General features: G+C 36.1%; 2 protein-coding genes and 1 non-coding gene across 3 annotated transcripts in view; 2 read left to right on the forward strand and 1 right to left on the reverse strand.

Moving 5' to 3' along the window:
* Positions 1-16804: 16804 nt before the first annotated feature.
* On the reverse strand, positions 16805-16878 carry Trnai-aau (transfer RNA isoleucine (anticodon AAU)). The gene has a single exon. It is a non-coding gene; the product is annotated as a tRNA-Ile (tRNA).
* Positions 16879-18022: 1144 nt separating this feature from the next.
* LOC144957491 (bifunctional purine biosynthesis protein ATIC-like) lies at positions 18023-51920 on the forward strand. Its single transcript, XM_078888811.1, has 19 exons — positions 18023-18228; positions 18899-19025; positions 21485-21559; positions 23013-23079; positions 25789-25877; positions 28177-28255; positions 29416-29488; positions 32231-32387; positions 35531-35656; positions 35884-35985; positions 37072-37157; positions 37855-37944; positions 39897-40025; positions 41708-41800; positions 44337-44410; positions 45550-45658; positions 46971-47030; positions 49013-49108; positions 50542-51920. The coding sequence occupies exons 2-19, from the start codon at positions 18974-18976 to the stop codon at positions 50659-50661; spliced, it is 1677 nt and encodes a 558-aa protein (XP_078744937.1). The 5' UTR covers positions 18023-18228; positions 18899-18973; the 3' UTR covers positions 50662-51920.
* Positions 51921-56496: 4576 nt separating this feature from the next.
* The window catches only part of LOC144958189 (uncharacterized), a 19636-nt gene continuing 16132 nt past the window's right edge, over positions 56497-60000 (forward strand). Inside the window, exon 1 of the mRNA XM_078889975.1 lies at positions 56497-56585. The gene's annotated coding sequence lies outside the window, so the exon portion shown is untranslated. The remainder of the gene's footprint in view (positions 56586-60000) is intronic.

Here is a 60000-nt window from a genome sequence, read left to right on the forward strand (position 1 = left end):
CAATGTCGTTCGAAACCTGGGTTTCTTTTTTGACACTCGCCTAGACATGCGTGCGCACATAACAAAGTGCTGTCATGCGATACATAATGCTCTCCAAATGATATGCAGAATATGAAATTTTATTGATGATGAAACATGCAAAACACTTATCCATGTCCTTGTTTCCAGCCGCATGGATTATTGTAACTCTGCTGTAGGGATACCAAAAACATCGTTGAACAGACTACAGTTAATGCAAAACAAAGCTGCTCGTTTAGTTACAGGGACAAAGCCTTGGATATAACACCGGTCCTTAAGTCACTACACTGGCTTCCAATAGATAAAAGAATAAATTACAAAATCGCATGTTTTGCTTACAATAGCCTTCACCATACATCACCTGAATACCTTGAATGCCTTGTCGGGGAATGTAAACCAACTGGATCTCTGCGATCCAGCAGTTCTTCGCTAATGGAGAAAAGCATCCCAAGAACAACGTTTGTTGAGCGTGGGTTTGCATTTTTGGCTCCAATCGTAAGGAATTCCTTACCACCTAAAACCCAACAATGTTATAATAATAGTAGTAGTAGTAGTAGTAGTAGTAGTAGTAGTAGTAGTAGTAGTAGTAGTAGTAGTAGTAGTAGTAGTAGTAGTAGTAGAAGTAGTAGTAGTAGTATAGTTGTTATTTTGATTACCATGCATTAATAAATATTGGAATGAAATCAAACTACATACAACCTATTTGTTTAATCTTTCCCTCATTGTTGCTTTCATTTTATGTCACTTGTTGCATCTTTGTATTCTGCTCTCGAATTCATGAACAGCCACTTGAAATTGTACTAACTACTAATAGAGGGATAATTTATTTCTGTGAGATTTTGCCCTCGTCCTGGAGTTATGTGGGTGGAATTCCCCTTAGCTGTCCTCGCGGGGTTTTTTTTTTTTTTTGTCATTTCGAACGCCAAAATTTGCCATAAAAAATGGTAAAATTTGCCATCAAAATAGCAAAATTTGCCCAAAATTTGCCGCTAGTTTTACAAAAATCAAACAATTAAAACAACATGTACGGTAAAAAAAAAAATTAACACAAATAGGGCATTTTGTAGAATATTGATGTCACAACATGTCAACATGAATTTATTTACATTTTGAATGGTTTGAAATAATATTATAATAATAAAAATAGCCATAGTAAGTAAGTAAGTAAGTAAAAAAGAAGAAGGAAGTAATCAAAATATTTTATTAACTATTTAGCTTCTTAAAATTTGGGAAATCAAAGTGAACAATCGCATTTAAAAAAAATTAAAATTTGAAAAACTAATTAAGGAGAGGAAAAAATAACTATTCACAAGGAAAAAGAAACAAAATCTATTTTCCAATGGGGGCACATTAAATTTGTATTCTCTACTTACTAGCCAATTTTGAGCATTATTATTATTGCTTTATATTTAAATATAGGCCTAATGGGGGTTTGAATGAAAAACATGGAAAAAAGCATGAAAAATCATAATCATATCTTGTGGCTGAAAAAATGAAGTTGCATTTCATGAAAAATATTTTAATAAAACACTTTTGTTTACATAAATGATAAATGTGATAAATTTCTTAGGAAAAGAATTAAACTTTGAAAAGTAAAATTTTTTAATGCAAAGGTGGGAGGCTAGGCCTAGACATGTTTGTCCGTTATTTAGTCCCAATTTTGGATGCTAGCATTGAAAGTCGCCGTCTTTTCACAATTTTTCATAGCTTTTGTTGTTTTTTTTTTAAAAACGGCGAAAATTGCGGCTTTTTGCGGTCAATTGTGAAATTTGCGGCCGCGAAAAACTGCGGGGACAGCCTTAGGGTAGGGCCGGAAAAGTTAGCTGTCTTGGGCTGGTTGTTGATTGGCCCTTTACCTTGCAGTCTTCCACACAGTGGCGGTTCTAGCCTATTTATAGTGGTCGGGCAAAGATGAGTCGGTCATTATATATATATATATATATATATATATATATATATATATATATATATATATATATATATATATATATATATTTTTTTTTTTTTTTTTTTTTTTTTTTTTTTTTTTTTTGTTTTGTCTTGTTTGTTTGTTTGTTTTGTTCGCCTTAAAAAAAATTTTATTTCAACCACAAATAATCACATTCACAATGCAATGACAATACCAGTAGATTTTAATTATTCCAAACGTAATCAAAAATGAATCACGAAAGAGAATACAACAAAAAATTAAAGCGAAGAGACATAATGCGACAACACCTTCACAATACAAGTCCATCTCGTTCACTCGAAAAATTAAAGAGATGCTTTAATCCCTCAACTGCGAGATTAATATTTCTGTTACATTACTGGTTTTCAGTAGTACGTAGTAACTGTAAAGTTTTTATCGAGAAGCAACAACAGCGATATGACTCGAGTTTCATTCAGAGCTCAAATTGCATAATTTTACTGCTCTCTTGGTGGTTAGAATGATTGTGCCGGTGGTGGTAGTGGTTGGAATAGTGGTAGCGGTGGTGGTGGTGGAGGAGGAGGAGGAGGAGGAGGAGGAAGAGGAGACGGTGAGGGAGGATGTAATTATGGTAGTGGTTTTGATGGTGCTGTTGGTTAGAATGATAGTTGTGGAGACGATGACGGAAATTATATGATGATGTTGATATTGTTTTTATTTCTATTGTAGTACTTGGTGTTAATGTTGTTGTTGTTAATGATGATGGTGATTATGATGACAACGACGATGTCGTCGACAATGATGATTACAATACGATATTACAAAGTTTATTCAATCTTAGGCTTTCGCCAATAAATCATAAAATTTGATGACAACATACATGAAAGTGGAAAAAAAATGATAAATGGAACCAAACAATAAACTGATACCATTAATAACCACACAAAAAAAAAAAAACAAAAAAAATCGTAATACCACCAATACGTACAATAATAATAATAATAATAATAATAATAATAATAATAATAATAATAATAATAATAATAATAATAATAATAATAATTATAATTATTATTATTATTATTATTATTATTATTATTATAAATAATAATAATAAAAATAATAATAATAATAATAATAATAATAACAAATGATAATAATAACAATAATAATACGAGTATTACCATCATCATTACTACCACCACCAACATAATTACGTTTCCAATCAGTTTTTCTCGTTTTTTAAAATTTGATACCTATAATAGACGAAAATTCCGGTGATTTTGTTAAAGGGTAGTTAAAATATCTACGATTATATTAACCCTGAAAACTACGATTTTTATTTTCCTATTTCAAGTAGGCAGGTCTGCTATGACAAGTATCAGTTCCATAGTCAAAATAAGACAAACAAAAACAAAGTTTATTTAATCTTAGGCTTTCGCCAATAATTCATACAATACAATTAAGACAAAATATTGCTACTAATCTCTCCTCATGCATTCGTTAGACGATAACAATAACGACCGTGTTATCTTTACTCCTTACCCAACCAACCCCTAGCTTCCCGCCTCTTCATCACGAACTATCTTATGTATGTATTAGCTTTAGGACGGGCAAGTACGGAATCTGCCCACCCTACCTTTAAACGTATCTATTTCCTCTTAGAATTCAACTATCTCCTTACTCAGAAGAGTATTTCTCGTATACTAATTCAATTGTTGAGAAAACCAAAATGGTGGTTGTATTTTATATATTTATTTAGTCGTGACCTTTGAATAAAAGTGTTTTGTTTTATTAGAGGAAATGCAATAGAAAATTACATTGTTTTGCAAAAATATTTAATATGGCAATAAAAATACAGCGGTAATTACTTTTAAGAATTTGAAGAAAAAAAAAAGAACAAATTAATTTGTTAAAAAAAAAAAAAAAATCAAATAAGAAAACAATTTAAATAAATGAGTTTTGAGAAGCACTAAGGAAAACGAGAAAAAAAATAAATTTAAATGGTTAAACAAATATATAAAAACAACACAAGTTAATACTAAATTGATATATTAGTAAATTAATAAATTAAATTCAATACTGGAATCTTCCCAATGTCATTACATCAATGGTACCAGCACAAGTAAGGCAATAAATTAGAAAAAGTACGTTTGCCAAAATCTGCATTTAGTTTATAAGGTGGGCTCATTTGAATTAGCCCGACCTAGTACTAGAGAGGCCAGACAGCAAACTCGGAGTTCAGCGTCAGGCGACGTGACGATGGATGACGATGTGGGCGGAGTGGAGTGGTTGGGGAGAGGGGGGGGGGGGGGGGGTTGATAAAAAAAAGAACAGGAGCGTATCCTGGTTTATGTATTACGGGGTGAATGGTGATTCTCAATCTATCAAAAATACACACAAATTGATTTCAGTACGAAGTATCAAGTTTAAGTACTAACTTTTGAAATTATCTAATTTAAATTAGATTATTTCGGACCTGGTAATACAGCATATAACTTGAAAAAACAGGCTGGTATTTGCCCACCCTGCCCATTATTACCAGCCGTCCCTGCTTCCACATCGCCCTTTTATCATTTATTCTTTCCATGTTCTTGTTCTGGAACAGGATTGAAACCAGTTGGCTCCCCCTGCCTGGAATCATATAGTGGGAGGTAGATAGTTAAATGGCTTTGCCCAGCACCTGGCGTGTCTGTGAGAAGTGGTACTCTTGTTCCTTTTATTTTTTGTAAATCATCTCCCTGGCGTTGAGAGTCTTAATTAAATATGAGAATTAATAACCATCTAGTACTTATCTCTCTTTTGGCGAGAAGATCCGACTCAATGTCTGTGTGAGTGTGATAATTGGTGGTGATACATTGGGTAGACTGCTGTTGGGACATGTTTAGGCTTTATTCTTAGGCGCCTGTGACCCAAGACGGCTGGCATATTTAGAATCGACCTTTATGTTTTGTGTACCCTTTTCTCTTTCAAAGACCGCAACTCGTCATAGTCACACCCCCCTCTTGATGGACTCAATATCCTGACTAAACTATCTCTTTATCCCTCTATACTATACCATTCATGGACCTGGGAAACATTTTGAAAACAAAACAGATGTCGTTCGGGATTAGATTCCGAGTCTTGAAGTGCTACGTGTGGCCAATCTTGTTATACGGATGCGAAAGCTGGACTGCAAATGCAGAAACACAAAAGAACATTGAAGCTTTTGAAATGTGGCGCTTGAGAAGGATGCAGAGAATATCGTATACTGCACACAAAACGAACGAAGAAGTGCTAAAACAAACATACCAACAAAGGAAACTAATGCCCTTAATAGCGGATCGACAACTATCCTTTTTAGGACACATAGTAAGGAAAGATATGAATGAATACCTGGCAAGTTGTGGAAAAATACCTGGTAAACGCGCCCGGGGGAGACAAAGAAAAACACTCATAGACCAACTGAAGGGCTTCACCAACCTAACAATCCAAGAGCTGTTTGAAAAAGCAAGAGACAGGGAGGAATGGAGAGAGATAATTCATGCAGTATCCGAAGCCTGGACCAGGCATGAAACCTAGAAGAAGAAGACTATACCATTTGGATTCCATGTCATTTACTGTCACTTTTATGTGTCCTGTTCTTCAAATGGGGCCATTTGGTTTAGCCTGAGCCTGGGATCTTGAAGGAAACGGTGCATCTATTGTTCTCTACATATGTTAGGTTTTATAATATTTTGCATTTGCAACCATTTTAGTGTATGATATGTCAGCCAAATTGTTTCAGACTATGCTATCTACGTAGGCCTTTTAAATGGCGAACTTGTCCCCAAGTGGTAATTGACCCCCGAAAGGCTGGCTTCAATGGGAAATCGGTGCTGTATTTTAGATCCTTCAGGAAACTGTCAATTTGGCTTTTAAAGCTGTTTATGCTTGGCGCTGTAACTATTTTTTCGGGCAGGCTATTCCATGTCTCAACAATTCGCTGACTAAAGAATTTTTTTCGGATTTTTAAACGGCAATTTTGTTTGGCAAGTTTATAACAATGGCCTCTTGTTCTCTTGTCCTTGTTAAATGTGAGGTAATCTTCTACGTTTACTTTATAGAGACTGCTGGTCACTTTATAAGTTTCAATTAGATCTCCTCTGAGTCTTCTGTACATGAGGCTAGGGAGGTCTAATGCTCTGAGTCTATCCTCGTAGCTGAGGTTTGAAATTTCGCGAACAAGTTTGGTGGCTCGGCGTTGGACATTTTCAATAAGTAAAGCATCTGATTTATTGATGGGGGACCATACACAGTTTCCATATTTCAAGTGTGATCGCATTAGACTTTTAAAAAGAGGGGTTAATATGGGTTTGTCTATATAGTCGAAAGATCTTCTGACAAGTCCCAGGATTCTATTTGCTTTGTTAACAGTTTTTTCACAGTGCTGGCTAAAATTCAATTTGGGGTCCACATATACACCGAGGTCTTTTTCACATAAAGTACTTTCCAAATTGATTTCAACTCCCTTACTATCCTTCATCCTGGAGACATATTGGCTGTTGTTGTTTCCTAGGTGCATAACCTTGCATTTATTTGCATTGAAACGGAGTTGCCATTTTTTAGACCACAACTGAAGTGTGTCTAGGTCATCTTGCAGTCGACTTCTTTGACATTATTTACAGATGAAAAAACTTTGGCATCGTCTGCAAACATTTTTATGAAGGAGTTTACTGCTTCGGGCATGTCGTTTACATAGCATATAAATAAAACTGGGCCCAAGACACTACCGTGGGGGATCCCATATAGAACTGGTTTCCATCCTGATGCTTCACCATTGATCACTCCTTGCTGTTTTCCCTCACCAACGCTTAGTTTATAAGCTTGAACAATATGGAATGAGTGGCAGTGTGTTGGTCCGTTTGCATGTAATTGCAGGCTTGACATCTGAGTGTAATTGGAATGGACTGTTTGAACATTATTATTAAGGTATTATTATTATTATTATTATTATTATTATTATTATTATTATTATTATTATTATTATTATTATTATTATTATTATTATTATTATTATTATTATTAATATTATTATTAATATTATTATTATTATTATTATTATTATTATTATTATTATTATTATTATTATTATTATTATTATACGTATTATTATAGTTGTATTTTTTTATTTCCATGCACTTTTCACTACATTTTGTCTTGCCTTTTGAAATAAGGTCGTTTAATAAATATTGGACTGAAATCAAACTACATACTGTGGCGGGTTGTGTGTTATTTTTGTGGGATCGAGTCCAACCGATAGCTCAATGGTCTGGATTCGAACTAGTATGCGCGCTATGGCTCTCGTTACCAGCTGCACCACTCAACCTATACCACAAACGGCTCAGGTTTAATCTAGGGGTGATTAAAAATTGCCCTAGGGTCCCTTATAACTTAATTGTATTAATAACAAGTGAGTCAAGACAATAGTAACGCCCAATACAATAATAACAATTCTATACATAAAGTTTAATTAGATTGTTACAGGAAAAGATAGAAAGAATAAGTATTTATTTGATATCAGGAAGAATAGCTCTAATTGAGTGGATCTAATTTATTATTTATTTTTCTCTTTATTTTGATATAATCATTTGTGTCTGTGGAAAATACATTTGAAAATGGTATAAGCCCGTTTGGCTTATCTTTATCCCACCGGCTTGCTTGACTGAGGCAAATGTATCAGCTAGTTCCAGGGTTAGCGCCTGCTTGCAGAGTTTTCTGGACTTCACAACAGTGTGTTGTATTTAGAGGCTGACATCAGGGGTTTACCCTTAATCACGGACTGGGATGCAGGGATTCGGCACGACTGGGTGTTCCAAGGACACGGAAAGGAACTTCAATTAAGAGTTAAAACAACAAGGTCTTAGAGCCAATCGAGTTTGTCTTTCGCCACCGAATCGTCCTTGAGCGACACATCATAATAGCCTTTATTTGCCGACAAAGGCAAGGAGAAGCAGTAACTCCATGATAATTGTAGTTAGTATATTTGCATCAAACATCAACTGACAGTCGAGCTATCTTACATGATGAGAATTTAGCAGGGTTGTGTCCCTGGTATTTCTTTATATATTTTTATTAATTATAATTGAGGTTAAGATGTGTGGCCGGCGATTGGCGGTAGGATATAGACATTCAAGCAATATACATATTGAATATAAATGAAATAATAGCATAGATCATAAGCAAATGTTAACTATAGTATAAGATACATATAGATATAGTTTTGTACAGGTATTCCAACTTACGAACATCCATAGAATAGCACGATTAAAATATATATACAAATTATAATAGTAATGCTAGATTAAATTGAATTCACAGTAATATCTCGTTCCACTTTGAATGTTAACCAATAATTCATTTTACCTCCAGCCGAGAAGTTTTTACAAGTTTGAAATGGGAGGGATAGCTCTTCTCTCTTGGGCTTCTTAGCGTGTGTGTGATTAAATTCAGAGATGAATTTGATTTTGTGAAATGAAAAAGCGCGTCTGAATCATGGGAATAGCCAATCAGAAGAATGTTCCTGTTTTAGATAGCCAATGATATCCAGATGCTTTGGTAAGAAAGAATAACGGAGAATTACCGGAGAGCTAGACCTTAATTGTAATTTTAGCTACTCTTGAACGAGACAATAACCTCAGGGCCTATGCACGTTGGAATCTTGTTTGGAAAAGGTAATTAGCAGGAGGCATGGACACAATGGGCAGACAATTTGAACAGGTAAATAAGCCTTAAGCTGAAAGTGAGTGTTCCGTTATACAATGGAAATGTTTCCCACCTAACGACCAAAATTTCCGTTAGAAAGATTTGGAGCTTTATTGGAGAAAGGCTGTCCATGTTTTGATTATCTTACTGGAGGTGTTAATCAAATAAATGTCTCGTCCACTAGGTTTGAAGTGGTTTTAAATGAGACACTGACGAATGATAAAGAAACACGCAGTGAAAGAAAATCGTTCGTCACACATACAACCTATTTGTTTAATCGTTTCCCTCATTGTTACTTTGATTTTATGTCACTCGTTGCATCTTTGTATTCTGTTCTCGAATTCATGAACAGCCACTTGAATATAGGGGGATAACTAATTCCAATAGACATTGCTGTGAGATTTTGTCCTCGTCCTGGAGTACTGCGGGTGGAATTCCCCTTAGGGTAGGGGAAAGCTGACTGTCTTGGGTGGTTCTGATTGGCCCTTTACTTTGCTGTCTTCCCCATCGCCCTTTTATCATTTATTCTTTCCATGTTCTTGTTCTGGAACAGAATTGAGACCATTTGGCTCCCCCTGCCTGGAATCATATAGTAGGAGAGAGATAGTTAAATGACTTTGCCCAGCATTTGACATGTCTGTGAGAAGTGATACTTTTTTTTTATTTTTGTAAATCATAATATTTACGTAGGCCTTTTAAATGGCGAATGTGTCCCCAAGTGGTAATTGACCCCCCCCCCCCCCCTCCCCCAAATCATGAACAGGGAGATCACTTGCCGTTTCCCCCCCCCCCCCCTATACGTTTTTGCTCCTGACTTGGAATAAAATTACTTGGTCTTGTTCTGGCCCTGATCGGAGACATTTGCTGAGAGGAAAACAGTTATTTGTGTAGTTAGTTTTTGGAGATTATGGGGTTTCTCTCCTTGTAAGTCACCTCTTTGTTTTGTAATTTATGTAGGGTTGTATTTTTTGTTGTGTGTGTATAATGATTTGTAATCGAGTCTATCTGTTTCAGTTATATCATGTGCTTTTGTCTGGTGAGACTTTTGGGTGATCTCAAACTAAGTACACGGATGGTCCGCTATTGGAATCTACATCCGTTCCCTTTTTGAACCATTTCCGTTTCCCTTATTAATTTTTTCTCGTGTGCTAATATAACTTCCTTCCTACTATCCCTAAAATGACCTCAATGTTTTATAACTATTATAAGTGCCATCAAACCTTCAAAAACAAAGTCATTGAAAGAATGTTGATCTCATTTTCCCTGCGGCTCATGCCGAAATTGCATAAACCAAAAGTGTCCCAAGCCCGTAATCTTAACTTATAAATAAAAATAGGAGCTAAAAATTATTGTTTTTTAAAATCGTGCGGGTGCAAGTAGCTACAAAGCAGTCCTTAATCTCTCCCTCTCTCTCTCTCTCTCTCACTCTCTCTCTCTCTCTCTCTTTCTCTCTCTCTCTCTCTCTATCTCTCTCTCTCTCTCTCTCTCTCTCTCTCTCTCTTTCTGATGCTCCGCTCCCTTAAACATATTCAAGACCCTATGACTATAAAATTTTGTTCTCTTTCCTTATTTGTTGTTGTTGTTGTTGTTTTTGTTTCGTTTTTCTCCGGACTCATATTGCCACGTACAAGAAATGCACAAGGCAATAAATTTTGACGTCTCACTGTGTCCTAAATTAGAATAATAAACTTAAAAGTGAGAAAAGTAAATAAATAAAAAATGTTAAAAGTCAATCAAACTTCTCGAGTCACCAGGAATGGTGTCAACGTGTTGAAGTTGAAAATTAAGAATTTTTTTGTTAAGGAAGTACCAAAAAAAAAAAAAAAAAAATTAAGGAAGAAAGAAAGAAAATATGCCTAGAAAAGAGCTCGAGTCCCTAACTCACCCCACCTGGGTTACAGTTACGCTGTGCTAAACAGCCGGCCACCTCGATTTCTCGCGCTAGGTCAAACAGCCCGTGCCGTAAAATCTCTTCCGGTGGACTGAAAACAAAGCTGTGTATTCAGTCCACTTGTGGACTAAAAACACACTTCCTTTTAAGAGCGCAAAGGAGAGGGTGACTCAGACTAGCAGTGGTTGACTGTAGATTAAAATAAATAAATATATACACAAATAAATAAATAAATAAATAAATGAATAATGATCATACTGATGGTGATAATGAAAAGCCGGTAATAATAAATTTAAATTGATTAAAAGGTCATTATTGCTGTGACCACCTTGAACAATACTCTTAATTATGAAAAAAGACAATTTTGATAATGATCATAATACAATGAATAATAATAACAATAATAATAATAATAATAATAATAATAATAATAATAATAATAATAATAATAATAATAATAATAATAATAATAATAATAATAATAATAATAATAATAATAATAATAATAATAATAAAACTAATAATAGTGATAGAAATAATAATAATAATAATATCTCTCTCTCTCTCTCTCTCTCTCTCTCTCTCTCTCTCTCTCTCTCTCTCTCTGTATCTATCTATCCATCTATTTCTCCCTCTTTCCCCTCTATCTACCAATCTCTCTTCCTCTCATTTTGTTCATTTATATATATTTGGTATAGAATACTAACCACCCAATCAATCGCTCTCTCACCCGATCCCCATTTTAAAGACCTTTTTACAGTCACTTTTACTATATATACACATACACAGACATACGCACACAGATACACAAACATATACATATCCTCTCCATTCTCTCTCTCTCTCTCTCTCTCTCTCTCTCTCTCTCTCTCTCTCTCTCTCTCTCTCTCTCTCTATCTATCTCTCCCTCTCTCTCCTTATCTCGCGCCTCTTCTTGCATCCACACTCGACGCCCTTTCCTCACATTAATATTTTTTCCACATTTGACGAAATGTGATATTTTGTAAATTTACATACCGTCAACGGGGGCTACTTAGGCCACCCGGGGTAACTTAGACCACTTACTGAAAACAAGATTGCTTATTTTAAAAGATGAATTACATGTAGCTTTTATCTTTTAAATAATTAGAACCCAATAGATCTAATAAGCACTCATGAATTTAACTTTTTTAAAAGCAACCTTTTTTATTCTTCTAAGTGGCCTAAGTATATATGGGGTGTAGGGTATGGAGGGAGTGGTAGTACCTTTCGGTGAGAGACAGTCGCATCTTCGGATGGTCAGGATCCACTGGTCCACACCTGCATATCAAGCTCATGTCTGGCTCCCAGAAGCTGTAGTGCACGCAGCGGCCACACCCCGGGACCGGGTCTCGACTGACCTGCGAAACGACATTGAGTGACTCGCGTAGTAGGGTAGAATAGGTAATGTCTCACCTTTTAGTGCACAAAGTCTGGATATGGTTAGGTAAAAGTAGGCGTAGACAGCAAGTCTGTGGTAGACAAAGAGGCGCGTCTGAGACAAAATTAGATAGCGGCTACCACCGTGGAAAAGGGGGAAACCTTACCACGTATCATTCATAGTTAGTCATGGCTAGTCAGAGATATAGTGTTAGAGATGCTTGTGACGTTGGGCCCCCTGCAACTAAGTATCAAGCTGTAAATATGTACAGGGAAGAGGAATTAAGTAATGTCCAAAAGATGGCACCTTATGACGTTTCTGGTGGAAAGCCCTCGGGAAAGCCAGAGACTGATCTACCTACCTTGAAGACAAGAAATGTTCCTTTAAAAATTGGCACGTGGAATGTGAGAACACTTGCTCAAGCAGGAAAGCTCCATAATCTAATTATGGAGGCAGAGGCGATGAATATGGATATCCTTGGTGTCTCAGAGACAAGATGGAAAGACAATGGAATAATAAAAAGAGACAGCCACACTTTTATTTACTCCGGAAATACTCAGCACAACAGAGGCGTTGGCATCCTGATGAAAAACAAAATTGCTAAATCAGTAACTGGGTATTGGCCCGTGAATGACCGTATCCTAATGTGCAAAATCCAAGCTAAACCTTTTGATTTAGTGCTCCTACAAATTTATGCACCAACGAGTGATCACCCAGATGAGGAGGTCGAGGCACATTATGAAAATGTAAACAAGGCCCTCAAATGCATAAAATCAAGTGACATTGTTGTCGTAATGGGGGATTTCAATGCGAAAGTTGGAAACGCAGCAATCTCACCATGCATGGGAAGTTGTGGTCTAGGAGAGTCCAACGAGAGGGGTGAACGTCTGGTCCAATTTTGCGAGTCCCACGACATGACCATAATAAACACCATATTCAAACAACCAAAGAGGCGCCTATACACTTGGAAGAGCCCAGGAGATATATACAGAAACCAAATAGATTATTTTCTCATCAAAACCAGATTCAAAAACTGTGTGACCCAATGTAAAACTTTCCCGGGTGCTGACATTGGATCGGACCATGTTCCCATCATGGTGAAAATAAAAGTTAAATTAAAAATTCCCAAACAGAAAAGGGACGAACACATAAAGTACGACCTAGCTGAACTTAGAAACGAGGAGCTAAGAGCGAAATATGCTGTAGAAGTAGAAAATAGGTATTATTGTCTTATGGAAGAACAAGAAGACACAAATAAAGAAACAGAAGAAACGTATAAGAGTAGAATTGATAAACAATGGTCCTCTCTTAAAGGTGCAATAACAACTACAAACGAGAAAATGCTAAACAAAAAATCTAAAGAGGCAAAGAAAGAATGGATGACGAATGAGATTTTGAATCTTATGAGAGAACGGAAACATTCAAAGGGCACCCCTAGGTACAATGAACTGGACAAATCAGTAAAGAAAAAGTGTATCCAGGCTAAAGAAGACTGGCTTGATGAAAAGTGCCACCGTATTGAGAAGCTATCACATGAGAGAAACCCTGGACCAATGTTTGCTGAAATCAAGAAATTCACATATAAAAACGCTCAATCTGGCGGTTGCATCAAAGATAAATCAGGTAGACTCCTCTTTGAGGTGGAAGAAATCGCCAATAGATGGAAAGAATACGTGGAGGAGCTATTCAATGCGGACAGAGGTGACAACCATATACAGTCCTTTCTACGGGGACCCACAATCCTAAGATCAGAAGTAGAGAAAGCCCTATACTGCATGAAAACAGGGAAGGCAAATGGAATAGATGGGGTGTCAACAGAAATGCTGCAAGCACTGGGTGAATTTGGTGTTGATGTGATAACGGACCTTATGAATGAAATATACGAGTCAACGCACATCCCAGAAGACCTTCGCACTTCTATCTTCATACTGCTACCCAAGAAAGCGGGTGCAATTGAGTGTTCGGACTACAGAACAATCAGTCTTATGTGCCATCTACTGAAACTCCTCCTGACAATAATCCTGAAAAGAATCTCGTCAAAAGTAGATCGTGAGATTTCAGAACAGCAAACTGGATTCAAAAAGAACAGTGGCACCAGGGAGGCAATTTTCGACTTAAAAATCCTGTCAGAAAAATACTTAGAGGTCCAAAAAGACATATATGCCTGTTTTATCGACTACTCAAAGGCATTTGATTCTGTTAGTCATCAGAAACTTATCCAGGACCTTGTGGCAATAGGTGTGGAAGAGAATGATGTGGCTCTAATCGCTAATCTGTACTGGCAGCAAAAGGCTCAGATAAAAGTGCAGGCAGATACAACAGATGCAATTGAAATCAAGAAAGGAGTGCGCCAGGGATGTGTTATGTCTCCTTGCTTGTTTAATTTATACACAGAGTCTATATTTCGGCAAGTAGAAACAGCACAAGGGTTGAAGGTTGGTGGCCACAACATCAACAATTTACGTTACGCTGACGATACTGTCCTGTTGGCGGAAAGTAAGGAAGACCTACAGAAGCTAATTTCAAAAGTGAACGAAGAGAGTAAAGAAAAGGGGCTGTTCATGAATGCGAAGAAGACAAAAACAATGGTGATAACAAAAAGAAAGAGCCCATAGACATAGATATAGAAATAGAAGAGTGTCCAGTGGAACAAGTAAAGGAGTTCACGTACTTGGGGCAGTTGGTAACATCCGATGCAAAGTCTGACAAAGAGATCAGGAGACGAATAATGCTGGCCAAAAATGCGTTCATGAAACTAAAGGCAATCCTCAACAACACAAATATCTCCATCAGAACACGAATGAGATGCACCAAATGCTATGTGTGGTCCATTTTCTTTTATGGTTGTGAAACGTGGACACTAACCGCACAGACAGAACAACGTATTGAAGCTTTTGAGATGTGGACGTACAGGAGAATACTGAAAATACCTTGGACAGCAAGAAAAACAAACATCGAAGTCCTCGACCTAATGGGCCAAAAACAAAAAGAACTTCTTTTGACTGTGAAGCACAAAAAGCTGTCATATTTTGTACATATGCGAAGACATGATAGTCTCGAAAAAAGGATAATGGAGGGAAGAATTGAAGGAAAGAGAGGCAGAGGAAGACAAAGGAAATCCTGGACAGATGGCATCAAGGAAGCTACAGGACGGCGCATGGCAGACTGTAACGAGGCTGCAATGGACCGTGAAGGATGGAAAGCCATGACATCCGACCTCTGGAAAGAGATGGAACCCGGATAAGGTAAGGTAAGGCCTAAGTAACCTCGGATGGCCTAAGTAACACCGGATGACCTAAGTAACCCTGGATGGCCTAAGTAACCTCGGATGGCCTAAGTAACCCCGGATGGCCTAAGTAACCTCGGATGACCTAAGTAACCCTGGATGGCCTAAGTAACCTCGGATGGCCTAAGTAACCCCCGTTGACGGTATTTGTGTTTGTGTTTACTGTCTCCTGACGAAGGCCAAGGGCCGAAACATTGTTTGTTTTGTGTTTATTTTTGTGTTCGTGGATAGCTCACACGGTAGAGCCACGCTCTCACCTGCCAGGCGGAGTTGTCGTACCAATAAGGTCGCAGGTTCAAACCCCACCACCGCCGCGAAAATTTTTTTTATTCTCTATTGTCTTCTGGCACTTTTCTACTCACTTCATATCTTGTTGTTACCAACATAAGTGCCTGCTCCACTCACTTTTCTGAATTAAAAATTCACCCCATACACCGGAGCATACTCAATGTCCCAATCGTTTCTATGTTATATGTTTGTGATGAGAATATTGGCTATTAAGCTTAACTGCTGGTCAAAATTACTTCGCGATGGTGGTGAACGAATCGGCGATCTCAAGAAGTGGGTGAGAGAGGGATCTAGAAATGACTTTGGGTTTGAAACGAATATTTTTGTGTTCGTGGATAGCTCACACGGTAGAGCCACGCTCTCACCTGCCAGGCGGAGTTGTCGTACCAATAAGGTCGCAGGTTCAAACCCCACCACCGCCGCGAAAAAAAATAATTTTATTCTCTATTGTCTTCTGGCACTTTTCTACTCACTTCATATCTTGTTGTTACCAACATAAGTGCCTGCTCCACTCACTTTTCTGAATTAAAAATTCACCCCATACACCGGAGCATACTCAATGTCCCAATCGTTTCTATGTTATATGTTTGTGATGAGAATATTGGCTATTAAGCTTAACTGCTGGTCAAAATTACTTCGCGATGGTGGTGAACGAATCGGCGATCTCAAGAAGTGGGTGAGAGAGGGATCTAGAAATGACTTTGGGTTTGAAACGAATATTTTTGTGTTCGTGGATAGCTCACACGGTAGAGCCACGCTCTCACCTGCCAGGCGGAGTTGTCGTACCAATAAGGTCGCAGGTTCAAACCCCACCACCGCCGCGAAAAAATTTTTTATTCTCTATTGTCTTCTGGCACTTTTCTACTCACTTCATATCTTTTTGTTTTGTGTTGTTCCCTTATATATGAGTCACATCTACTCACTTTATTTTTCTCTCTCCATTTTACTGGCTCATTTAGGCACCTCTAGCTTTTATTTTATGTACGTTGATGACACTCAGCTGTAGAGTTCATTATACCGATAGTCACAGACTTAAGTCACGCTTACTGTTTTGAGTGTCGATTTATAAATAATATTATATTTATTCAACTATTGTCGGAGTCGCTTACTCATGTTTTAAAGTTAAGTTTTCATTCTCTGTCAACAATAAGGATGCTGTCAATTTAGACCGTGTAAATACAATACGGACCATAAAAAAGAATGTTTATAACTGGAACAAAGGAAGTACTCGCACGCCAATCGTTAAATGAGCATATTAAAAAAAAAAAAAAAAAAAGAAAAAAAAAAATTCACTGGCCAGTGTGGGGGTCGAACCCACGACATTCGCGTTATTAGCACGACGCTCTAACCGACTGAGCTAACCGGCCACCTGACGATGGAGTCAATTATTTTAATATAATCTTTTAACTAATATAATGTCACACCTGCATGATTATTATTTTTTTATGTTGATTATTTATAATGGTTATTGTTTGTGAAAACTTGTTTCAAATCAGGTAGAACCGTTGAAAACTTAGTCGTAAAAAAATTCTTGAGAATGGAATTGTCTAGTTTCGGATTACCAGATTGCTTTTTTTCTGTATTTTTGAAATTTTGGACTGGGTATAATATCTTTCAAATGTTAAAAATATTTTATTGGTTCTCTCTTTTAAACTCATAAACAATTTTTAAAAATGTTTTTACAAATGATTTACTGTGTGTCAACATCAGCAAGCATTATCACAGATATTATAGATATTATTATTTATTCATTAACTCAGTATATAGGTAGACTAAGGTCAAATTTATCAGTAGGTTACTCTGTATATCAGTGTGAAATATTTTTTCACTCTTAAACGCATACAAATGATACGACTGAGCACACTATTCACTAATGATCAATGATCAAAGTGCAAGATATGATAACAAAAATAGGACAAACCATTGAGACAACTTTGGCGTAAGGATATTTCTTATCTGGCATTGTTAAATCAGCTGTTTCTTTGCTGCTTGCGGGAAAACTGAAACAGGGTTGCCAGTTTGGCATTTTAAATGCCAGATTCCAAAAATCTGGCATTTTTGAAAACCGTTTGGCATTAGAAAAATCATTTGGCATTTGGCATTTTCATTTGGCATTTTCTTTTCTTGTATATTATACTTCAAATGACACCTTTTCTTAATTATTTCTAAACGCGTAAAAACAAACATCTTCACATTTCTTTTTCATTCTTAAAATCCAACCGTGGTGTAGTGGTTTAGCACTCCACTTAGTAGTCAGTAGGTAAATAATTACCCCAACAGGAAATTTAGTATAATTCAAAAAAAAAATAAAAAAAAAAAAAAATAAAAGAAAAGAAAAAGAAAAGAAAACACGCAAGCCACCAGGATATGATAGTAAATTGTCTATCAAAAGTGAGTAGTTTTCTTAGTGGGGGTGGGAGTCAACAGACTTTGGCATCTTTTTGAGTGTTTTGGCATTTTTTGAGTCTTCCCCTGGCATTTTGTTGAAAAATAATCTGGCAACCCTGAACTGAAAGTGAAAGTAGGTCACAGTCTAGCAGACAATAACTTGAGACCACGCTTTTTTTTTTTGGTGCCTCTCTATTGTTACTTGTTACTTGTCAAACCAGAAGCCTTGATAGAAAGCTCCGTTGCAGAGCATTTAATTTATAATTTTAGTATTGATATTGTTTGTATGCCAAGTGAATAACAATTTGAGGAAATGTCTGGGAATATTGGTAAGTACGGTTATGTTAAATTTTAAATGTGAGGATGACTTTTCTGCCTCTGCCCTAGCCCTGCCTACTCAACTCTTCTTTGATCTCAGTCTCTGTCTGCGGCAAGGGTTTTCTCTCATTCTTCCAATCAAATAAACTTTGTTCAGTTATAGATTGAAAGAAGACAGTTAATAAAAAGTACACTAGCGGAGAGACCCTGTGATGTAAAAGTAAAACTAAAAATGGGGCCAATTTTTTCTTTTATAACCAATTTCTCATTTTTACTTTTACTCTATACTTCTATCAACTAAGACTAAGATTAAAAAAGAAAATAAAGTGCCACAATTGATCTCATACAGATCTGTTGTTATCCATGTCTCATTCCTAAAACTTTTTTATCGAAGTCAGTAATCTCCTCTGTCTCCCTTAATAATTGTCGTGGTCAATTTATTATAATAATTATTATTTATTTATTTTGTTGTTATTGATTATTCTTATTATTTATTATAATTTTTTATAAGTAATATTATTATTATTATTATTATTATTAATATTATTATTATTATTATTATTATTATTATTATTATTATTATTATTTTTATTATTATTATTATTGGGTATTATCATCATCATTATTATTAATATTATTATTTTTATTATTTCTTTCTTCATCATTTTTCATCCATCATAGCTTTACTCAGTGTCTCTGACAAGACTGGACTCGTTGAATTTGCTCAACAATTGTCGAGCCTTGACTTCAAGCTTTATGCATCAGGGGGGACGGCAAGAGCAATCAGAGATGCTGGCATCTCAATCAGGTTTGTTGATCCTAAAGTCACTCAACCCTAACACCGACTATATCCGTAGTTTACCCAGGTTACTTTTACCTCATGCCAATTTAATATTACATTTTTCTGAGACAAATTATAGGCGTAGTATCAAAGCTAATGTTTTCAGTTTTTGCATGTTGATTGTAGTTGAATCTATCTGTGCACATGCTCATTTTAATACATTTTTTTTCCAATTTTAAAAAGTAGCAAGAATCTCTAGGATTGAGTGAGTTAATAGGACAGGGCTGCCAACCATATGCCAAAACAGCAAAATATTCTCTCAGATTGCAGATCGTACTTTTTTTATGTACAAGAGTCAGATCTTAATATTTTAATGCAAAAAAAAAACTTGTTTCTATTGTGTGCGGCTATGGAGTCTGATATGGTATGACGCTTGCCTTCAACACATTTTAATTGAATGTACAGAATTAGAACAGATAAGGTCACAACATTATGAAAACAGGGACTTGAAGTCTCTGTTCCAGTCAGTCGATCCGCTTACAATTTTAAAGTATCTGCAGGAATGTGAACTCCTGCAGAAATTGTAAATAGATATTTTTACATAACAAACATGTAAATATTATGATTTTATAAAGATTTTATTACAACAGTACACGTTTTGAGCAGCTATAGCCCCTCAAGGCCGATAAAAATTGATAAAAGACAGAAACGGGCGCTGAGATGACCTAAATAGTGTCGAAAGCGCCGTTAAACGCCTAAAAACAAACAAATAAACAAACAAACGCTCGCCTTCAGATTTAAAGGTCCTGGATTTGAATCCTGCGCTGAGCGGTGTCTTAATTGAATCCTTGGAGTATAGGCTCTTTATTCACATTTTCTCACCTTACTCAGGTGTAAATAAATACCGAGCCATTAACAGAGCTGTTGTCTCTGTCCGAGAAAATATGCAATATCGGCTAACAGACATCGTGTTTCGTCCTACATGTTAAGTGTGCTGTTGACTGTACCAAACAATTAGTGATGAATTTATTTTTTTTTTTTTCTTGTATTTTTCTCTCTGTATTGTATGGCAGTGTCTGATAGACAATTTTTCAGCGGGTGGTTGGATGGGAGCATCACCCTTGAATCATATACCTATGATGTTCGCATGGGTGTACGATCCGATAGTGATGTCGTTTCTTCTTCTCTTTACTAGCCTATCCTGCTTCTTTGGTTTGTGATTGTATTTTTGACAGGGGATATTTTTTTTTCTGTAAATCTTCTGCCTGTTTGTTCTTGGTTATTTATAATTTAGCTATGATATCTTTAGGTTATGATTTTGATTTACATTTGTACTATTTTTGTTAGATTGCTTGTTTTTTTGTTTCAGCGGTCTCTCACATAACCTCAATTGTGTTGGAAGAGACCTAAAGCAACAAACAAAAATTAGTGATGAATTTATTTTTTTTTTTTTTTCTTGTATTTTTCTCTCTGTTTTGTATGGCAGTGTCTGATAGACAATTTTTCATATTATATCTTTGTCTTACTTTAGTGCCTGCTCCCTAATCTGTCACCATAAGGTTTTCCCACTTTCAATTTTATGAGCTTGTTTGTGGCTGTCACCAAATCATCATGCTGTCTGAATCCATCTTCTAATAGGAATTTCTTTTTTAGTTTTGTTGCTTGATTTTTGTTTTTTAATTGTTGTAACTTTCTTTTTATGTGTAGTGATTTGCTTTGAGCAAACTTTATTTATTTATTTATTTATTTATTTTTTTTTTTGTTAATTAGTAATAATTATTTCACTCATTTTATTAGGAAATATTTGACAGATTAAAACCAGTTTCTATTCATGGATTATTTTTCATGATGTGCGGCTATGTGGTCAAGTGGTATGACACTCGCTTTCGGATCGGAAGGTCCTGGGTTCGAGCCTCGCTCTCGGCGCATAGTTGAGTCCTTGGAAAAGGCTCTTTACTCACATTCTCTCACCGTACTCAGGTGTAACATGAGTACCTGGCCGTTAACAGCATTGTCTTGTCCGAAAAATTGTAATATTGCCTAACGGGCGGCCTGGCATGTCCTACATTTTAAATGTTGCTGTTGACCCTTGTAAAGCGCTTTGAGCACATTTAGTGGATATCGCTCTATATAAAGCTCAATTTAATTTTTTTTTTTTTTTTTTTTACCGATGTGCATGTCTTGAGCATGTTTTGTGTATGACCTGTTATTGTAGCTTTGATATTTGTAATGAAAAGGCACCAAGAGCTGTTTGTATACTGCCGTATTTTTCAAGAACACAGTATGTGTTATTTGGTTAACATTGCATATACTTTGTTTTTATAAACAACGGCAGTATATGGAATAGCACAGTATCAATGATTTACATTATTGTTATTATTTGTTTTGGTTTTTTTTTTTTTCCACTTGTATTTCAACGGCAGTATATGGATACCAGTATCAATGATACATTTTGTTTATTGTTGTTTTTTTTCATTGATATTCAGTGAGTGAAGAGCTTACGGGAGCTCCAGAAATGTTAGGTGGCAGAGTGAAGACCTTACACCCAGCTGTCCACGGTGGTGAGTTGTTCGTTATGTCATTCGGTTTTGTTTCTATTTTATTTGTTTAGGGCAGGGTAGGGGGGGGGGGGGGGTGTCATATCTAGATACAACAGAGTGAGTGAGTAGGAAGTGCCAAAAGACAAGAGAGAATAAAAGTTCGCGGCGGTGATAGGTTGAACGGACTTACGTACGACAACTCGCTGGCGGTAAGCGTGAGTTACTTGTGAGCTATCATGATCCATATGTGAGAACGAACTTTTAAGCATTCTTTCTTATCAGCATTTTTGGCGAATTTATTTGACTTATCAATCAATGAATACTTATTTACAGGTCCGATAACCCACATTCTCATGGACTCATTGTTGTAAAAAGAAATACTCTCTAACTAATGTTCATCCATACAACAATGTTAAAAATCAGGCCCATAACTGTTCGGTGATCAGACCTGCTAATATGTGCACCGAGACTCTTAAAAATGTAAAGTATTGATCTTGAATTAACTGCAGATAAATATTTAATCATTTTCTCTAAGAGGGCAGTCACAGTTCTGTATGTGACTTGCTTTGAAGTAGCTGCCGCTGTCTTTGAGAAATGTTAAAATATTATGTTAATATCAAATCCTGCCTGCAGGGGTAACATGTATAAAACTACTGGATTTTACATTATCAAAGTGACAAATTATGTAGCAGGCATTGGAGAATTTCGAGAAATTCAAAATTCTCAGCTTTTAAGTGGGAAGGGGGGGAATTTGTGAATTTACATTATTTTCGTAATTTGGACATTTCGACTGATGAAATCTTAGAATGTCTGCATGAAATGGTTCAAATTGTAAGACATTTGAATTTTCTCTGCATATTGGAGTGGTGTCTGCATATGGAATTGGAGCCGTTTTCGCGTGTTCAAATAAAAAAAAAAAAATAGAATTGTTAGAAAAAAAGTGTGTATGAAACAGTGCCAGACAAAGCAAGAAAGAAGAATACAAGAAAAAAAAGAAAAAAAACTCCAAAAAAAAGGGCAGACTGATTTTCTTTCTTGTTTATTTCTAGTTATAGCATTGCTTCATCCACACTTTTTCAGATGTTTATTTTGATTTTACAGGCGTTTCAAATGGTATGTAATTGTGTATAATATATTAAACCAAGTAATTTCTCCTATATATAAATGTCCTCCTTCTTTCAGAGCCGTTCGGACCATGGAGCCAGAGCTTATCATAGTTTCTATAACGTGATACGGACAATAGCAACTGCTTGCTACCATAATTTGGATAGGATGCTAGTTTATCACAAAGTACTTTCTGCTAGATCTAACAGACCCAGCTACCCAATCACTGCTGGGTGGATGGGGGGTCAGAAAATTAAAAAGATTGCTCAACTGCAACAAAACTCTACCGAACTATCAGGACTCCCTGAGCTATCAGGAAATATACTTTTATGTAATATTGAAGAATGATCTTATTTCACTCTTTTCAAAGGAATTTTGGCTCGTCTGCAAGAATCTGATCAGGCTGACTTGCAAAGTCAGGGATACAAAATGATCAGGTGAGCATAACTGCCAACCCTTCCACTTTTGGTGCAATAATTCCTATTTACACTCTTCCTTTCCCGCCATTATGCCATTGTCTCTAAAATTCCGATTTTCAAAAATGGTGATAATCGTAAGAAGAAGTAGAAACAGGAGGGGGGGGGGATTTTTAAAAAAATGATTGTCAAAAAAGGAGCAAGGTAGGAAAATTAATTGCACTCCTTTTTCCTATCCCCATTCCATTCCCTAATACATGTGATATGTAGTTTTGCCAGCTGTGCCCGAATACTGTCTTTATGTATTTAGTGACAAAGTTGGTGGTCATTTTGATACAGAATTATCCATTGGTAAGAAATTTCTATTTTTTTGGTCTCAAATTCCTATTTTCTGACATTCTGATTCCACTTTTGGAATGTGAGAGGTTAGCAGGCCTAAGAAATTTCTGCATGGCGGCGTACTGTTGAAAGAGAAAGAAATGCTGCAGGTTGGACAATGAAAACACTTCTCTTGTTTGCCTTGTAGAACAATACCCTGTTTGTACTGATACTCCAAATTTTCCCTGGTGATTCCAAGATGTCTCATACTATGAGTCATAGATTGCTGGAGATGGTGAGATTCCAAGATGTTTCATACTATGAGTTATAGATTGCTGGAGATGATGATTCCAAGATGTCTCATACTATGTGTTATGTACCAACCGCAGTACATAAAATAACTGACAGGGAAGACGCTCCTTGGTTGCCATATCAGTTATTTTTATTCAGTATTTTAAAATCATTAGTAATACACCGACTTAGTATTTCAACATGCAGTATAGAATATATAAACAGAAATATACTTTGTATATACGTCAATTACAAGTGTTGTAAACATTATGATAGTATATAACGTATTCTATTAATATATCAATTGTGACATTTTAGATAATAAAGTATTAAGTGTTTAATGGAGAATTATTAATTATTGAAGGGCAATAATCAATTATAACAATAACCATACACACTATGAGTTTTGATTCCTAGAATGTGAGATTCAAGATGTCTCTATTTGAGTCATAGATTGCTACAGATGGTGAGATTCCAAGATGTCTCATACTATGAGTCATAGATTGCTGGAGATAGTGAGATTTCAAGATGTCTCATACTCTGAGTCATAGATTGCTGGAGATGGTGAGATTCCAAGATGTCTCTCTATGAGTCATGATTGCTGGATTGTGAGATTCCAATGTCTCAACTATGTCATGTTGCTGGAGATGATGGATTCCAGATGTCTATACTATGGTCATAGATGCTGAGTGGTGAATCAAAATGTCATATCTGATGTCTATTCGTGAGAGATGATTCCAGATGTCTATCTATGAGTCTAGATTGTGGGATGGTGAGATTTCCAAATGTCCTCATACAATGTGCATAGATTGCGGAATGGTGAGATTCAGATGTCTCGTACTAGAGTCATAGATGTGGAGTGAGATTCCCAGAGTCTCACTAGAGTCATATGCTAGATGATATCAAGATAGTCTCATACTATGGTCATAGATTGCTGAAGATGGTGGATTCCAGTGTCTCAAATATGATCATAGATTGAGGTGGTGATCAAGTGTCTCATATATGAGTCATAGATTTAATTTGAGTGCTCTCTTTGTCTGATCTTTTTGTCCTGGACTGGGAATATAATTCTCTGAAACTACACCTACCTTCTATTCCAAGCAATCCGTAGAATATACGAAATTTTGGCTCCAATTTAAGAACTTCATGAGCATTTCTAAGTCATAAAAACTTATTGAAAATGAAAGTTGGTGCCAGACTAGATAAGTTTAAGGTTTAAAATGTGTTATGAAATCATTGTGAGGGTAAATTGTTCATCTATAAAGTTAACCACAGCGACTACTATTTTTATCTCCTAAAAATTACAAATTTTTAAATTTTCAAGTAGATAGGTCTTTCCTGAAACAAATCACATTGGTCGGTTATGAAATCGAGCGACGTACGCTGACCCAGAAATCATTTGATAGTTTGCTCTTGCACTCTGTTCCCTAACCAGTCACCTTAGTCTTAGATTTTCTCAGATGCTTTTATTGTAAATCTAGTTAATAATCAGTGCTGATGGTTTTCCGTGGAAATCCGCGATTTTGGAGTCCAGAGGAGGAATTTCCTCCTTTTAAAAACAATGTGCTAGCAATGAGAGAGTTGATGTGTGGTGGAACACACAGGTGCAGTTTCCCACTCTCCAGAAGTTAGCTAGAGTATCAATGATAGTCTATCATCTCAATTGCTCTAAAAGTGGGGTTTAGTGCAGTAAAAATGGGGCTTAAAGGCAATCGTTCAATATTTTCCTACTTTTTCACTTTTTGTCACCATCAGCACTGAATAATAATAATAATAATAATAATAATAATAATAATAATAATAATACTGCACACTTACATAGCGCCATCAATAGTACATAGTTGGGTTTTTTTTTACAATCCCATCATCTTCCTTTTTACTGACACTGAAATTAGCTCAAAGTGTCGTAAGCCCTGTTCTTCTTCTTCTTCAAGTACCAAGTCTGTGCCAGACATCGGTGATCATGGTACGCCATTCATCTCTCTCATCAGATAAACTCAGAAAGCTAATATTACTCTTCTCTTTCTTCATCACCCAGCTGTACGCCCCGTCCGTAACACCCTTAAAAACAAAACAAAGTCACCCCCTCCAATGTAATCCACTTTCTTTTTGTTTTTCTAGACTGGTTGTGTGTAACTTGTATCCATTCGTGAAGACCGTGGCTGACCCAAATGTCAAGTTGGAAGATGCTGTAGAGCAGATTGATATTGGTTTGTACCAATTTGATTTTTAGATCTTCTTTTTTTTTAAATTTTTTTTTTTGGTTTAATAATTTACTATTAAAATAGTATTTTGGCATAACAATGTAATTAATGTAAAGGGGTCTTGAGTTCAAACCCCAATCGTCCATCTGGATTTTAAGTGATGTTTTAATTGCTTTTATAAGTTATTGGCTGAAGAAGGGTTTTGAGTCCAAAACGTTCTGTGTTTGATATTTTGTTCTTTTCCAAAGCTTTTATATTCATATTTGTTTATAGCTTATAGGGATTATTCGTAAAACTTCTATAGTGGGCAGGAAGGTTCTTGCTGTATCTTCTATCCCCCTGTATCTGTTTTTCAATTGCTTTCTGTCTTTGTCTTGGAATGAGATTACTTGGTTTTGTCCTGGCCCTGCCGGGGTCTCTGGCTGGGAGGGAAACAGTCGAATGTATAGTTATAGTTTTGGGAGATGATATCCTTGTAAATCATCTCTCTGTTATATATTGCTATTTTTTTTATTTTTAACATATGATTTGTAAACATTTGAGTGTATTCCTCTTAGTGGGATCTTGTGCTAGTGTCTGGGTGAGACTTTTAGGTGATCTCAAACTAAGTACATTGATGGTGTGCTCTTGGAATCTACATCTGTTTCATATTTGAACCAATTCCCCTTTGTCTTACCTTTTCTTGGGTGCTTTAATTGTAATTCTAGAACTTTTTACTATCCAATTTTCTTCCTTTTTACTGGTGCTGATATAACCTCAATGTGTTGCAAGCGCCGTAAAACCCTTAAAAACAAAAAGAACAATTATTCGTAAAAAAAAAAAAATTTTCCTCGTTCACTGTATAGACATTTGCATCTTGTTTCATTATATTATATGGATGGTCGGCAGATCAAACCTCTGAGGTCCTGTTTTTCACAATTGATGGATCAAAACTCTGAATGTCTGCATATTATGAGCTTTACACCCCCCCCCCCCCCCCATGTTTTATTTAATTTTTAAGTCATCAGAGGTCAAAAAAATCATGTCCACCCAAAATTAAATAAAACACGGTGTTCATATATCTAGAATTCAGCAGTGATCCCAATCTTCCACGGTTCTGAGGAATTCCTCCTTTTTTGAGGTTCCTCCCTTTTTTCCTTTGTTCCTCCCATTTTTCCTCCATTCGCAAAAAAAACAAACAACAAAACAAAACAAAAAAACCCCCGATATTATAATTTAGCGAATCGTTGAAACAATGAAGCTACCTTAACCATCACACAATATGATCCTTGTAATCTTTGCAATATGATGGTGATATCACAAAAAATATAACTGCAATATATACATTTATGTGTTTTATGACTCCTTCACCTGATCTTTGAATGGATAATAAATACTCCCAAATTCATGGGAAATAGTCCCAGATAGCCTTATTTTGGCACTTAAAAACAAAAAATTTCCGGGGGGGGATCCCCCTGAGTAGGAGGCTGCCTTCGGCAGACTGAGCCTGCTTTTGGGGACCATGATGAGACGTCGATCATTTTCCTCCCTTTTCATTTTTTTTCTGTTGGCATCACTGCTTCAGAGGTTTGATCTGCCAATCATGAAAATCGGGACTTCAGAGGTTTGATCCGCCGACCGTGCGGCTATGTGGTCTTGTGGTATGACACTCGCTTTCGGATCGGAAGGTCCTGGGTTCGAGCCTCGCGCTCGGCGCATAGTTGAGTCCTTGGAAAAGGCTCTTTACTCACATTCTCTCACCGTACTCAAGTGTAAAATGAGTACCTGGCCGTTAACAGCGTTGTCTTTGTCCGAAAAATTGTTATATCGCCTAACAGGCGTTATGTCCCGTCCTACATGTTAAATGTTGCTGTTGACCAGGGACCCCTTGTAAAGCGCTTTGAGCACGTTTAGTGGATATTGCGCTATATAAAAGCTCAATTAAAAAAAAAAAGATTTAGACTTCAGAGTTTTGATCTGCCAATCATGAAAATCGGGACTTCGTCTTCAGTGGTTTGATCCGCCGACCATCTGTATATGTGACCTGCCATGTCAAAACGGTATTATGTCGGGATGTGTTGTACCACAAGAAGTGAATTTAGAGATAAAACGGTGGGAAATGGGACTTTAGAACGTTTGGCAATGCAAGAAATAATATTTATACTCCTATACCATAAGGAGCATATGGAAACGCCATGTTTTATTTTTAAGGTTATAACTTTAATTTTCCTCATCTAGTTCATTCCGACATAATATCGCTTTGAGGCCATGGGTCACATTTATTGTATAATCAGGTTATATAAGTGAATTGATTGTATAATTTCAGGAGGAGTAACTCTATTGAGAGCTGCTGCCAAGAATCACGCCAGAGTTTCGGTCGTCTGTGACCCTAGCGATTATGAGAAGTTAGTGAATTATTCTATGTTATAAAAAGGGTGTGTGTGAGGGGGGGGGGGGGGGGGGGGGGTCATGATAACTTCAAAGTTTATTCAATCTTAGGCTTTCGCCAATAAATCACACAATTTGATGATAACATACATGAAAGTGGAAAAATAAAATGGTAAATGGAACCAAAAAATAAAGTGATACCATTAATAACCACCAAAAAAAATACAACAATCGTAATACCAACAATATGTACAATAATGATAACAATAATAATAATAATAATAATGACAATAATAACAATAACAATAATATAATATTACCATCATCATTACTACCACCACCATCACTACTACCACCTACACCATTACCATTTATCACTACCACCAGTTGGTATCTCAGTTGGTAAAGCAATTTCTTCACACTCAAAGGGACCTAGATAGATCCCAGGTGCAGTTGAGATTTTAAAAAAAATTTTTTTTGCCCCCGTGTTTGACCTGGTTCCTCTAATTTTAATATTGTGACCTACACATTCCCCCGTGTGGTGTCCGGGGTCCTTCAACTGAGAGGGTCAAGAATAGCCCAATGCCAAGCCAGCGTGTCGTAAAAGGCGACTAATGGTGTCGTGACTCCCCTTTTTTGAGTCACCTTGTCCTCCAGGTTGGGGGTTGTCGAAAGGGTTCAACACCCCTTCCGTAAAACTCACATCATTACAGAAATGCAGATAGACAAATCAAATCCTTTTTTTTTAGCTTGGGCGACCAAAGAGTTTCTGCAATGACAGAATTTATGAAGGACAACAGACAAAGCCGAAATGACACTGCTGACCCGATGACGTTTTCGGCAAACAAGCAGCTTCGAATTAAAGAAGCTGATATACAGAGAAGTGATAAGACATGGGAACGAGATAAAAAAGTTAGCTCAGGATAGAGAAGGATGGAAACTGTTTGTCTGTGGCCTGTACCCTGACCCAGGGTGAAAAAGGCAATAATGATGATGATGATGACCTACTCATTGTCAGATTTAATTTTCTCATATTCTCATTACAACTCAGGCTTGTAAAGCACCATTAAGCACGTTTGGTGGTGACTGGTAGTCTATATATTTTATTTATATTTAGACGTATTCAGTCTGTTGAAGTTAATTTCATGCCTTACTTATTCCATTTGTTTTGCTTCAGAATCCTGACTGAAATGAGAAATTCATCAGAAAGAGATACAAGTCTGGAAACGAGGAAGAATTTGGCATTGAAGGTAATTGTCCTCATGTCACCAAGTCTTGCTATGTGTGTCAGAATATTCTTTGTCATCATTTTTTCTGTTGATTAATGTAAAATAAGCCAAAAACTGACGGTCTGGCACCCATAAAATAGGTAAAAATAGTTTCTGAACGTTTTTTAAAAAAAACTGTGGATCAAGTATTGATTGCGGCTATGTATTCTAGTGGTATGACACTTTCAGATCGGAAGGTCCTGGGTTCGAGTCTAGCACTCGGCACATAGTTGAGTCTTTGGAAAAGGCTCTTTACTCACATTCTCTCACCGTACTCGGGTGTAAAATGAGTACCTGGCCGTTGTCTTTGTCCGAAACATTGTAATATCGCCAAACAGGCGTCATGTCCCGTCCTACATGTTGCTGTTGTTAAATGTTGCTGTTGACCAGGGACCCCTTGTAAAGCGCTTTGAGCACATTTAGTGGATATTACCCTATATAAAGCTCAATTAATTAAAACATTTGTCCACAGTTTTTCCTGACACTTGAAACGGCTATAACGACTATAATTTGATTGTCATTTTTTGATGTGTATTTTTCATTATCTAACACAGAGAAACGGATGAAGTCAATATTTGTCCTTAGTTCTTTGAAAAGCGCTTTGAGTGTGTTTAGTGAACTTTGCGCAATATAAAAGCTCAAGTTTCAAAAATAAAAATAAAAAGATAACTTAGTATCGGGTATTTTTTGTGGTGAATGTTATGAAAACAAGATTGTGTTTTTTGTCTCCTGACGAAGGCCAAGGGCCGAAACGTTGTTTGTTTTGTGTTGTTCCCATATATGAGTCACATCTACTCACTTTATTTTTCTCTCCATTTTACTGGCTCATTTAGGCACCTCTAGCTGTGATTTGGCACAGCCCGGTGTATTTTTTGTGGTGAATGTTATGAAAACACGCATTGGGCACAGCCCAGGGTATTTTTTGTGGTGAATGTTATAAAAACAAGCATTGGGCACAGGCCGGGTTATTTTTTGTGGTGAATGTTATAAAAACACGCATTGGGCACAGGCCGGGTTATTTTTTGTGGTGAATGTTATAAAAACACGCATTGGGCACAGCCCGGGGTATTTTTTGTGGTGAATGTTATGAAAACAAGCATTTGGCACAGGCTGGGGTATTTTTCGTGGTGAATGTTATGAAAACAAGCATTTGGCACAGCCCGGGGTATTTTTTGTGGTGAATGTTATGAAAACACGCATTGGGCACAGGCTGGGGTATTTTTCGTGGTGAATGTTATGAAAACACGCATTTGGCACAGGCTGGGGTATTTTTCGTGGTGAATGTTATGAAAACACGCATCTGGCACAGGCTGGGGTATTTTTCGTGGTGAATGTTATGAAAACACGCATTTGGCACAGGCTGGGGTATTTTTCGTGGTGAATGTAATGAAAACACGCATTTGGCACAGGCTGGGGTATTTTTCGTGGTGAATGTTATGAAAACACGCATTTGGCACAGGTTGGGGTATTTTTCGTGGTGAATGTTATGAAAACAGGCATTTGGCACAGGTTGGGGTATTTTTCGTGGTGAATGTTATGAAAACACGCATTTGGCACAGGCTGGGATATTTTTCGTGGTGAATGTTATGAAAACACGCATTTGGCACAGGCTGGGGTATTTTTCGTGGTGAATGTTATGAAAACACGCATTTGGCATAGGCTGGGGTATTTTTCGTGGTGAATGTTATGGAAACACGCATTTGGCACAGGTTGGGGTATTTTTCGTGGTGAATGTTATGAAAACACGCATTTGGCACAGGCTGGGGTATTTTTCGTGGTGAATGTTATGAAAACACGCATTTGGCACAGGCTGGGGTATTTTTCGTGGTGAATGTTATGAAAACACGCATTTGGCACAGGCTGGGGTATTTTTCGTGGTGAATGTTATGAAAACACGCATTTGGCACAGGCTGGGGTATTTTTCGTGGTGAATGTTATGAAAACACGCATTTGGCACAGGCTGGGGTATTTTTCGTGGTGAATGTTATGAAAACACGCATTTGGCATAGGCTGGGGTATTTTTCGTGGTGAATGTTATGGAAACACGCATTTGGCACAGGTTGGGGTATTTTTCGTGGTGAATGTTATGAAAACACGCATTTGGCACAGGCTGGGGTATTTTTCGTGGTGAATGTTATGAAAACACGCATTTGGCACAGGCTGGGGTATTTTTCGTGGTGAATGTTATGAAAACACGCATTTGGCACAGGCTGGGGTATTTTTCGTGGTGAATGTTATGAAAACACGCATTTGGCATAGGCTGGGGTATTTTTCGTGGTGAATGTTATGAAAACACGCATTTGGCACAGGCTGGGGTATTTTTCGTGGTGAATTTTATGAAAACACGCATTTGGCACAGGCTGGGGTATTTTTCGTGGTGAATGTTATGAAAACACGCATTTGGCACAGGTTGGGGTATTTTTCGTGGTGAATGTTATGAAAACACGCATTTGGCACAGGCTGGGGTATTTTTCGTGGTGAATGTTATGAAAACACGCATTTGGCACAGGCTGGGGTATTTTTCGTGGTGAATGTTATGAAAACACGCATTTGGCACAGGTTGGGGTATTTTTCGTGGTGAATGTTATGAAAACACGCATTTGGCACAGGCTGGGGTATTTTTCGTGGTGAATGTTATGAAAACACGCATTTGGCACAGCCCTCATATGCCATAAATCTACTAAACCAAACAAAAACCACAATTATTTATTTTTTTTATAACAGGCCTTCAACCACACAGCTGACTACGATGCTGCCATTTCGAATTACTTTCGCCGCGAGTACGGGGCAGGACAATCACAGCTTACTTTGCGATATGGGATGAATCCCCACCAGAAACCAGCACAAATCTACACCACTCTGTCACAGCTGCCACTCACAGGTATTAGTTTGTATAATATATATTTATATATACCCTGATGGGTTGAAAATAAGAACAATTGAAGATTGATTAATGGTGCCATGTCATAATTTATTCTTCTTCGCGGGTGGTTGGATGGGAGCATCACCCTTGAATCATATACCTATGATGTTCGCATGGATGTACGATCCGATAGTGATGTCGTTTCTTCTTCTCTTTACTAGCCTATCCTGCTTCTTTGGTTTGTGATTGTATTTTTGACAGGGGATATTTTTTTCCTGTAAATCCTCTGCCTGTTTGTTCTTGGTTATTTATAATTTAGCTTATGATATCTTTAGGTTATGATTTTGATTGACATTTGTACTATTTTTGTTAGATTGCTTGTTTTTTTTGTTTCAGCGGTCTCTCATATAACCTCAATTGTGTTGGAAGAGACCTAAAGCAACAAACAAACAAAAAAATAATTTATTCTTCTTTCTTGTTTTACATGATGGATGACTCCCATAGAGGGAAGGGGGTTACATACTATTGTTTTCTATCCCCCTATATCTGTTTTCCAACATGCTTTCTGTCTTTTGTCTTGGAATGAGATTACTTGATTTTGTCCTGGTCCTGGCCAGATGCCCTGGCTGAGAGGGAAACAGTCGAATGTATAGTTAGTTTTGGGAGATTATATTTTTTTCATTGTAAATCATCTCTCTGTTATGCACTGTATTATGCTTTCTTTATATTATATATGATTTGTAAAATATTTGAGTGTGTTCCTCTTAGCGGGGACCTGTGCTTGTGTCTGGATGAGACTTTTAGTGATCTCAAACTAAGTACTTAGTGCTTTTGGAATCTACACCTGTTTCTTATTTGAACCAATTCCCCTTTGTCTTCCCTTTTCTTGGATGCTTTATTGTAATTCTAGAACTTTTTACTATCCCATTTTCTTCCTTTTTACTGGCGCTGATATGACCTTAATGTGTTGCATGCGCCGTATAACCCTTAAAAACAACAAAAACAACATATAATATATTTATATATGCCTGATGGGTTGAAAATCAGAACGATTGAAGATTGATTAGTCCTCCCATGTCATAATTTATTCTTCTTTCTTGTTTTACTTTACATGACGGATGACCAAAAACGAAAGTGTCAAAAGTGAAAGTGAAAGTAAAGAGTTAACCCGGAAATCAACTAACAATAATAACAATAACTGGTAGTTATTCATTACAGTTTGTTTCTGGTTTTTTTTTTTGTTTTTTTTTTTTTTTCCAAAAAATCTTTTAAATAATGATTTACAATTGGTAAGGCCAGTCCTTGAGTATGAGTATGCATGATCAAGTTTGGGACCCATACCCATCCGATAGGTGGGTTGGCTGGGTCTTTTGACCTCCCACACTGAAATCACCTGGAGAGAAAGGCAAAGGGAGTAAATGTGACTCATATATAAGGGAACAACACAAAACAAATGACGTTTCGGCCTTTGACCTTTCTTTTTCAAGAGTATCAAACGTCGTTTGTTTTGTGTTGTTCCATTATATATGAGTCAAATTTACTCCCTTTATCTTTCTTTCCATTTTATTGGCTCATTTAGGCACCTCTAGTTTTTGAAATAACCTGATAGTGTTTGTAAGCACCGCAAATTCCTTAAAAACAAACCAAACCAACCACCGATAGCATCAACACTCTTTTTTAACTCTCTCGAGTTATCACACTCATTGTAAATCAAACAAATTGGTTCGCTTTTCCATGTGTATGAACTCGAGAGAGTTAATAATAATAATAATAATAATAATAATAATAATAATAATAATGTTAATAATAATAATAATGTTAATAATAATAATAAATCTTTATTGTCCACAAAAAAGTGGCAATTTGTCATTTGGTTACACATTTATAACAATACAATATTGACATAGACGCACTCACAAAGATGCACATTAGTAACATCATAGTCATCGTAAAAAAAAAAAAAAAAAAAAAGATACAAAGACGCTTTATCTGCTGGATCACCAATAAATACAACTGACTCGGACACCGTGAGATCACACTGTTTGCCGATATTGGCCAGTCATCCTAAATAATCCTGGCTGTCAGCTCTCCCCTCACATAACAACATTAGCAAATTAAAAAATTATTAACAAACAACAATCCACAAGCGTCAACACATAGAGTCCCTACCACCCACTCCCTGACATACACAATAAACAAACAGATCAACGTATAAGCAAATCAAAAAGAAATGGAACAATCTGTCAGAAGTAAAAGTGAGCGGGCGGTTGGATGGGAGCATCACCCTTGAATCATATACCTATGATGTTCGCATGGGTGTACGATCCTATAGTGATGTCGTTTCTTCTTCTCTTTACTAGCCTATCCTGCTTCTTTGGTTTGTGATTGTATTTCTGACAGGGGATATTTTTTTTCTGTAAATCTTCTGCCTGTTTGTTCTTGGTTATTTATAATTTAGCTTATGATATCTTTAGGTTATGATTTTGATTTACATTTGTACTATTTTTGTTAGATTGCTTGTTTTTTTGTTTCAGCAGTCTCTCATATAACCTCAATTGTGTTGGAAGAGACCTAAAGCAACAAACAAAAAAGTAAAAGTGACAGCAAAAGTCATGAACAATTCCTGGATGTTTTGGGAGCATAAAATGTCCTTAACATACACAGTAAACAGATCAACATATAGCCGAAAGAGCTTTTTTTTCCCACAAATCAGAAGGAAAAAAATGAAAGAATCTGTCAGAATACAGTGACAGCACCGAGTCATGAGCAGTTCCTTGATGGAATGCTAAGGTGATGACACGCGCATGGGTGAAAGTTCGCCGGAAAAATCCGGCATGGCCGGATTTTTATTTTTGAAAAAGAGGTCTCGCCGTTTTTTTTTTGTCTGGCCGGAATTCGAAAATGAAAAAAACCGGCATTTATGTAATTAACCGCACTTCTGTTTTTTCCTCTTATTGGTAGTTGCAGGATTTTTTTTTCTGAGCACCTGCCTTTGCAGGATTAATATCATTGAGTAACTTTCACCCATGGACACGCGGAAGGGTGTAATTTTTTAAATAGTTTATATCTGAGAAGGTGTGTGTAAAGCATTTACATTTATGGAATAGATTTACCATTTTTACTCTAACCTTTATTTTCTCTACCCCCTCCATTTTAACTAGTCGTCAATGGGTCCCCTGGCTTCATCAACCTATGTGACGCCCTCAATTCCTGGCAGTTGGTACAGGAACTGGCCACGGCACTGCACCTACCAGCTGCCACCTCTTTCAAGCACGTCTCACCAGCAGGTAAATTATAGTCTTTGAGGTTTTTTTATTGTATCTCCTGTAGTGAAGGTACCGGGTTCGCCTCCTCGCTGTGTGGCCTTTAGTGTGTGTGTGTGTTTTTGTTTGTTATTGATTTACCTGTTTGATTTGGTCATTGTTAATTTTTTAATGTTAATGTACGAGTTACATTTACTATTGCCTAAAAATAAGCCTTTGAACTTTGAACTTTGAACCTATTCCCATTCCAGGTGCTGCGGTAGGCGTGCCTCTGTCCCCTGAACAAGCCAAGTTGTGCATGGTCGACGACATGGAGTTGTCTCCCTTGGCTATTGCCTACGCCAGGGCTAGAGGTCAGTCCTTACGGTGCATTCAGCATTCATTCCCCAGTAGTTTTACAGGGTTTACTCTGCCTTTTAGTCGAATTGAAAAGAAGGGAAATGAAGAAAATGTGCCCAAACTCAATACAGACTGCATGAAGTTTTTAACTATAACTTGCTACTGAACTTGACAGAGACGAATAAAAAAAAAAGAAAAGTAAACCCAATTGTAACGAGTAGTAGTCTATAGCGTGAAATGGACAATGGTAATTACTTGTTACCCTTTGGATAGGACACTAGTTTATCGCAAAGTAATTTCCACCAGATCTAACAGACCCAAGTACCCAATCACTGCTGGGTGGACTGGGGAGGGGAGGGTAAAAAAAAACAAAAAACAAAATACAAACTCCACCTGGGATTGTTCTTGGCCCTTTTGTGTGTGAACCGAATGGTCTACCAACTGAGCCATCAAGACACCCCCCCCCCATGTGTAATAATCTGTCATGATGTTAATTTTGCTTTGCCCTACACAATACACGTGTCTGTTTTGTGTAAAGGGGCAGAAGGGGGGGGGGGGGGGGGGGGGGGGCAGATAATGTGTGTGAGACGTGATGTGGCATTCTCCGGTTTTTTTTAACTTAGAAAAAAAGAAGCCACACATAATGCTAGTTGACTAGCCTGCGTTTGTATGATTTAAAGCTCCTTGAAGTTTAGACGAAAGGCGCTATTATTATTATTATTATTATTATTATTATTATTATTATTATTAATATTATTATTATTATTATTAGTAGTAGTAGTAATAGTAGTAGTTGTAGTAGTACTACTACTACTATTATTATTATTATTATTATTATTATTATTATTTATTATTATTATTATTGTTATTATTATTACTATTATATTATTATTATTTATTATTATTATTATTATTATTATTATTATTATTATTATTATTATTATTATTATTATCATAATTATTATTATTATATTATTATTATTATTATTATTATTATTATTATTATTAATATTATTACTATTATTATTATTATTATTATTATTATTATTATTATTATTACTATTATTATTGTTATTATTGTTATTATCCTTTTAATTTAGGTGCTGACAGAATGTCTTCCTTCGGTGACTTTATTGCCCTGTCTGAGATTTGTGATGTTCCTACAGCCAAGATCATCTCTAGAGAGGTATGTGTGATTAGTTGTGGAGATATCATAGGATAGTCTATGGTCATGTGCAAAGACAAACAATATAGAATTAACATTAACATGAAAGACAATATATAGAATTAACATTAACATGAAAGACAAAATATAGAATTAACATTAACATGAAAGACAATATATAGAATTAACATTAACATGAAAGACAAAATATAGAATTAACATTAACATGAAAGACAATATATAGAATTAACATTAACATGAAAGACAATATATAGAATTAACATTAACATGAAAGACAAAATATAGAATTAACATGAACATGAAAGACTATAGCATTAACATTAACATGAAAGACAAAATATAGAATTAACATGAACATGAAAGACTATAGCATTAACATTAACATGAAGAAAGACAAAATATAGAATTAACATGAACATGAAAGACTATAGCATTAACATTAACATGAAAGACAAAATATAGAATTAACATGAACATGAAAGACTATAGCATTAACATTAACATGAAAGACAAAATATAGAATTAACATGAACATGAAAGACTATAGCATTAACATTAACATGAAAGACAAAATATAGAATTAACATTAACATGAAAGACAATATAGAATTAACATGAACATGAAAGACAATAAATATTTGTAAAATTCTGTTTCTTAATTTTTTTTTTTTTTTTTAAATTTTTTTTTGTTGATCAGGTGTCTGATGGAGTTATTGCCCCTGGATATGAAGAGGAGGCCCTGTTAGTTTTGAAGAAGAAAAAGAGTGGCAATTATTGTATTCTGCAGGTGGGTACAGGGAATGGACTAAAATAGACCGTCTTTGTTTTGTTTTTGTTTTTGTTTTTTTTTTGTTTTTTTTTTCGATGACTACCATGTTACTAATGTACATCTGTGTGAATGTGTCTATGTCAATATTGTATTGTTATAAATGTGTAACCAAATGACAAATTGCCACTTTTTTTAGGACAATAAACATTTATTATTATTATTATTTATTATTATTATTATTATTTTATATTTTATTATTATTATTATTATTATTATTATTATTTATTATCATCATCATCATCATCATCATCATCATTATTATTATTATTATTATTATTATTATTATTAGATAACCACGCCTCTTCGACAGTCGTCATAATGTAAACAGTGGCTGTGATTGGTAAACATAGCGAACTACACAGGTTTTACTATCGATGGTATGTGTCTAAGTAAAATATCCACTGTTCTACCTCTTGGTCAATCGAGCCAACAGAGAAAACTATGTGGAGATGGAAAGGTTTGTAATATTATGGTCAAGAACATTGTGTGATAACTAGTCAGTCACCCATTTGGTGGTCTAAAAACAATAACAATGATCAGAGAGAGGTCGTGTTCATTCACGTTATTGTTTATAAACAACCAACTATGTTTGTCCGAGTACCAATTCAATATTTATCATTAGTTTTTCCTTCTTTTCAAGCAGCAACATTTTCAATATTATCGTCATCTCAAATTTACTCTTAACATAGATTATCGGTTATTGAATTTTGTGAGGAAGGTCTAGGGTTCGAGTCCCACATTGAGCAGTGCATAGTTGAGTCCTTGGAAAAGGTTCTTTACTTACATTCTCCCACTGTACTCAGGTATTAAAAGGTGGAAAAATGAGTGCCTGACTGTTAACAGCGTTGTATATATCAGGAAACAATTGTAATATCGCCTATCAAGTGTCATGTCTTGTCCTCAATTTTAAGCATTGCTGTTGGCTAATGGCCCCTTGTAAAGCACTTTGAGCACCTTAAATGGATATTGCGCTAGATAAATGCTTAAGTTAATTTCTGTTTCTGAATGTCCTCCAATGATTTTATCTGGGTGGGGTTCCTGATCTCCTATAGTGGGTAGGGAGGCACTTACAATGTCTTCTATCCCCCTTTATCTTCTTTCCAACATGCTATCTGTCTTTGTCTTGGGATGAAATTACTTTGTTTTGTTCTGGCACTGGCCGGATACCCTAGGTGGCAGGGAAACAGTCAAATGTAGTTAGTTTTGGGAGATGATATTTATTTTCCTTGTAAATCATCTCTCTGTTATGCACTGTATTATGTTTTATTTACATATTATATATGATTTGTAAACATTTGAGTGTATTCCTCTTTGTGGGGACCTGTGCTTGTGTCTGTATGAAACTTTTAGGCGATCTTAAACTAAGTACTTTGATGGTGTACTCTTTGAATCTACATCTGTTTCTTATTTGAACCGATACCCCTTTGTCTTACCTTTTCTTGGGTCCGTTAATTGTAATTCTAGAACCTTTTTCTAACCCATTCTCTTCCTTTTTACTGGTGCTGATATGACCGTAATATGTTGCCAGCCTTCAAAACAAAAACAATGATTTTATATCATCATCATCATCATCATCATCATCATTACCTTTTTCACCCTGGGTCAGGATATAGGCCACAGACAAACAGTTTCCATCCTTCTCTATCCTGAGCTATCTTTTTAATCTCATTCCAGGTCTTACCACTTCTCTGTATATCAGCTTCTTTAATTCTTCTCCATGTTCCTCGTGGCCTTCCCCTTGATCTTCTGCCATGAGGGTTCCCATCGGGTCAGCAGAGTCCTTTCGGCTTTGTCTGTTGTCCTTCATAAATTCTGTCATTCCAGAAAATTTATATCATAGATTGCTGTAATTGCAAATCCCCACGGTCATTGTGAATGGAAATTTGTTTTGATTTCATCTCTCGTGCCAGATGGACAAGTCCTACAGCCCTCCCGAGATGGAGACTAGAACGCTGTTTGGTCTCCAGATGGAACAGAAACGGAACAACGCTGCCATTGATGAGACTCTGGTGTCCAACGTTGTCACCAAGAGGAATCAAGTAATGATAACGTTATTGTGTTTTGGGTTTTGGGTTCTATTGAAGATGATCGAAAAACAAATTAATGAACAAATTCCCCTTTGTTTTACCTTTTCTTGGGTTCTTTAATTGTAATTCTAGAACTTTTTACTATCCCATTTTCTTCCTTTTTACTGGGGCTGATATGACCTTAAATGTGTTGCAGCGCCGTAAAACCCTCAAAAACAAACAAAACAAACAAACAAAGAAATGAACAACTTTTTAAAAAAATAATTGTCTTTAGATTTTGGAGTAGCTATGTAAAAGAATATTTCATTATCATTGTCATTATTGTATTCTGTCACCATACTCAAGTGTAAAATCAGTACCTGTTAACAGCCTTGTCTCTGTCAGAAAAAAATGTAATATTGTATAATAGGCATCCTGTCTCATCCTACATAAGTGTTACTGTTTGCTAGAGACCCTTAGTAAAGCACGTTACACATGTTTAGTGGATATTGTACTATATAAGAGCTCCAGTTTGTGTATTATTTTCCTCAGATCCACGGAAATTATGCACAATTTTGGAGCCAAAGAAGGAATTTCCTCCTTTTAAAAAATGACATTTCCCCCCAATCAAATGTGATGGCAGTGACAGACCAGATAAAGAACTGAACAAGTGTGTATGAAAGGTGCCAGACAAAGCAAGAAAGAAAAATACAAGAAAGAAATAACATCCCAAAAGATTTAGTCTACCTCAACTGGGTATCGAACCTCAGACCTGATTACGGTAATCTAAAGGTCTGAGGTTCGATCCCCAGCCGAAGTTGACTGATTTTTTGGGATGTTTCTTTTTTCTTGTATTTTTCTTTCGTGCTTTGTCTGACACCTTTCATACACACTGGTTCAGATCTTTATCTTACACCGGTGACTTCTCCTTAGTTTCTTACTTAGAGACTTGATGTACTGGGTGGGGTTCCTGACCTCCCATAGTGGGCAGGGAGGTACATACTGTGTCTTCTATCCCCTTATGTCTGTTTTCCAACATGCTTTCTGTCTTTGTCTTGGAATGAGATTACTTGGCTTTGTCCTGGCCCTGGTCGGATACCTTGGCTGGGAGGGAAACAGTCAAATGTATAGTTAGTTTTGGGAGATGATATTTTTATTCCTTGTAAATCATCTCTCTGTTATGTATTATGTTTTGTTTTATGTATTATATATGATTTGTAAACATTTGAGTGTATCCCTCTTAGTAGGGACCTGTGCTTGTGTCTGGATGAGACTTTTAGGTGATCTCAAACTAAGTACATTGATAGTGTGCTCTTTGAATCTACATCTGTTCCCAATTTGAACCAATTCCTTACCAAGGTCTTACCTTTTCTTGGATGCTTTAATTGTAATTCTGGAACTTTTTACTATCCCATTTTCTTCATTTTTACTGGCGCTGATAAAACCTAAATGTGTTGCAAGCGCCGTAAAACCCTCAAAAACAAACAAAACAGACTTGATGTGTGGTGGAACAAATAGATTCTGTTCCCCACTCTCCAAGAGTATCAATGATAGTTTATCATCTGGATGGGTCTAAAACTGGTTGGTTCATGCAGTCAAAATAGGGCTTAAAGGCAATCATTCAAAATTTCCCCTCCTGCCTTCTTCACTTTTTTTTTTTTTTTTTGTCACCATCATCTTCTTTATATATATATATATATATATCTCGCCCTCAGCTACCAGAGGAGGCAGTTCGAGACCTGATCGTGGCCAGCATAGCTCTGAAATACACACAGTCTAACTCTGTTTGTTATGCTAAAGATGGACAGGTAATATTTTAACGTGTCTGTTTGTTATGCTAAAGATGGACTGGTAATGTTTTAACGTGTCTGTTTGTTATGCTAAAGATGGACAGGTAATGTTTTAACGTGTCTGTTTGTTATGCTAAAGATGGACTGGTAATGTTTTAACGTGTCTGTTTGTTATGCTAAAGATGGACAGGTAATATTTTAATGTGTCTGTTTGTTATGCTAAAGATGGACAGGTAATATTTTAACGCGTCTGTTTGTTATGCTAAAGATGGACAGGTAATATTTTAACGTGTCTGTTTGTTATGCTAAAGATGGACAGGTAATATTTTAACGTGTCTGTGTGTTATGCTAAAGATGGACAGGTAATATTTTAACGTGTCTGTGTGTTATGCTAAAGATGGACAGGTAATATTTTAACGTGTCTGTTTGTTATGCTAAAGATGGACAGGTAATATTTTAACGTGTCTGTTTGTTATGCTAAAGATGGACAGGTAATATTTTAACGTATCTGTTTGTTATGCTAAAGATGGACAGGTAATATTTTAACGTGTCTGTTTGTTATGCTAAAGATGGACAGGTAATGTTATAACGTGTCTGTTTGTTATGCTAAAGATGGACTGGTAATATTTTAACGTGTCTGTTTGTTATGCTAAAGATGGACAGGTAATATTTTAACGTGTCTGTTTGTTATGCTAAAGATGGACTGGTAATATTTTAACGTGTCTGTTTGTTATGCTAAAGATGGCCAGGTAATATTTTAACGTGTCTGTTTGTTATGCTAAAGATGGACAGGTAATATTTTAACGTGTCTGTTTGTTATGCTAAAGATGGACAGGTAATATTTTAACGTGTCTGTGTGTTATGCTAAAGATGGACAGGTAATGTTTTAACGTGTCTGTTTGTTATGCTAAAGATGGACAGGTAATATTTTAACGTGTCTGTTTGTTATGCTAAAGATGGACAGGTAATGTTTTAACGTGTCTGTTTGTTATGCTAAAGATGGACAGGTAATATTTTAACGTGTCTGTTTGTCATGCTAAAGATGGACAGGTAATATTTTAACGTGTCTGTTTGTTATGCTAAAGATGGACAGGTAATATTTTAACGTGTCTTTTGTTATGCTAAAGATGGACAGGTAATGTTTTAACGTGTCTGTTTGTTATGCTAAAGATGGACAGGTGATATTTTAACGTGTCTGTTTGTTATGCTAAAGATGGACTGGTAATATTTTAACGTGTCTGTTTGTTATGCTAAAGATGGACAGGTAATATTTTAACGTGTCTGTTTGTTATGCTAAAGATGGACTGGTAATATTTTAACGTGTCTGTTTGTTATGCTAAAGATGGCCAGGTAATATTTTAACGTGTCTGTTTGTTATGCTAAAGATGGACAGGTAATATTTTAACGTGTCTGTTTGTTATGCTAAAGATGGACAGGTAATATTTTAACGTGTCTGTGTGTTATGCTAAAGATGGACAGGTAATGTTTTAACGTGTCTGTTTGTTATGCTAAAGATGGACAGGTAATATTTTAACGTGTCTGTTTGTTATGCTAAAGATGGACAGGTAATGTTTTAACGTGTCTGTTTGTTATGCTAAAGATGGACAGGTAATATTTTAACGTGTCTGTTTGTCATGCTAAAGATGGACAGGTAATATTTTAACGTGTCTGTTTGTTATGCTAAAGATGGACAGGTAATATTTTAACGTGTCTGTTTGTTATGCTAAAGATGGACAGGTAATGTTTTAACGTGTCTGTTTGTTATGCTAAAGATGGACAGGTAATATTTTAACGTGTCTGTTTGTCATGCTAAAGATGGACAGGTAATATTTTAACGTGTCTGTTTGTTATGCTAAAGATGGACAGGTAATATTTTAACGTGTCTGTTTGTTATGCTAAAGATGGACAGGTAATGTTATAACGTGTCTGTGTGCATAACCCATACCCGACAACCCTTCCGTCCACTTTTGACGGAATCATTCCTATTTTCACTCTTCCTTTCCGCTATTATTCCGCCATTGTCTCTAAAATTCTGATTTTCAAAAATGATGATCATGGTAAGAAGAAAACAATGGAAGTGAGGGTAGGGGGGGGGAGGGTTTAAAAAGGGGATTTTTTTGAATGATTGCCGAAAGGGAGCTGAGTAAGAAAATGAATTGCACTCCTTTCCCTCCCTCCCCCCCCCCCCCCCCCCCCCCCACTACTCCTTCCCCATCATTCCATTACCTAATACATTTGATATGCATTTTTGCCAGCTGTGCCAGAACACAGATGGTAACCCCCATCACCGCCGCAAACATATTTTTATTCTCTATTGTCTTCTGGCACTTTCCTACTCACTTCATCTCTGGTTATTACCAATAGTTTGGGACAATTTTAATGCTGATATAGTTTTCTTGGGGTTTTTTTTCATCTCGGCGGTGGGTCTGATATCTCATGAATCTTTTATAGAATCAAAGCAGTTGTAAAAATAATGTAATTATATTCTCATTTATTTGGTCATTTATTTGCCCATTTATTTGTTTATTTGTTTGTTTGTTTGTTTGTAATTCAGGTGATTGGTATCGGTGCAGGCCAGCAATCTCGCATCCACTGTACCCGACTTGCTGGAGACAAGGCTAATAATTGGTGAGGCAGCTTTGTAACGATTGACTGTAAATAAAAGTTTTATTTGCGGGTGGTTGGATGGGAGCATCACCCTTGAATCATATACCTATGATGTTCGCATGGGTGTACGATCCGATAGTGATGTTGTTTCTTCTTCTCTTTACTAGCCTATCCTGCTTCTTTGGTTTGTGATTGTATTTTTGACAGGGGATATTTTTTTTTTCTGTAAATCTTCTGCCTGTTTGTTCTTGGTTATTTATAATTTAGCTTATGATATCTTTAGGTTATGATTTTGATTTACATTTGTACTATTTTTGTTAGATTGCTTGTTTTTTTTGTTTCAGCGGTCTCTCATATAACCTCAATTGTGTTGGAAGAGACCTAAAGCAACAAACAAACAAAAAATCAAACTAAGTACTTTGATAGTGTGCTCTTGGAATCTACATCTGTTTCTTATTTGAACCAATTCCCCTTTGTCTTACCTTATCTTGAGTGCTTTAATTGTAATTCGAGAACTTTTTACTACCCCATTTTCTTCCTTTTTACTGGCGCTGATATAACCTAAATGTGTTGCAAGCGCCGTAAAACCCTTAAAACATTGTTTCCCCTTTTGGTTATAAAAGAAAATACTTTCCAAATAAATTCCTCTACTAATGTGCTAACCTCCAGTGAGACTTTAGAGTCATTCCATATCAAGAGCCATCCAGCTATTCATGTTAACATCTACATCTGTTCCCTATTTTAAGCAATTCCTCTTTCTCTTACTTTTTTCTTGGTTGCTTTGATTGTAATTCTAAAAATTTTTGATGATTCCATTTGCTTCCTTTTTACTGGTCTGATGTGACCTAAAAGTGATGCAAGCGTAGTAAAACCCTGAAATAATTTTTTTTTTTTTTTTTAATAATAATAAAATTCCCTTTATTCATCCCATAGACGAAATTTATCTCTAGGGTCTATTCCAAGGAAAGACTGGAATAACCCAGGCATCAGCCGCAGTGTAGCACCGCAATCTGAGCTAGAGCGAGGTGACTTGCTCAAGGCCACACAACGTAGTGGGTATTCAAACTCGATATCTTTCGGGTGCGAAGCAAAGACCATACTGCTGAGCAGTGCTGTCATTAAAAACAACCATAAATTCATTTTGTCGTTTTTCACACCAGGTGGCTGAGACAACACCCGAAGGTGATGGGGATGAACTTCAAGAAAGGAGTCAAGAGGCCAGAGATTTCTAACGCCATTGACATTTTTGTATTGGGGACGGTTGGACAGGTAAGATGTCTGTCTGTCTGTGTGTGGGTGTGTCTGTGTCTGTATATGTGACCCTTGTCCTCAAAACGGTATTAAGTCGGGATGGTTAAGATGTTGAAAATTGAATTTATAGCCAGAAATATCAGACCTGTGTTAAGCTTGTATGTTTTCTTGAGGAGAATGGATACCATATTTTAGGGTGCTAATGCCAACAATTTGTGTTTTTGACCAGTTTAACATTTAATTCGGCTTTTAAGCATATGGTTTGTTCCGACATAATACCATTTTGAGACGATGGGTCACATATTTGGGGTTATGTGTGTGTGTCTGTGCTTGTATTTGTGGGTGTCTGTGTGTGGGTATAGTTATTTCACATTTGGAATGGAATTAAATTCCAAACAAAAAATGCTAGTTCTGTTTTGACTAATTTAAGTATTAAGAAATTGATTGACGTCAACAAAGATTTGAATTCATTGAGGTACGAATATGATGAAAGTTGATCAGAATCAAAAACAAATGTGATTTATAAAGTTTGTTTCAATATCATGTGATGCATTGAAAGGTTAAATTATCTCAGTTAATGTTTTAGACGATGAGAAAGGACATGATAAATGTTGAGCTCAATTCCTTTGATTTATTTTTTTACATTTTTATTTTATCTTTTTAATGTTTTTTATTTATTTTTTTATTTTTAATTTTTCTATTTATTTTTTTTTTTAAATAATATATAAACTAAAGTTGTAAAAGAATGGATAAGCAATCGTGCCATAGGTTTTATTATGTCATTTTTGTAGTGTCACCTCATAGAACACGTTTGCCCAATTTACATTTTAAAAATAATTCCTTATTCTCATCTTTTCAATGCTATCGATAATATATGATAGAGTACATTGTTTATAATGTGTATTGCAAGCCATGTATATTGTGCACCTAGAGCTATATTGTCTGGGACAGGCGATATATATTAATAAATCACATTATTATTATTATTGTGCGGCTATGTGGTCTTGTGGTATGACACTCGCTTTCGGATCGGAAGGTCCTGGGTTCGAGCCTCGCTCGGCGCATAGTTGAGTCCTCGGAGAAGGCTCTTTACTCACATTCTCTCACCGTACTCAGGTGTAAAATGAGTACCTGGCCGCAAACAGCGTTGTCTCTGTCCGAAAAAAAACTGTAATATTGCCTAACAGGCGTCATGTCCCGTCCTACATGTTAAATGTTGCTGTTGCCCAGGGACCCCTTGTAAAGTGCTTTGAGCACGTTTAGTGGATATTGCGCTATATAAAAGCTCAATTATTATTGTTTTTATTATTTCTCCCTGATCTTTCACCAGGATATGGACCAAGCGGCTTGGGAGGGCCAGATGGAGAATCCTCCAGCCCAGTTGACTGAGGTATGTCAACACATCGTTGATTTCATTCACACACGGGTCACCTCCAAGAAAACACAGATTATTTTAGCTTAAGACCAAGAACACTCTTCATACAATGACACTGACACACTCACTCACTCTATCCCATGACCGGTTGGTCGTCGGGGGGACTCTCGGGATGCAGACTTCACGATTCGACGCCACTCATCACGGTCTTGGGCCTTCCTCATTAGATTGTTCCATGTCAATCCTGTCCAATCTTTAATGTTATCCTGCCACACTTTCCTCTGTCTTCCTCTTTTTCAGCAGCCTTCTACTGTGCCTTGCAATATTGTCTTGCATAAGCTTTCGTGTCTTACGAGGTGACCAAACCAAGACAATTTCCTTCTCTTTACCATTGCAAGTAGCGGTTCTTGCCTTCTTCGGTCGAGGAGCTGCCTCACGGCCAGTGCGCTTCATCGGTGGGGTCTTTCTACCTGTCCAACATGTACCCGCTGTGGGCAAGAACCTGAGACAGCAGAGCATCTAGTCGAACGGTGTGTTGTGACGATGCTACCGGGCGGGTTCGCGACGGTGCATGGGTCGATCGTCATAACATAGTAGTGTGAGAACCATAAGAGGCTGCTGCTGCCTTCTTGCCAGTTCTCACACTGACACAACACACCTACAAATACTGGGTAAAAACTACCCAATGACTAGGTGGGGTTCCCGACCTCCCATAGTGGGCAGGGCAGTACTTCCTGTGTCTGTTTTCTAATTGATTTCTGTCTGTGTCTTGGAATGAGATTATTTAGTTTTGTCCTGACCCTGTCCAGAGTCCTTGGCTGGGAGGGAAACAGTTGAATGTATAGTTAGAGTTTTGGGAAATTATATTTTTTCCCTTGTAAATCGTCTCTCTGTAATGTACTGTTATTTTTTTAATTTTTAACATATGATTTGTAAACATTTGAGTGTGTTCCTCTGAGTGGGGATCTTGTGCTTGTGTCTGGATGAGACTTTTAGGTGATCTCAAACTAAGTACACCGATAGTGTGCTCTTGGAATCTACATCTGTCTCCTATTTGAACCAATTCCCCTTTGTCTTACTTTTTCTTGAATTCTAGAACTTTTGACTATCCCATTTTCTTCCTTTTTACTCGCACTGATACGACCTTAATATGTTGCAAGCGCTGTAAAACCCTTAAAAACAAACTAATGCTCAGATGATTTTTTTGTTTTTTTAATGATGAAAGTATTGGTTGTTTACAACTAATAAGGGGAGGCTACCTGGATATTTATCCTTTTCTATTTAAGGGTGGTACAGACTTGCCAAGCATTACGATTTCATCGTAATTTTACGATATTGAGACTGCCATTACATGATTACAACTTTACCTGCACAATTACGAATTTTTTAATTATTTTTTTTAAAGCGGAAAAAAAAAAAATACATAAAAGGAAAAATGATTAATTGGTGGTAAAATTGAGAATATATAAAGTGACGTTTTTGCCCAGGTGGTCAGGCATATATTCAACTCGGAACATGGAAAGGCAACTTTCTCTATTTTTGGACTGGTTACTATATTTTGTCATAAATTACCTCTTGAAGACCTGAGATGCACATTCCTCCCACCAAGTCCAAGCATCAGTAATTTACACTATATAGTCACCTGGAACAACGGTACAAAAGACGTCTAACTTCTACGTCATGGCACAAGACGGAAAGGCTAGAGCTCAGGTGGTCGCTGGTTTGGATAAGTTAAGTAAGTAAGTAAGTCATAAATTACTATTTTTGGGGGCTCCAGTTACTATTTTATTTATAAAAATGTTTGGCAAGTCTGGTGGTAGCATTTGATGTAGAGAAGCTTTGCACGAAATATTTTGATGCAATATGCGTCTTTATAATGAAAACTTTCAGGTTTTTAAATATTTTACCAATGGGGATCCCTCATTTTATGATTCCTCTTTTATTTTTTATTTTTTATTTTTTATTTTTTATTTTTTTTAAATTAATTTTTTTTTCAGGAAGAGAGAAAGGAATGGATTTCCAAGCTGAAGGGTGTTGCACTCAGCTCCGATGCCTTCTTCCCCTTCAGGGACAATATCGACAGGGCTTATCAGGTCAGTTATGTCTTTGGTTTGTCCTATTCAGAAAATTCCTGACCTCCCATAGTGAGCAGGGGGGTACATACTGTGTCTTCTATCCCCTTATATCTGTTTTCCAACATGCTTTCTGTCTTTGTCTTGGAATGAGATTACTTGGTTTTGTCCTGGCCCTGGCCGGAATCCTGGCTGGGAGGGAAACAAGTCAAATGCATAGTCATTGTTTTGGGAGATGATATTTTTTTTCCTTGTAAATCATCGTTCTGTTATGTATTATTATATTTGTTATTTTCAATGTATAATGTAAGCATTTGAGTGTGTTCCTCTTTGTTGGATTTTATGCTTGTGTCCGGGTGAGACTTGTAGGTGATCTCAAACTAAGTTCATTGGTGGTATGCTCTTGGAATCTAAATCTGTTTCCAATTTGAACCAGTTCCCCTTTGTCTCACCTTTCTTGGTTACTCGGGTGCTATAATTGTAATTCTAGAACTTTTTACTATCCCATTTTCTTCCTTTTTACTGGCGCTGATATAACCTAAATGTGTTGCAAGCGCCGTAAAACCCTTAAAAACAAACAACAAAACAACTTTCTGTCTTTGTCTTGGAATGAGATTACTTGCTTTTGTCCAGGCCCTGGCCGGATACTCTAGCTGGGAGGGAGACAGTCAAATGTATGGTTATAGTTTTGGGAGATCTCAAACTAAGTACTTTGATAGTGTGCTCTTGGAATCTACATCTGTTCCCTATTTGAACCAATTCCCCTTTGTCTTACCTTTTCTTGGGTGCTTTAATTAATTGTAATTCTATGGCTTTTTACAACCCCATTTTCTTCCTCTTTACTGGCGCTGATATGACCTTAATACATTGCAAGCGCCATATAACCCTTAAAACTTACTTACTTACTTACTTAGGCCGCCCTTTGGGGCGCCCAACATGAGCCACAAGTCTTCGCCATTCTGTCCTGTCCTCCATAAGCGTACGCAGCTCCCGGGTGTTGTCCATTCCTGTGTCATCTAGCAGACAGCCAATGTAAGTTTTATTCTGCCTGCCTCTTAAAAACAAACAAACCTGTCATCTGCATTTTTTGCGGCCGCAAATATCAGGGCGATCCGCAAAAGTGCGAAACTTGAGAAATGTTGCAGCTTTGCCTGGGCCCAAACCAAGGGAAGCTACTCTCTACGGATAATGATCCTTTAAAATCTTTGTAACAACTTTGTAATAAATGTAGCCTCCTTAAATGTAATAAATTGTCTTTTATATATATTTATTTTCTGTGTCGCATGTTAATTTTTACTGAAACGCTTAGTTCTCCTCAGCAAATTTTTTGGGTAAATTTTGGGCAAATTTCTTGGCAAATTTTAGGTCCCAATTTGGCAAAAAATGCAGATGACAAACAAACAAAATCCAAACCAAACAAAAATGTGATTGATATTGAAATCTCTTTTCCCCAGAGTGGAGTGGAGTACATCGTCTCACCAGCGGGTTCCAACAACGATTCGGCTGTCATTCAGGCCTGCGATGATCACAATATTGTCATGGCTCACAGCAACATTCGACTTTTCCATCACTGAACACACATACACACACACACACACACACACACACATACGATCACAATATTGTCATGGCTCACAGCAACATTCGACTTTTCCATCACTGAACACACACATACACATACACACATACGCACACAATTTCTAAAAGGGATTTGGCTGGAATTGACCATTTTGAATTGAAAGATGTTGATGTCAGTCAATTGCATTTATTTGTTCTTGTTTTTTAGTTTAAGCTTGTGATAGTTATAATTGTTATTGTTGTTATTTTGTTTGTTTTTTGTTTTGTTTTTTTAATGTGATTATTGTGACTTTTGAATTCAATTTTTGGCATCTTATTCATACCGATTTGAGATTTTGGGTAATTTATGAACCAAGGATCATAGTAAATAAAGGAAATTAACTGCGGCTATGTGGTCTTGTTGTATGACAATCGCTTTTGGATCGGAAGTTCCAGGGTTCGAGCCTCGTGCTCGGCGCATAGTTGAGTCCTTGGAGAAGACTCTTTACTCACATTGTTTCACCTTACTCAGGTGTAAAAGGAGTACCTTACCGCTTACCGTTAACAGCGTTGTATGTGTCCGAAAAATTGTAATATCGCCTAATGGGCGTCATGTCCCGTCCTACATGTTAAATGTTGCTGTTGACCATGGACCCCTTGTAAAGCGCTTTGAGCACATTTAGTGGATATTGAGCTATATACTGCTCAATTATTTTATTTTAACAACGATTTATTATATTTTTTGGTCTAACATCCAGCTCTTGATTTTGCATGGGCTAATGTTTACATGAATGGGTGAAGTGACCGAGTGGTTAAGGCATTGCACTGTGAATCTGAACATTCCTGTTCAAGTCCTACCTCGTGAAAAGATATAACTATTTGTATTTTTATTTTAACGTCAACTTCTAGTAATTTTTTTCCAAGGTGGGAGTTGTTTTCCATCCATGAACTTGACTCCTCTCCCTCCCCCTGCCCCCCCCCCCCCCCCCCCCCCCCCCCACAACACCACCACCACCACCAGAAAGAAAAAAAAAAGTTTTTAGATTCATAGTTATCATATTTTTTCAAGTCCTATATATTCCGCAATTTTCCTGATTTATTTTCCGCAGTATCTTCAAATCTCATACATTCCCCCTACTAAACTATTCTATAAAAATGTCATTTAAAGTTCCTTTGTCCTCCCAGGACTTGCCACAGTATTTATCTTCATCACAATATGTAATTATTTACATTTCAAAATTCAATGTTTCATCAATTAAAAAATATATAGTATATATTTTCGTCTTCACTTGTTAAACAGCTGGGGGGGGGGGGGGGGGGGGGGGGTGGTGGCAGTATTTTGACCCCCCAATGGTGTAATGTTTTCTTTTGTTTAAAAAAAAACAAAATATATATATATCTATATATATAAAATATAAATGGAGTCACCCACTTATTTATGGCCAAGACACATGTTTCTGTGGTCTCCACGTCGTCAGTCGGCATATTATGTCTGTAGTTTGATTTTATTCCATTCGGGGGTTTGGTGTTGATTTTCTTGAAAATGTTGAAAATCAACATCGAACTCCCGGATTGAATAAAATCATACTATGGACATAATAATAATATGCCGACTGATGACGTGGAGACCACAGAAACATGTGTCTTGGCCATAAATAAGTGAGTGACCCCATTTATCTTTTATATTAGCTCTAACCATCGATATCTAGCACTCTCGTACCTACAAGTACCCACCAACACTCATATATATATATATATATATATATATATATATATATATATATATATATTATTTTAATATTTACCACAATCTACCTTAATGTTTCAGGCCTAATTAATGAGCACTTTTCGTACCATATTTGTATCAAACACGATTCAATAGATATATATATATATATATATATATATATATATATATATATATATATAATATATATATATATATATATATATATATATGGTTTATAAACATTCAAGTGTTTTCCTTTTTATGGGATCTAGATGAGACTCTTCGATGATTTCAAACTAAAATACATCGATTGTGGGCTCTTAGAATCTACAATCTGTTCCCTATTTGTGTGCCATTCCCTTTTGTTATACTTTTTTACTTGAGTGCTTTTTATAGTAAATCTAGAAATTTATTTTTTGACTTTCTTTTTACTTGTGCTCAAATGTCATTACGGCAAGCGGCATAATAATTATAAATGATAAATGTACATTTATATAGCGCTTATGCCAAAAGCTTTGAAGCGCTTCACATTGACCATTAGTAAAAAACATTACACACTGCAGATTCGGACATAGGAACAAAAGCTCACACGCATCCAATTACATGCACACACTGTACACAAATATATTACTCACGCACACACAAACACACACGTATATATATATATATATATATATATATATATATATTATATATATATATATATATATAATATACGTGTGTGTTATGTTATGTTTGATTTGTTAACATTTGAGTGTATTCCTCTTAGTGGGGACCTGTGTTTGTGTCTGGATGAGACTTTTAGGTGATCTCAAACTAAGTACTTTGATGGTGTGCTCTTGGAATCTACATCTGCTTCGTATTTGAACAATTTCCCCTTTGTCTTACCTTTTCTTGTGTGCTTTAATTGAATTCTATAACTTTTTACTATCCCATTTCTTCCTTTTTACTGGCGCTGATATGACCTTAATGTGTTGCAAGCGCCGTAAAACCCTTAAAGCGGGTGGTTGGATGGGAGCATCACCCTTGAATCGTATACCTATGATGTTCGCATGGGTGTACGATCCGATAGTGATGTCGTTTCTTCTTCTCTTTACTAGCCTATCCTGCTTCTTTGGTTTGTGATTGTATTTTTGACAGGGGATATTTTTTTTTTTCTGTAAATCTTCTGCCTGTTTGTTCTTGGTTATTTATAATTTAGCTTATGATATCTTTAGGTTATGATTTTGATTTACATTTGTACTATTTTTGTTAGATTGCTTGTTTTTTTGTTTCAGCGGTCTCTCATATAACCTCAATTGTGTTGGAAGAGACCTTAAGCAACAAACAAACAAAAAACCCTTAAAAACAAAACAAATATATATAAATACAATACACACAATCATACACACACAAACTTATCGTATACTCATACACTAAATATACATACATGCATATAACATATATACATACACACACACACACATATATATGCACAACCCTTCAAATCTAACTTAACCAACTATCATATTAAACGTATGTTCAAAAGTGCCTTTTTCCTCTCATGACTTCCCATAACGTTTATCTTCATCGTGGTAATTATTTACATCTTAAAACTCATTGTTTTATCAATTAATTAATAAATACATGTTGTTATCTTTTTCACTTGTTAAACATGGAACAAACAAATAAAACGGGTACAATGATTAAATCATCAATCAAATTACAGTGGAAGCTGCGTAGTCAACACTCTTAACTCTTTCCTTACCAGCCATTTTCAGGATTTTTTTCCAAAATGTCAAACCCAACTAACACAAAAATATATTTTTCTCACTCAAACACAATAGCAGTAAAGTTCTTGCGATTAATAATTTCTTGAGCAAAACATGCTCTACAACACACTGTTCATTTTCTTTTAATTTTGAATAACAAAAATGTTGGTTGTATTGTAACGAATGTGACGATTTTCCTATAGTTGGTAAGGAGAGGGTTAAAGCCAGCTGTAGTCAACATCTCTTGATGGTCCCAAATGTTCTGTTCTTTTAACTAACCGGCGTGTTCCATTGGATATTGGATAAAGTCAACCGATCATCCTAGTCCATGGGGTGTTGGATTTATCAGGATTCCACTGTAGATGGATATGTTTATGTCTTTTGTTTGTTTTGGAATAAGGATTGAAATACTCTGAAAACCAGCCAAACCAACATTTGATGTTTTTGGTTTTGTTTGTTTTTTGTTGTTGTTTTGTTTGATTTTTTTTTTTTGTTTTGTTGTGGGATTTTTTTTTTTTTTTTGTTCTTTTTCTTTTTTTTGGTTTTTTTTTTTTTTTTTTTAGCTGTGTTACATCAGAACACTAGAGATTATATATCCTGTGCCATTTTGGAAATCCATTTTGATTTTGACATTTTGACTATTGAATGCCTTTGTAATTGAGAAAAGGATTTAAAAATCTGACCATAAAAACATGAAAAAATGTAATGGATGTCAGCTGATAGTTGTAAGATTGGAATTGAGGAAATAAAGTTAATTATCTCAACTTATTTATTTTACAAGAATCTTTTATTGATTTACTTGACTCGAGTCCTTAAATCCAGCCAGAGCATCGGCTGCCATCAATGATTCGTCGCCATTGGACTCTTCCTTGGTCTTCACCACCTACTGGGTGGGTTCCTGACGTCCCACTCACTGTATCTGTTTCCCAAGTTGCTTTCTGTCTTTGGCTACATCTCCACACAGTCCTCAAATTCGTCAAAGACAATAACAATAACTGGGTGGGGTTCCTGACCTCCCATAGTGGGCAGGGAGGTACATATTGTGTCTTCTATCCCCCTATATCTGTTTTCCAACATGCTTTCTGTCTTTGTCATGGAATGAGATTACTTGGTGTTGTCTTGGCCCTGGTTGGAGTCCTGGCTGGGAGGGAAACAGTCAAATGTATAGTTATTGTTTTGGGAAATTATATTGTTTTCCTTGTAAAACATCTCTCTGTGATGTATTATTATATTTGTTATTTTTAATGTATAATATAAGCATTTTAGTGTATTCCTCTTTGTTGGATTTTGTGCTTGTGTCTGGATGAGACATAGGTGATCTCAAACTAAGTACATTGGTGGTATGCTCTTGGAATCTACATCTGATCCCTATTTGTTCCCAGTTCCCCAATGTCTTACTTTTTCTTGAGTGCTTTAATTATAATTCTAGAACTTTTTACTATCCCATTTTCCTCCTTTTTACTGGCGCTGATATAACCTTAATGTGTTGCAAGCGCCGTAAAACTCTTAAAAACAAAAACAAAAAGAAAAAACAGATGCCATCAATGGTGCTTCGCCATTGGACTCTTCCTTGGTCTTCACCACCTACTGGGTTGGGTTCCTGACGTCCCACTCACTGTATCTGTTTTCCAAGTTGCTTTCTGTCTTTTTTCGTGGAATGAGATTATTTGTCCTGGCCCTGGCCAGGGAGGCACTTACTGTGTCTGGGTGGGGTTCCTGGCCTCCCATAATGGGTAGGGAGGCACTTACTGTGTCTTCTATCAACCTATATCTGTTTTCCAACTACTATGACTACTACTACTACTGTTACTACTACTACCACTACTACTACTACTACGACTACTACTACTACTACTACTACAAAGAAATAAGAGAGTGGGGGACACACATACACACACACACACACACACACATATATATATATATATATATATATATATATATATATATATATATTTATATATATATATATATATATATATATATATATTATATATTGGAGAGAGAGAGAGAGAGAGAGAGAGAGAGATTTTCTCACTCCATCTTGATGAGGGAATGTTTTAAAGGAAAATGTATTACTCTGTATTTTTATGCACTATGTGTTATAACCTATGTCGGTCAACCGCTTCTATTAGCCTGACTACATTATCTATGAAACATTTTTAAACTGCCGACAATAAATAAATATTTGAATTGAATTGAAAAAAGAGCTTACCCTGCTGTCTACCTTCAATTTTCAAAGTTCTGTGTCGGCGTCTCTCCTCTCACTCTCACTTCTTCCTGCCAGCCAGCTCAACTTTATTAGATAAGATGCGCCACGCGACGATTAGCGGCAACGAACGATTGGGTGAGTTAGTGAGTGGCTGTCATGTTTGAGAGACCGTCTCGCTGCAATCACGAACTCACTCCTATGATCCCAGCAATAAACGGAATAACTAAAGTTGGAGGAGAATTCAAACAGGTGAGGTTTCAAGTTTCAATTCTATTTACTCTTAGTCTTAGGCGATTCATGGTTAATGAAACCAAATAAAATGATACCATTAATGACCATAACATAATATTATACATAATTTTTACTGTATTTGTTTTTATTGACTTTATGAATCCTTGATTTGGCTATGAATTTATTTTTTTTTCACTTAAAATTGATAATTTATATTGTAAAGTGCCCAGAGCTTGTGTTTTACACGAGAATGAGCGCTGTATAAATGTGTATTATTATTATTATTATTATTATTATTATTATTATTATTATTATTATTATTATTATTATTATTATTATTATTATTATTATTATTATTATTATTTATTATTATTATTATTATTATTATTATTATATTATTATTATTATTATTATTATTATTATTATTATTATATTATTATATATTATTATTATGTATTATTATTATTATTATTATTATTATTATTATTATTATTATTATTATTATATATATTATTATACAACAATGGAAATAACACCAATACTTAAACTAATAATACTGTATTTATAACAATAGCAATAATAATAATAATAATAATGATAATAATAATAATAATAATAATAATAATAATAATAATAATAATAATAATAATGAAGTTGAGGACAAGTTGGATTAACAGTTTTAAAATGAAAATAAAGTTATTGATACCATGCTTTCGGAGAAAAAAATACTCACAATATCCGCCAGCCGGAAACAATGTATCAACGCCAATAACTGTGTCTTTAGTGAGGAGTAATCCCAAAAATTGATGTTTAAAGACAATAACAAAGAGCTGAGTGACGTCAATTTCGTTCCCTCTACACCGTGACAAGAAAATAAGGGGCTACTTCTGTAAGTGGGTTGTCAATTATGTATGTATGTATGCGTACAGATAAAACTGGATATGTGTCACCTTGGTCGTTTATAGATAGTATGAAGTCGACGTCAATCTGAACTTTGTTATTGTTTTTTTTGCCATCCGCATTTATGAGTAGTTCGGACTAAACTGTGTTAACCATACTATAAACGTTCAAGGTTACACATAGTTTTGTGTGTTGGTCCGTTATACTTCCGGATGGCACTGTTGTGAACGTCTTAGTCAAGCGCATACTATCTTTAGTCTGGTTAATGTTGTTTAGTGAGAATAACTCATAAACATGGATGGCAAAAAAAAAAAAAAACAATAACAAAGACCCGAGTGACTTCAACTTTGTTCTATCTATCGTCTGGTTAATGCAGTTTACTGAGAATTACTCATACCCATCTGTCGGTACGTTATAGATAGCATGCGCTTGGCTTAGAAGTTTACAACATTGCCATCCGGAACTATAACAGACCAACACACAAACTCTGTGTAACCATGAACTTTTATAGTCTGGATAATACAGTTTAGTGAGAACAACTCACAAACGCGGATGGCAAAAACAATAACAAAGGCCTCAGTGACGTCATCTGCATACTATCTATAGATAGTATGCAGATGACGTCACTCAGGCCTTTGTTATTTTTTTTTGCCATCCGCGTTTGTGAGTTGTTCTCACTAAACTGTATTAACCAGACTATAAAAGTTCATGGTTACACAGAGTTTGTGTGTTGGTCCGTTATACTTCCGGATGGCAATGTTGTGAACTCCTTGGCCAAGCGCATTCTATCTATAGATAGTATGCGCTTGGCTAAGAAGCTCAAAACATTGCCATCCGGAAATGAAACAAACCAACACACAAAACTCTGTGTAACCTTGAACTTTTATAGTCTGGATAATACAGTTAAGTGAGAATTACTCATAAATGTGGGTGGCAAAAAACATTAACAAAGACCCGAGTGATGTCAACTTCATTCAATCTATATTCAGCTGGCGGGTGTTATGAGTATTTTAAATAAACGCTCAGTATCAACAAGTTAGGTAAAATACTCACAACATCCACCATCCATTTTAACGTTTATAATCTGATTGACATAATTTAGTGATAACTAATCTTCCAAAAAGGGCTGTCAAAAATACTGGGTGGGGTTCGTGACCTCCCATAGTGGGCAGGGAGGTACTTACAGTGTCTTCTATCTCCCTTTATCTGTTTTCCAACTTGCTTTCTGTTTTTGTCTTGGAATGAGATTACTTGGTTTTGTCTTGGCTCTGACTGAGAGGGAAACAGTCAAATGAATATTTAGTTTTGGGAGATGCTATTTTTTTCCTTGTAAATCATCTCTCTCTTATGAACCGTATTATGTTTTGTATACATTTTATATATGATTTGTAAACATTTGAGTGTATTCCTCTTAGTGGTACCTGTGCTTGTGTCTGGATGAGACTTTTAGGTGATTTCAAACAAAGTACTTTGATAGTGTGCTCGTAGAATCTACATCTGTTTCCTATTTGAATAAATTCCCGTTTGTCTTACCTTTTCTTGGGTGCTTGTAATTCTAGAACATTTTACTATCCCATTTTCTTCCTTTTTCTCTGGCGCTGATATGACCTTAATGTGTTGCAAAACAAACAAACATATTCACTTATTTATCTATATATTTATTCTTTCTATTTATTGATAATATTCATATATATTGTAGTTTCCTTCTACCTATATTGATTTGAAATTATATGTAAATGCATGGGTCATTATAAATATTCGCAATTTCTAAAATAAACCTTTGAATTGAATTTTAAAAAATAAGTAGGACGGCGGATGGTGTGAGTATTTTACCTAAACGTATAACATCAATAGTTTTAGTGCGTTGTTAAAATTGACGAAATGGTGAATGTGTTAACTGCTACCCGCATAGCATAATAAATACAAAATCGTCATCGTCATAATAATAAGCTCCCATTCCCATCACTCCGGGCCGTCATAAAACTAAAACAGCGCGTGCGTTATTCAGACTTGCCAACTGATACGAAAAATTTCGAAGAATTACGAAATTTCGGATCCAATTGGATTCAATAGTCTGATGTCACGTCGCCCAGCAACGGAGGCCATCGTGGTTCTAAACAAAGAAAATCGGTACTTTTTATTCTTCATGATGTCACGTCGCCTAGCAACGGCGGCCATCGTGGTTCTAAACAAAGAAAATCGGTACTTTTTATTCTTCATGATGTCACGTCGCCCAGCAACGGCGGCCACCATGGTTCTAAACAAAGAAAATCGGTACTTTTTATTCTTCATGCTGGCTAGAACTTTTCATATGTCTTGTGATCAGAATGTGTAAAAGTCAAAACATGATCAGATTTATAATGGGATTTTTTTTCCCCTCTAGATACGCTTTTATGCTCGTCGGAGAAATAATATTTCATAAGGGCGTCCGCCATTGTTCCGATAGTTTAGAGCCAGTTCCTAAGTTACCATGCGTCATTACGAGGGAAGTGACGTCACGACTGTTGAAGCGTATTTCAGAACTTCATGAGCA

Source organism: Berghia stephanieae, chromosome 12 (genome assembly GCF_034508935.2).
Source record: "Berghia stephanieae isolate SIO BIC M18660-M18661 chromosome 12, UCSD_Bste_1.3, whole genome shotgun sequence".
Taxonomy (NCBI): domain Eukaryota; kingdom Metazoa; phylum Mollusca; class Gastropoda; order Nudibranchia; family Aeolidiidae; genus Berghia; species Berghia stephanieae.

Excerpts from the sequence above, each read along its gene's own strand:
- LOC144957491 (XM_078888811.1), top strand. The coding sequence starts at position 18,974 with ATGCATCAGGGGGGACGGCAAGAGCAATCAGAGATGCTGGCATCTCAA. Across the intron at positions 29,489-32,230 it reads GGAAGAATTTGGCATTGAAG|GCCTTCAACCACACAGCTGA; the intron begins GTAATTGTCCTC and ends TTTTTATAACAG. Across the intron at positions 44,411-45,549 it reads GGAGACAAGGCTAATAATTG|GTGGCTGAGACAACACCCGA; the intron begins GTGAGGCAGCTT and ends TTTTCACACCAG.